We start from the raw sequence: 72,089 nt of genomic DNA, 5'->3' as shown, positions 1-72,089 counted from the left end.
GAATACATTGCGTCTCGATGAAAACTGCAGTTCACTGATCTTCTTTGCAGCAAAATGAGGAATATGACATTTATTTGGAGAGGGTGGTCGGAGGTGCTGAACCTCATCTGTAGTAAACAGATAACATGAACGGATGAGTCTGTTTAATGAACTCATTTGGTTTCCAGCAGAAATGGCTTTTTAACCTGCTTTCTCTAGAGTTATTCTCAGTGAGGTATACATCTGCTGCTATCGCGTCTTCTTGTTGTTTTAACCCTGTTTTAACATTGTGCTGTGCTGTTAATAATCTTTGTGTCAAGAGAAATAAAGGCCGTAATTACACATCTAGGTAAAATAGACTTTAGTATAAATGCAGTAGTCTTTACCAAAGTGTGTTATTCACATAAGTCAGTAAACGGCTACAAATAACATTTTACTACACATGGAATGCACAGTAATAATAAAACACTTTGCTTAATTTTGCTTTACGTGTATTTTGCTTAATCTTTGAAGCATCTTTAAAGTGTGTGTGTATGAAATGTAATAAAATTATATATTATGCTAAATAATTACCACATATTCACTGAAAGCAAGTCTTCTCTTGGCTATTCTACTGTTTGTGTAAGATACATTTTTATACAAGAATATATCAGAGAATTTTCAGAGAATTTTTCATACTCCACTGGCAATTTTCAAAATGTATTTATTTATATTATTTATAATTATATGTATTTTTATTTCATATATTAATAATTTAACCTATAAATTATATATACATTTAATATAAAAATAAAAATAAAATGCTATTCTTAATAAATATATGTTCACTGAAAGCAAGTCTTAGCTTATGCTATGCTGTTTCCCAAGAAAATGGAACTTGCTTTAAGAATGTTTTGATATAATTACTGGAGAACACACACACACAATAAATAAATACATCTTTTTTTGTTGCAGTGCATATTGTTTATTTTAATATATATTTATTTAATATTTTAATATTAATATTTAATATTATTTTAATATAAAGTAATACTTGTAAGTTATACAACAGAGAATATAATAGAACAGAACAGAACAATAGAATAGAGTAGAATTAATCTGAATATTATACATTTATTTTAATATTAATATTAAGTTAATATCACACCATGATAATCTCCATATTCAGGTGCGCTGGAAGCACGCTGTGTTTCAGTGAGTACAGGTGGGCATGAAAGGAAGAAAGTCTTGTCATCTTGATTTTTAAATATGAAATCTCACTTAAGTTCTCCAGAGGGGAAACATGCTTCACCCATTCTCTACTACAGCAGAAGAGCGAGAGAGACAGAGAGAGCAAGTGAAATTTATGCTGCCACCAGTGCTGAGCATATGCTGGAATAATTAGGGGGGGAAATCTTGTGCTTATGCAAACTTCCAATTGCCAAAAAAATAATCTGTCTCAAACAAAGGAAAGACCCCTATGGTGCTGGGGTCTATGGTTTCTGTCATACCTATTCCTGTGGGGTTTCACATGACAAAATGCAGAAAGTTGTTTTGTCCCTCTTCCTGTCATGTTACACCCCTTAACCGGAGTATTTCCCCCCCTCTCTCTCTCTCTCGTCCTCTCTCTCTCTGTCTCTCATGTTGTCTTGCTGTCTGTGCTGTCAGCCCATAGCCTGGCACCTGCTCTCATGTTCCTAATTAGTCTCATTTAATTAATTATATTCTGCTGCACATCTCCTTATCTTCCTCTCGGTTCAGTTTTTTTTTCTTCCATTTACATTAGGCTAAGAAATGGGCCGCTCAGCTTTGTGTAGTGAATTTAAAGAAATGTAGCCCTTGTAACGCCACTGAAAATAGAAGGAAGTCTAGTGACTGTGGTCGTTTTTCGACAGTATGTTGCATGAATTATTGAAGCACATGGGAATAAAATGTCTTAATGTTTCTTTTTGCTTTGAAACTATATACGATACAATATTACATTGCATTTTTACATATTTTACAGTGGATATATAATTTGGAGAAATAAATAGATATTTATTTATTATATATATTATATTTATTTTTTATATTTATTATATGTATTATATGTATATATTATATTTATTATATGTATTATATTTATTAGACATCTATCTATCTATCTATCTATCTATCTATCTATCTATCTATCTATCTATCTATCTATCTATCTATCTATCTATCTATCTATCTATCTATCTATCTATCTATCTATCTATCTATCTATCTATCTATCTATATTATTTATTTTATAAATTATAATAAATTATATTTATTTATTTATTTATTTATATTTTCTGTCTACTGCAGTATAAAATAAATGGAAGAATATGGTATGGAAAACATGCATTAGGGTTAATAATTTACATTTAAACCGTACATCTTGTGTGTTAAAAGCAAAAATATTATAGCAATGAGTGACATCCATATTGAATCATCATTTAGCACAATTCTATACTGATAATACTGTATTGTTTTGTACTTCTGGGCCTTTATTTTTGGTGCCCTCCAAATTTCCTGTGCCAGTTTATTCATTCGTCCATTTGCCAGTCACTTAGAGTCAATCTGATATGCGCTCTCCGTCAGCAATCCCCACGCTCAAGGCCTCAGTGCTTCGCATTTAGTTACTGACACACTCATCCGCCGGCTCTTTACCTTACCTAAGAAAACAAGTCAACTTTAAACATGGCAAGTGAGCCGCAGTCAGGAGCGCACTTCAGCAAAGACAGTTTACCTAAGCACCTTCTTTCTTCTCGGTTAGTTTCTCTATTTCATTTGTCAGATTCACTCAGCTTGCATGCCGCTGTTGTCTATCAGGTTTGCTGAAGGTGTGATAAATAGTGATTTTTTTTTTTTTTTCAGCAGAGTGGACTTTAGAGGAGCCAGAATTCAACCTAATGTGCTGACTTGAGACTCAGACTGGCGAGCCTGTGGGTGATCACTCATCATTTGATCTGCAATAAGGGATTTTGGTTAAGTTCCAGTGGAGTTAGAGTTCAGACAGATCTCAAGATCAGATGGAGAGCTCTGTTGGGAAAACAATTTCTCAAATTACCGCATTAAACTCATAAACGACTTGATCCCGTGCTGTTGTTTTCCTGATGATCTCTTTGTTATCGACTGTAGTAATGTCTTCTGCATATGGCGAAGATAAACCATAAAACGATCTCATGTGGTGCTTCCATTTTGGGCACCTGCAATAAATAGACTCCATGTTTGGCAGATCAGCCCTCAATCTTTTCATCTAGGAGACGGCTATGGAAGACCATCCAAGCTACCTGGGCTTTCAGGCTGGTGGTGGAAAAAGCCTCAAATTTCACTTCCTGCTGGTTGAGATGGGGTGTTCCACAGATGCCTGAGTCCCAGCGCCTCGGGTAGAGAAAGGGCCCCATCAATAATTCAGCTTCTGATCAGACCTTCCACAATGGGGAAGAACAAACTTTTGGCTCGACGGCGACCACGTCACACTGATAGTATTTCCCATGCTTTGATAGCTTTGCATTGACCATATGGACATCATAATTACCAATGGGATGAGACAACAGTCTCTTGATCACCAGGCCAAAAATCACACAACAACCTTAATTAGTTTGGGCTGCTTTAGAGCCCATCCTAGGCTAATCTGCTGTTGTAATGATGTTTTCTGATAGGCATGATATAACAGGTGCTAACTGATTATAATCAAATTTTTGGAAATGTGCACAAAGAAAAAGAAAAATTTCAACTGAATTATCAAACTGTGATCTACTTTTAAATTTTTGTTTATCATATATTAAGCATTTAATTTGAAAGTCAGTGAGTCATTTATTTAGGTGTTTCTTCAGTCACATCATATATAACTAAATAACTAAATGCAATATTTGAAATTTTCTACTGTATAAATTACTCCTTTACCATTCATGAATTCTGTTTTTTAGATATGCAGGTGTGTAGTATGAATATATTCGAAGGCTTCTGATTGGGGTTAAAATGATCGGCAATTTGACAGTGGTGACACTCAATAACGCTTTGTGTGTGTCTATATTTGTTTATTGTCTGTATGCCTTTTTGTTGTTAGATTTTATGCATGCAGCAAACAACACTGCATGGGGCATGATGTCCAATTCACGAACACACTTATGATTCTTTGAACAAACTCTTGAGTTTTGTTTTGAATCAGGCTAATTCAATAAGTGAATCATTCAGAGCATGAGCAACTTACTCCCTGAATGAACTATGAATCATTTTCTGGTTCTAAACGAGCCTTAAACTATTACTGTGATGTTCATATGACAACTTGAATTTTCATATTCACAGAGTTTTGTTGTAATATATTCATTAAAATTGCACAATATGGCATTCTTAAAAACATTTAAATATTTAACAAAAAATATCTGCTATAACATTTTTATCTGTCACAATTGGCATCATTTTAGAGCAGTACTTTTTAAAACGTTTTAAATCTGGCAGCTCTTTAGCTCCAGTGGCCTCATGGAATAATTAAGTTTTCTCAGCAGAAGCAGTATGATAGGTTATTTGGGTATTTTTCACCTACTGTTTCATGAATCCTGCGTATTCATACATACTACTCATTTGACACACTGCTTTTCACAATCTTCATAGTTTGGAAGTGAGCCTACCGCCATGTGTATAATTCCTGCTGTTTTCCCAGACCTGTGATTAATCATGAAATCGAAATGATCAGCATGGACAGTAAAAGATTCCTCCTCTACAGAAGTGGGTATACATATATAACAAATCAGAGGCTATTTTCCAATAAAAGAGTATTTATAATATTCGAAACGATGGGGTGGGATTCTATTCTATTAACCTGAGTGCAGTGTTAAAGGATCTGTTTATGGAGAGGAAATGACAAGAAATGGGGTTGACAGGCCTGGAGTGAGACAGTTAAATGCCCCTCGCTGCTTTGGATAATTAATAAATAAAGCACCAGGGGAGCCCTGCCATGCCTTTCTCTATGACAGGGGCTGTCTCCAGTGCGCTAAAGCATTAAATGACCAATTTCTGTCAGACTAACTTCCACCACGCACTCTCTCTTTCTTTCTCCCTCTCTCTTTTTCTCCGTTCTCTCCGTGGCTTCCTCCTCCGGCTCTCTCTCTCTTTTCCAAAGTAAGCTACTTTGCTCTCTTTGCACTGAGTTTTTCAGCGACTGATGGCTCTAGTTCATTTCTGCTGAATTAATTGGTCCCTGAATGAATTCTGTTGACAGGGCAATTCATCATGTGTTTGGCCTGACAGTGACTGGGTGTTGGGGAGGGGGTGGGGGTGTAGAGAGGAACACTGAGCCAGGGGGAGGTTGGGGTTAGGAGGGACGATGGGGGTTGGTGCTTCTTCACTTTCTCTCCTTTTTCTGTCTTTCTCCATCTCGGTCTCACTCGCTTTCTCTACGCAGACACTTAACGGGCGAGATGAGCCTCCACATGGAGTCTTGAGGACTGTAGAGGGGGGATTGTGTGTGTTGTTTTAGCCTCTCTCTCGGACGATAAGGGTGCCCTGGGGTTGCAAACACACAAACCCCCTTAGGTAGGGCCTTTGTCGGCTTTCAGAAGATCTCCACTTGATTGGACGGTCAGGTCAGAGGAAATCTCTTCCCTCTAGGCGGTCCGATTTCTCGTTTCCTTACAGGCATGGAGAAGCAGATTGCGTTAGCGCTTAATTACATAATGTCTCGCACAATGGCCATTAGAAGCGATAATTTAGCCACTGAAAGAAAATGAGATTTGGCACTGATTGAAGTGGCCAGATTTGGAGGCAGAGGGTCTCTGATCAGACGAGCTTCTGTAAGATTCCTGTGCTAATAATACAACTAATAAAACCACCCTGCTGTTTGGTGCAAAGGCCGAACCTGGTAGCTCTCAGCGCCACCCACACGGCTCATTTTACAAAGCAAAATCAATCTGTGCTTGCTCATTAGGACGCTCACCAACTTATGTAAGCGTCTCTTGGATGGGCTCACACAGCTTGGGTAAAAATGACCTCATATAATCACAGCGCAGCCATCAAGACTGCAATGATGCTGGGAAAAGTGGTTTTCTGTTTCCATCACTGCCACTTGTCAATGATGTAGTTGTGTTAAATACAAATTGAAACACACTGTGTTAATTAAAAGTTTATATTTAATACATAATATTTTTACTGCATTACATGGAATATACTCATGTAAAGCAGTATTTGCTATATAGAAAATCTCAAACTGTATTATTGTACAGCTCTATATATGAAGTTGGATATGTACAGGACAATCAGTACAATCATACTATGTAGCAAATCTCAACTACTTGATTTTTTTTTTTTCAGAAAGTGAAACTATATTATTGATCAGCTAATTATATAAAGTTGTACAGTATACAGTATGTAATATGTCCAAATTTATCCACATACTTGCAGTATACTTGTATGGGATGAGATATTTTATAGAGTATATCTCAACAGCTTGTATCATTGCAAAATGCAAACTATAGGCTTTCATTGGCCATCTCTAATCTGCTAAATTAGATCATAAGACATGAGGATATGAAGATATGATAAACACTAACATCATGATTTTCTGCAAAGCTGATTTGTATGTGTATATATATATATATATATATATATATATATATATATATATATATATATACTGTATATATATACTGTATATATACTGTGTGTGTGTGTGTGTGTGTGTGTATATAGAAGGATCTCTTGACAAGATTCACAGATATTCAGATGATTACACTCACAAATGTTTCAGATAGCAGCAGGGCATGTAAAAAATATCTGCAATAAATAAAAAATTAAATACATGTAGAAATTGTTAAGTCCCAATAGTGTAATTTGTGTGCTACTTTTTGGTAGTTTTTAATGGCCAAATATTGTCAGCCTGATTTGATGAAATTACTGGCAGCTGAAGAGTTTTTGCTTGTTCAGATTGCTTGTGTGTGAGTGTTGTCTTCATAGATATTTTAATTTGCACACCCTGTTCTTAAGCAGCGTGGAAAATCGGATCTTGTCATCTCACAAACTATACTGTCTTGATTACATAAAGTACCTAAGAAAGACTCCATTCCCAGACATCGTGGAACATTTCATAATTAGCAGTGTCCCTAATGAGGTGCATTTGATTGACAGCCCCAGGTTGGCCTTTCCCCTCCCCAGCATCAAATATGACAGCAGTGATGATGACGAGCACATAGACGGCTGACAGGACTTACTAGTGAGTGCTGTCCAGTGCAACTCCTCTGGTGCTCCTTCTCTCTCCAGTGTGACACCCCATGACAGATGATGCCGTTTTCTCCCCATTCAAGCCTCAGAAAACACCAGACATTTTCCCATTTCTTATGAATAATGTGTCTACAAATCTTTATTGTTTGTAGGAAATTTACATAGAACTACATGGACACATTTTCCATGCGATTACCAATGTGACTAATGCTTGATGAGATGCAGGCGATGTCACGCTGGCATGTTCTTGGTAACGTGTATGTTTCTATGTCAGTGATCAGGTTATTCTTGTAAAACCAGCGCAATACAGTCATAGAGCCGTTCTGGACTGTCAGATAATAGCGCTTACATGAGCGTTTCTGTAGGATTCATGGAGATTCTTTTAGGACTGAGTGTTGCATTTTATTCATTAAAAGTGTGTAATACTGTGAGAAATTGTTAAAGGCTTTAAGTTTATTTAATGAGACTTTTATTTGGTTATTTAACCAAAAAATGCGTTCTATGCACAGTATCATAATAATGCCTTTATATAAAGTGTAAACATATATAAACTTTGGAATTTAAAGTTAGCTTTCCAAAAGAAGTTAATGTAACCTTGAATTTCAGTTGAGAATGAGACTAAACTGTCATGCAATTGTTTGTATAGTTGTCTCCAGCAGTACTGAGCTCGGGCCCCTCACAGTGTTTGAGGAGCCGAGAGGATGACAGGTGCTTTTTGTAATGCCTTGCTGATGAGAGCCAATCAGCTGATTCCATTCTGCTGCTTTTTTCCCCATCTCTCCTGTTGTCATCTGGCATGCTAAAGTAAAGATGAGCCTGATTGACAGATGCATCCGGGTTCACAGTTTATTGGTTCCAGCAAAAGAAGCAGATATGCCAATTTAGACAGGGGAGTGACAAAAAAGTTTCCATCTAAATGGAATAATTTTACCACTGGGAATTCTCAGCTGGGGGAAGAACAGAGGCAGGCCTTTTTTCGTTATTTTAACAAGGGCTGAATGACAAACATATACGACAGTAAGAGGCTGACAGAACAGCAGCTTTTGATGCTTCACAGGGGAGCTATGAAATAAACAATAGGCAGAAAAATTGAATTACAGGAGGGTAGGATTGTCTGCTCGGGCAGGAGGAGAGCTGCTGCAGGCAGCAGTCAGCTGCGGAGGGAACCCAATGCATCATTAAATAGTCCACACTCTGTTTTACACCCTCACTGTGACTCCTTCTCTGCTTCCGTTCCTCCACTTTCCTTGCTTACACGTTCACTCTCGCTAAGACTCTCTTTCCTCTCGTTCTTCCCCGATTGAACTTTTATGTTTGCTTCCCGCTGTTTCTTTCTGCCTCAAACATCCTCTTTTGTCCTCTTGCATTGGGATGAAAATCAATGCATATATGTGTTGCTTTTAAAATGTATTTAATTAGATGTAAAATCAATTTACAAATAAAAAAAGAAAAATAAATTGTATATACATAGGGTTTTTAAAATCATATGTATAATTTAAAAAATTAATTAAATTATAAAACTATATATGATACATATGATAAAAAATTATGATATAATTAATTTATTACATATAATTTATTTTATATTAAATAACTATTACAAAATGGTAAAAACAAACAATGTATAAATACTATTCTGCCATGTGCCTTATGCCACTTTATTTATCTCTTTTTTTATTTTTCTACAATATCCTCAGACTGATAAGCTCCTCTTGCACTATATATTATATACACTCTATACATATACACATATATCTGCACAGTTTTGTTTTATTTAACTGGTTTGCACTCTATCTGCCATGTGCCTTATGCCACTTTATCTATCTCTTTCTTTATTTTTCTACAATGTCCTCATTTGTATATCTGTATAGTTGTATGTACATATATTTATCTGTATTTGAACGTCTACTGTCAGTGTATAATGTTAACTGTATGCACCAAGGGTCTGAGAGTAACACAATTTCAATTCTCTGTATGTATGTACCGTACATGTGGAAGAATTGACAATAAAGCAGACTTGACTTGACTTGACTTGATACATTTTGTTTTTTATATTATATATAATATCAATTGCAATATAATTTAAATTTTATATACACATTTTTTAAATAATATTGATATTGTATATTGTTGTATGAGTATATGTTGTATATTGAAACTATATATATATATATGGCTTCAATATGTTTTCTTTTTATATTTGTTTTTAATATTTTTAATAATTCTAGTCTCACTTCTTTAAACTCTCAGTCAATGTGTAAATTTATTTGCTCTTCACTAACTACACAAACAAATGATATGTTCATAACTATTGTTACTACACAATAAATGTCTTGCAGCTCAGCATATCCTTGAAGGAATATTTCATGAAAGGGTTAATAATCACCACTAAGGTCACAGGCTGACATACAAAAAATTTATTTCTCATATGCACAAAAAAAAAGAACTGGACATAGGTGGAATAAAGGTAATGGCTGAGGCCATGTTGCTTTTTGTTACATTTTTTTTTTTTTTGCCCGTAACACATTACGTTTGTGATACAGTATTTTGCATTATTTTAACGAAAGGAGAGGAGAATTGTCTCTGTTTCTGCTCTGCTGCTGTTGGCTTGTTTTAAAATGAATTCTGTCAAGAACATGTTTCCAAAAGCCACAAACAAATGTGGATTGCAGTGAGTGGGTATCTCTTCATTCTAAGCGGGACAATAGTTTAACTTGATAGCTGAAATAATAATAAAAAAGACCCAAATAATTGTATTTTATTTTTGTATTGATTGAATTAGAACTTGTCCTGTGTGTACATTTATGTATAGTTATATTTGTTGACTTTTTCCTCCATTTGCATGCTATGAATTTTGAATAATCTGCTCCTGTAGTAAAATAACTTTAACTTAATATTGGCAAAAAAATTAAATAAAAAAAAAGCTTCAGAATTCTGAAGTCTTGTATTGAATTGTACAGGAAGGTTCAAAGTACAAAAACAATCCACAAAACCAGGCATGTGAAATGTATTTGTTCATTTCTACAGGCTTATCCTAGGGATCATTTAAAATGAAGGGTAAAATTGAACGCAGTAGTAAAGGAGAATACAGAATACCATTTTACTTGATTTGCATAGAGACTTAAACAGTATGAACAAGTTAAGTAAAAGTGAACCAAAACAAAACATACAAACAGCCGCACATGTGATGATAGCATCTGAAACCCACCCAACGGCGCAGGATTGGTTTCAAACTTTTTGTTGTGCGTCTCTGCAAAGCACAACACATTGAAGACACAAATGTAATGTCAATCTTTTTTTTTCTTTCAATTCTCATATCTACAAATGGAATCAGTAAATTAGAACGATACTGCAATGGTGAAATGTAGGTGATCTTATATACATAGAAGAATTGTTTTCACATTATACACAAATCATTCTACAAAGCAGCAGTTTGTTGCAAATGACATACCTTTGAGTAACAGAATTTTTTGTGTACATTGCTGTGGGGCTATGATGGATCTTTTCCTTGTTGTTCAACATTACCACATACAATCAGTATTGACTACTATTAAAACATAATACTGTTTTATTGACAGATACAGCAAATAAAATATTAAATATCAAACTAAGTCTTTGGCAAACGTGGTATAAAGTACATTCACTTTACATTTCCAGGAGCGTATGTATGGACCATTTCCATTTCTGTCCTCGGTGGATAAACGTTTGTTCATCCACACAGAAGGGTTACATGCTTGTCTACCTCTCAGGACCATAGCCAAACCATAAAACAAGGAAATTAAAAAAGCTGTAAGGCATTTGTTGAACTTGTTGTACAATTGACTGCTAATGATTACTTTGGTACTGAGCCAGCCAGAGTCAATCTGTCTCAGTTACACGATACAAAAATGGTTCTTTTGAGGACTTTTTTTTTTTTTTAAAGGAATCCACACTGAAGGACAAAAAGGCATATACTAGTTTCTAGCGTATAGCAAGTGTATTCTTGTCCAGTGTTGCTGTTACTTTGTCAATTCGAGTTGACCTTTTTGCTTAAATAGAACATGTAATGTGACAAACTTTTGAAGATTCAATTGTACTTATAAATCCAGTAATGCAAAATAGTGCAAACGAGAAAAGAGCGGCACCGATCATGATATTGGAGATTACACATGATAAATGGAATATCCCGAAAAGGTATGACACACAAATGTACACACGCACACAAACCATCAGCTAAACCAAAAACAATAATTTAATATACGGTTTTCTTTTCAGGTCATATACAGCAACAGTTAACTTCTTCAGTGTCTGACCTGTTTTTTTTTTTTGTTGTTTTTTTTCATTTCCCCCATTTTGATTGTGTATCACAGAAAATGTTAATCATGTTGGTAATTTCATACCACGAGTCAGAGATGGCTTCTAAAACGGTTATACTTGTCTGTTTGACAGAAAATGGAGCAATACTGCAGTTTTCTGCTGTTCTGTCCGTGAGAGGTAAGACACTAGTGAAATGGTGTAGGACGAGGGCAAATTACATTAAAGGCCTCAGGCAACCTTGTGTGTGTGTGTGTGTGTGTGTGTGTGTGATCTGTTAGTGATACTAAATACAGTATGTAAAGGAATGTATTGATTGATTTAAAGAGAGAATGAAAACAAAAAAACAACAACACATCAATTGTTACTTGGTATTTCTTCACACGGTTCGTCTTGTATTATATCTCGTATAATATATATATTTTTGTAGAATCTTTCAAAGTCTTTCAGGAAATAGTTCAGTCATTGTTCAGTGATTTAGAGAATGAGAGCCTTAGTGTTGATGTTGCGTGAGGGGGGTATAGTTGATGTCTGGGGGGGAAACCCGCTGTTGCTTGACCCTCCTAATCCGATCTCGGCCCCGTGAAACTGAAGATCGCGTAGCCATCTTCAATCCCTCTGACCTTAACGCCATTCAGACTGGTACGATATGGAGGCCGCGGCTATGGTCCTGCAGTTTGATTGGGTTGCCATGGTAACTAGTGGCGGTCATAGGCAGCAGTGGGAGGGGCGGAGCCCCGGGATGCGGCACTATAATAATAAGGGGAACCTGGAAGTTAACAGAAGAGCGAAGCGTTTGAAACCACAGCAAGAGCAACACTTACTCTCCCACCCCTAAACATTTTGCTTATGTAAAATACAATCAGACTATTCTATTATGTTCGGAAACCTCGGCACGCACAAAAACACTTGCGAAGGGCTTATGCGCGTCTTAATTTAGAGATGCGGCGTGTTATGACCTCGCTAATCAAAAAGAGAAATAAAACTGTAGCTAGTTTAGTAAAGCTGTATGCAAATAATGTCATTGTAAAATGTGATTATATTAATCCCACTTTAAAGTGACTAATCCCATAAGGGATAAGCAAAAAGGGTTAATACTCACTTAATAACGCGGGGTTGCTGAACCGCCAAGCTTCATTGTAAGTTGTGTACTGCGGGTGAGAGTAGGGATTTCCTGAAAAGTCGCTTCCTGAAATCAAACACAAGTGACAGGTTAGTAATAAAGCATTTTCATGCATTCAGGATGAAATAAAACTCGGCTGTCAGCATTTGTGGAATAATGTTGATCACCACAAAAAGTAATTTTGATTCATGCCTCAAAAAAAAAACAAAGAAATCAAGACTATGATGAATTTAAAGAGATTTGAAATTTCATAACAAAATCATAATTTCAATTATTTAATCTGTTAACCTGTGCATTATTGGAGCTGTAAAGCTATATATATATATATATATATATATATATATATATATATATATATATATATATATATATATATATATATATATATATACAATTTTATTTTATTTTTTTGCATTTATGGCATTGTATTGTTGTGATGACAATGAAGTTGTAAAATCAGTTATACCTTTACACAAAAAAGGCAAGTAAGCATTTTTTTACACTAAAACGATGTTAACATTCTTATTGTTTCCATTTTGTGTCAATGATGGTTGTTTCTTGCAACTTACAAACTTTTTTTACAGTGTAATTCAGATTGAAAGGAGGGACAAGAATAAATGCATTTTTAAGGTAAGGTAATGACATATGCTGTTGATAGAGCTTAACTGAATTACTGAATTAAAGTAATGCTGTGCTCGAAATATTGCATCGCATTAGTTCAGCACATCAGAACTAAAGGAACTGGCATTGTTTCACAGCGCTAGCTAGCAGATGGCTCGCCCTGTCCTCTTTCCTACGCCCTGGTGCTCGGCCATTTTGGCTGAATTTGTTACATTAATCCTGAGCTGGGTTTTGAAGTTCCCTTTCTTTGATTCTGCTGTTGCGCTCTTAAGATTCTCTATTCTTCGGCCACACCAAAGCCCGGCTTCAAAAAACCTCCCCAATGGATTCGTTCTCGCACACCCTCTGCCCTTTTTATTCGGCCGAATTCGACTTTCAGGAAGCGGCCCTGTCCATGTCAGTGAGCAATGCTGTTGGTCCCCCACGTTTCTTTCTTTTATGAGACAATAAAGGCTGGGTTTTATATGAAGCTGGTGAGGAATGGCTTTTGCTTTAACAGTGTTTGGGGTCTGTCACTAAATCTTAGTCGTTCGAGGGCCAGATGAATGGAAGTGCACACAAAACCCATGGCTCTAGGATTTAAGAGGATTTCTCAGCCTGTGTGACCAATGAAAATGAATCTTTGATGAAAACATATTTGATGTACCTGTAAAGATATGTTTGCCCAGCAAATGAATCCTGTCACTGAATTAAATTTGCCCCTGCAAACTATTCATGTTTGTGGGCCGTGGAAGCCCAAGACAGACTTGAATCTATCTGAGGAACTCAACGGTGACCGAGAGAAGAATCCCTCTCTGTGTTTGATGTAAAATATTTGTTTTCCAATTTTCGCACACTGCATGTTTGTGCTCTGACTTTGCGAGCGCTGATGTTATCCCCTGGCTCTATGTACAATTGCATTTACACTTTTCCGACTTCTCTGCGGCACCTCTCAGACCGTCCGTTTGCATACGTATGTGTGTGTCTGCGCTGTTTGGGGAGAGGGCACCGGTCTTGCTGGCAGATTGCATCCTGTCCTGGCAGTGAAACTCAAGTCGGGTCCCTCTGAGAGATAGTGATTTAAATATTTACAGGCCTTCCCGCCCGCTGTTTTGTGACCCTTAACTGTTTGCTGTGAACCTGAACTGCAGGTTAAGTAGAGGGGAAAAGAGATACGCTCTGCAGCACTGGAGGCAGGGTGGAGAAAGCTGTGTTTATCGATGGCCTGTGAGAGCGTCGAACATCGATCGAGAGCGAGGGAGGGACGTAATGAGCTCTGGAACCAGAGTGGAACTGAGAGGAACTGTCCTATATCCCGCACTTATGTCCCTGATCACTTATTGAGAGGCGCTAATTTTCTCCTCGGCAGCCGATAAGTTGAGGCTCCTTCTCGGGTTATTGACGAGTCGAGATCGAGATTCACACTGCCCGCTGTTGTCTTTGCAGCCATCCTGCAATTACGGCTCCTCATTAATCTTTTTCTCATTAATATTATGCTCCTCATTAATATTATCCTGTTTAATAAACATTAGCATCACCAGAAATGTCATGGGCAATATGCTTGTGTCACTTCTCTTTCACAACTCTCATTCTTAAAATGTTACCTGGCATTCTACACTAATGTATTCAAACAGGAAAGGAAGCTCTGGGCCAATGCTAATTGAATATTAATGCAAAATTGTTATCAAATCGCTGTTTTATTTTCCAGGTGCAGCAGTGCAAATTCAAGTTGGCTTTGCATGACTTTGGGTTTCCTGAAGATGATCAATTGCCGAGGACTCTTCGCTGAAAATATTACGAGCTCTCCTAAAATTAACGTCCTCGTAAAAATAGTAATTACACTTACCAGGGACCATTCCAGCAAGTGTAGAGGTGGGGTAGCTGCCCTGCCCAGTGGGGGGAACGTGAGGTGGGTATCCTGGTAGGGTTGTGCTCGCCATGTCTCGACCTGGAAAGAAAGTCAAAGTTTGTGAGGGCAGCTCCACAAAAAAAAAAAATCAATCAATCAATAAAAAAAATTCAATGGGTGCTGGATATACAGTTATACTAAAATCTTTATAATAATAATAACAATAATAACAATAATAATAATAATAATAAAACTGAAGAGGAAAATCATCCAGAAATATATATATAAATATATTTAGTATTTGTATATTTGTAAAAAAAAAAAAAAAAAAGGTAAACTCCACATGTTTTGATACATCAAAAATATTGATGCATAGAATAAAGTGGAAAAGCACCTCATACATTAAACTACTTAAAGTGTTACACCATGCACATAAATAATAAAAATACTCAAACATATTTGATTTCCTTAAAAACACAACCCTGTAATCATTTTCTCTGAAAATCTGTGGAAACTGAAGTCAGCTGTAGCTTTTTATTTGTAGACAAATAACTAGAAAACCCACATGCCGAACATACAGTAGGTAATGATCACCTCTCCATAAATTCACAAACTGATGACCCTGCAGAAGCTAAAAACAACTCTGCTTTGTTTTCTCTTCTAGGTCACTCGGCCTTTTAACTTCCTCTATTACACAGAGTGGCGCTGCTGGCCTGTTTTGACTGAAATATTTTAAACTGCTCGACAGAAAGAAGCACAGAATGCCCTCGGCCTGCTGGTGGCATCGCTGCTGCTAAAAAAGCCCAGAACATCACGAGAGTGCAGAGCACACACTGCCTCCATATTCAGTTCTGTAATTGAAGGTGACGGCTAGCAATCCTGCTTGATGTGCTGGCGCAAACTTTACAACACGTAGGCCTTCGTCAGTCCCGAATGGGCCCTCGCGAGGTCCCGCATCATTGTTAGAAAGGGGACCAGTGAGGGTGGTGGGGGGGGGGGATTAGTAACCCATTCTAGTTACTAATAAGAGAGCTGCCAGTAAGAGTGGCACACTGAGTCAGTCAGCAATGTGAAAAACTGTGTTTTAGTGTGATGTTGTGCTTTTGGTTTAATTAATGTGAACAAAGGGCAAATTACAACAGAGTTGTTGTCTTGTTTTTGGTCATTAACTAAAAATATGAGCAAAATAGAGTATGCAGTTGTAGAGTATGACACACAATTCCACTCACACATTAACAGGCATGTTAGAAATACTAATACAGAGGGTTTTAATCATAAAATAAAATCAAAGTACAAGAGACTAGATAAGAATTAACAGTATTTTTCAGGACCATACAGGACTGTAGCCGTCTCCAGCAGTGCCATGGAATGTGCCCCAATGGATTTTTGAGTATATTACATTTTAAATGATATTAAAAAAATTATTCTTGAAAATCTTTTGAAAACGTTGCAATTTTACAGTATATATACCATTTGTTTTATATACACCATACCTTTGAAAACTTTTGTTTGTTTTTTTACAGTAAAATTATTGCAATAAAAAAAAAAAAAATTCTATTTTAATACCCCCTTTTTTTAAGATTCTTTGGTGATTAAAAAGTTAAATAGAACAGCATTTATTTGATATATATATTTTTACTGTAAAAAAGACTTTACTGTCATTTTTAATCAATTTAATGCATATATGCAATTAAAAGTAATCATTTCTTAAAAAAAAAAAAAAATCTAACTGACCCTAAACTTTTGAACAGTAGTGTAACACTAAAATGAAAATTAGTTAAAGAGTAATTTTCCCTTCTTTTTGTAATTTCTTATTTTGTGTAGGGCAAATGACCTTGGACTGCCATTGCTGCCCCATCAAAAAAAAAAAAGCATGATGCCTTTGGTTGTTTCCCCCTTTACCAGCGCAGTGTACATTTTCTAATCTTTCTTTGTATTATTATTATTTTGTTTTATTTATTTATTTTTTGTAGGGCTGTACCTGCTATAATAGGCTGGCTTGCATACTGGCTGTAGCTGGGGGCATGATGGGCATAGGCACCGTAGCAGGGGGTGGAGGCATCTACTGACACGCTGGGCTGGAGGGGCAACAGTTCCGCTAGGCCCGAGACTGCCAGTGAGGAAGGGGTGAAAGGAGCCAGGGAAGCCTCATGCGGCTCCTGCTTAACGCACATGGAGGATGAATGTGACTCTGCCAGGTGGAGAAAAACAACAAAAAAGCCACACACACACAATCAGACAATGCACAATCTCTCGCACTCAACAACAACAAAAAAAACCCAAAGATGAATCATGACAGATGGAAGTACAGAATGGAAGCAGTAAAAGAAAAGGAAAACGAAGTTTGGCTGACAGTGTTTGGTGTTGTTGTGATGCTACATTGCGCTTAGGAGGAAAAGAAGGATTTATGTGAAGTTACGACTGCCGTGGTGTTCTGACTCAGTTCCTCGGGTGTGTTCAGGAGTTTTAACAGAGCCTCCAGAGACGCACGCTCAGAAAACAACATTTCTACATGCACGAGGGGAGTTGGTCATGGAAAGCCAGGAAATGTTACTGTGCACTTGTGCTATGTGAGGGTTTTATGTGCGAACATTGATCCACAAATAATTATATCAAAAATGCTTTAAAACGTTTGCCACACATATGTGCTGGCTATATTTTTTTATTATAATTTTTTGTTGCAATATTAATATACAACTATTTGTATTTATTTTTCTTTCTATGACAAAATAATTATTTATTTCTGTTTTTCAGTAAATTTATAGCTGGCAGTAAAGGCATTAGTAGTCCAGCATCTCTCAGTAAAACATCGCCTCACACAAAAACCTAAATGTGATTTATTTCTTTTGGTGGCTTGGTGCCAGGAATATATCTCTACAAATTTAGAAGTTTCAATATAATTTAAATAAAAAACTATTATTGTGGAAAATGTAGTGTTGCAACAGTAGAGGCAATAGTCACTGATTTGATTTTCTCACATTGCGAGAAAAAAAAAAAAACTGATTCGTAATATCGCAGTTTTTGGAAATTTACAGGCCAGCTATATTTTACTTGCATTTTACCCACTTGGCAAGTGTTTGTTTTGGGCCCTGCTTATTCATACTTACAAACAGAATATATTAGAACTGATTTTTGTTTCTAGTAAATGGATCAGAGAAATCTTTGGTTCAATTGTCTTTTTTCTATCTAGCTTTTCGCAAGAATGAAAAGAAACATATAATTTGCTCCATAACAGAGAATTTCACAGCCATCTATCAACTTTATTTATATTTATATTTTTATATTTTTATTTATTTATATTTATATCTAAATCTAAATAAAGCTACCATTTTATACAAACCTGATTTAAATTATTTATTCATTGAATGAGCTAAAAATAAGCAAATATAAACAGGTAAATCACTTTGAAACTATATCTCTAGAATAGCATAAACAAACAGCAGCTTGGCTCGCAGATCAATCATGCTCAAATTTCCCTAAGGTTCGGAGGTAAGAGTCGCATCTCCAAACAATAAGCCTGCAAATCGCGACACAGTCCCTTTGCAACGCCAGCCATAATATCATTTGGCTGATGAGGTTTGGCATTTTTCATCTTAGCGGGTTTGCAACTGCAGCTCGAGCAATCAATGTGAGCTCTGTCTTCATCTCTCTCTACACTCATCCTCTTTAACATCCTCTGCTGTTAACATGGTCTGTGGGGAGGGCTCTCACAGCTTCATGATAGCCTCATTAGCTGTTTCCCAACTATTGCTGTTTTACAACCAAGCTATGTGTGGAGAGTTGCTCATTAAGATAAGGCCTTCTTGTTGTCAGACGTAACCCTGACAACAAGTTCTGACCTAACGCCAGGAAATCAGGCAACTTAACTGGCCTCTTTCCCACACAAATCAATGGCAGAATTTCCTTTCCTGAGCGAGTCCGAATCTTCATACAGCAGGAGCAGGATAAACATGACATTTTTTAATCGAGAGACACACACAGAAACGAGGCTGTTAGATGACTATATTTCAGAGCAGAAGATGACGGCCATAAAGCCTAACTTCAAAAATAAAAAACCTTAGAGGCCAATAAAGGAGAAAAGGAAGAGAGGCTGTCGGAGGAATTAGGCCTCACGTTTTCACGGCCTCTGCTTTGCCGCTGTAAAGCAGACAAGGGCGTTCGCTACACTGACCGAAGCCCAGTGTTCAAGATCACTGAACTCTGAAACTAATCAGAGGTGGTGTTGCTTATTGTCCTGGAAACAAGCAAGACCTGCAAAAAAGGAAGGCTGTCAACCTTCTGATTACTGAGATGGAAGATAAACACTGGTCTATGTGGAAGCGCATCACATCTCAACACGAACAAGAGCTATAGAGTTCTCCACATCTGTCTTTCGCTCTCATGAATGCACAGTTTCACATGGGTGAAGAGAGAGAGAGAGAGAGAGGAATGACTTCCTTTTTTAAAAACCCAACAGCTCCAGCAAAGTCACTTGCCTTAGAAATGAGATAAAAAAACAACAACTTATAATCACCAACACTGCAATGTTTTGTAACAGTACTGCAATCTTTGACCTCAATTTTCAACATTTTGTCACAGGAAAAAACGGAATAGACTGCTTCACCCCGATCAATTACAGCAATGTAATGTTTGGACGGCCAAATTGCTTGAATCCCCAATATAAGTTCCTAAAGTCATTCATTATCAAATGTGTGCTCAAAGGTTAGTGTGCTATTGTGAGTCTGAAATAAACATTAATTTGGGCTGTAGGGCCTGCCGGGGCTTCTGGTGACTCAAGACAGAGGCAGTTTGTCACCGGGCCACACATCAGGTACCTCAGTCTAGCCGGCAGCGTGTTGTTTGCTGCTCACTGGAGAATAGCGGGCCACACTTAAAAATGGCTCTCTGGCAGATATATTTCAGCCGGAGTTCATCAGCAGCATAAGCCGACACAAAGCAGTCTTTTCTTTCGCTCTGCCTGTGTATGCTGCTTTTCTTTCTTACTTTTCTTGCTTGTTTTTTTTTCAGACATAGAGCTCTGTTGCTTTCAGGCCTGGGCACTCAATTTTTTCCTCCCTCTCCCCCCTTCTCCTCTCCTCCCATCTCTCCGAAGAGATTTGGAACAAGGGGGATCCCTTCAGCACCTGCTCAGGTTTTCAGCGGATCGGAGGGGTGCCCATTTACACGGTACCATCCTACTGGCACCAGGAAGACTTCCATTATACGGCTCGGCAGGGACGGCGCTTAAGAATCCGCACTAGTCATTCATTGTGAAGGTATGTGCAAACGGCCTTTTTAAAAAGCTAGCCATATCTGGACAGCATCCAGACTTTTTACTGCAGTTTGAATAAATCATGCCATTGTTTTTTTCCCCTCTACTACAGTTAATACATGACAGTGTGGAATGTGCATGACGCATAAGGGCAAGTATTGCATCTGATAAATCTGAAGCCCTTTAAAACAACAGAAGCACAGATTAAACCCAAAACGACTCTATTATCTGTACTTTCTAGGAATTTATATTATTCATTTATCTAAAAAAGTATGCATCTATTTAATTATTTAAAGGAATGGACTTTACTACAAGTTTTTTTTTTTTTTCATCCAGCATTATAAATTTCAGTCCAATAGACAAGCCATTATCAAATGCATTTTCCTTTAGGACTTTAGGTACAGAGCAGTAACCCCTAAAACTAATTGGGTAAACAGTTAACACAAAAAACGCGTCTCCTATGCCTCGTAGTGCCCTTAAAATTCCAATTTATGTTTTGTAATGAAGAGTTCATTAATCATTCATCTTTAATAGATTATGCAAATCGCACAACATAAAATCAACAAGATCAATGGCAGCGTGAATTTTAATTGGCTCAGGAAAACATTGCTGGGAATGAGCATAATCTCCAGCTCTATCCAATGAGAGGGAGTAATTTATTCAGAATTGGCTCTCAGTGTAAATGCGTAGGGTAATTTAGCACCTCCTTTAACTGTGTCCTTATTTTTATTTCCAGTTTATCACATGCGAGCACACCATAACATTAAGTTATTGCATCTTTGAACTGCTTTTCTTGCTTTTTTTTAATAAATGAAGTTATTACTGCCAAAAGTCATTTAGAATACGACATGGAAAAGTTAATATATAAGACTCTCAAGAAATGTAATTTGAGCCTAGACATTCTGAAAAAGCTTTAGAGCATAATTACAACTGTATTTTATTTTTTTTCAGAAAATGCTGAATTTAGGTTGCCAGGGGTAAGCATTCTCATCATGCATGCATACACCGACACAAATGTGAAATCATTATCAACAATAAAAACTTAAGCAACCATTTGAAAATCTCTCCACCAGGACCGTTTCCTACGCTCTACCAAAAGCAAGAGGTGGTCTGCACTAAGACCCCCGGTGTGTCCCGTCCCAGGTGCAAGAAAGGCCACCTGCCATGAGGGTGCTCCCTAGACCGAGACTGCTTTCATACAAAGGACAAAAACACACCTTTCTTCTCCAGAGGCCCAACTTTCTGGAGGGAACTCTACCTCCCACATATTACCGAGGGGGGAAAAAAGCTCTTTCTTTTCACATAACATTATCCAGCTATCATTTGAGAAGGGGGCACAGCAATTTTCAATCATCCTGTCCTCCGCCCACATAGAACTCATTGGCTTTGATGGCTCCTGTATAATTATGTGAATTTTATTAAAAGCTCAGCGTATTAATCTCAGCACGACAGTTGGCTATCAGTAAACTTAACCTTCTCTGAGGTAATAACAGCCGCAACAATGAAACAATATTTCAATTAGCCAGGCTGACATTAACTACCGCATACCACAAGGAAAAAAAAAAATGCTGCAGCATTAAAAGGCCAAACCGTGCTAGGCCGCCATATTTCTTTCTGAGAACTATCAGCTGAAGAAAACATTTCAGTACACAATGGTGAAGTAGTAAAACAATTAATTGGTTTTTGAACAGTGACACTGGCCAACAAATCTCCATAATCACTTCTTGCATGCAAGTAACAGCACCTGTCTGTTTCGATCGCTCCTTTCTTACACGGCCCCTCAGAGCAAGCAGCTCTAATCCATCCACTTTAGATCAACATGTCACATTCCACTCTCACCTGTCCGCTCAACTTAAAAAGCTCACTTTACCACATAAAACAGTCACACAGTCTAGAATATGAACGTCCTGCCAGTATTCTAACGGTCAGCCGGGACGGTGGATCCAGCGCTCTTACCTGTCACTACCGGGTAGCTCTGTGACACGCTGGAGCCCAAATCTGAGCTGACGCTGGTTGACAGACTGGGCTTGACTTCGTCCAGTCCAGGGTTCAGTGCTGGTAGCGAGTATTCATTAGCCTGCCAATGAGGGGAGGGGACACTTTAAGTAGATATATCTTGGGATCCAAGCATCACTTTTAAGGTGTCCAATTAGAAAGCTTTTTGCCTCTGAGCTGCCAGTCCTGTGTTATTTTATTTCTTCTTTTTACGATATTTCTTATGATTTAAGGAAAGTGGATTTAATATAGCGGCGGCTCAGTTACTGTGGCTTTGTAAATGGGCACCTGAAATCCAGTTGTACTAAACTTGCACATTATTTTTATTTCCCCCAGTCAGTGCTTGTGGGTTTTGGTGGAGTTAATGTGAACTGTGTGTGCATACATTAAGGATGTGAGCGGGACAGAGAGTAGGATTTGGAACAGACTGAAAGGAAGGGGTGTCAGCTGTCTCTTTGTGCTTGACTGCAGTCATTCCCCTGACCAGCCAAGGGAGGAGACGGGTCCGCTTTGTTCGATTACCAACATGGCCTCGTTTCGAGACCATTTGTAATTGTTTTCTTTAGTATGAGAAAATGATGACACGAACATAATCCCGAAACAGCTTTCTGTTATAATTTTTAAATGCTAAAACACTGACGCTTACATTTGTTGGATTAAGTTGCATTTGATGTCATTTGTGGTACTATGATTTTCTTTAAATAGATTTCTTCGTAACGAATGCAACAAATGAGAATAGATTTTCGGCTACCATTGTTCCTCGCGTATTAAACTGTGAGCGTACATATGTCCGTATACGTCTGCGTGTGTGTGTGCGTTCGTGCATCTGCGCACCACAATAGGGCCGGTGTTCCAATGGGAAATGCTGTGACCCCAGACTTGTCTGTCTCTATTCCAGATAAACTCTAATTGTCTGCTACAAATGTTCAGTTGGCCAGTAGCGGATGTTGCTCTCTATTTGGTCTGGCCTCAGATGCACAACAGCTATTTTATCATGCAGATAGGGGCAAGTTGGGCGTGGGGCAACTGAAGAGCCATCTGAAAAGGATGACCAAATGGCTGGCAGAAGTGTGGGAGGGGTGAGCCCATTGAGTTTAGCATTTCCAAAATGGCTTTTTAATGCCCGGCCTCACACACCAGACATGGCTAATAGGTCCGCTCTTTCAAGAGTTAAAAAGGGGCACAAAAACAGACCAATAAATGGGAATGTAGTCTGATTAATATTACATTAAATTAAAAGTGATTTTTCTGGACTGTTCCAGGGCTGTTTTTTCCCTCGCATTTAGCCTCTTTCCTTGCCTTTTTTAATACCTTCTTGGCTTCTCTTTGTGATTGCAAGTCATTTCCAATTCGTTTTGGTATTGATCTTCCAGTAGAAATCAGTTTTGTAATTAGCTGCAAATTAGGCCCTCTACTAGGGGTGAGGGCTGTCCCCCTGATTTATCACCAGTGTAATTCTCTGCGATCGGAGAGAAATTAAAATGAACTCAATTAGGCCACTGCTTTTGCTTTATGGGCCTCTACTTGGAGTTTCAAGAGAAAAATTAATAGTCACTGGTTGTTTGATAGTATAATGAAAGTAAATAAAGCTTATCTCCTGTAATAAGCCGAAAGCTTTAAATAAGAGCTTGTATATACAAGGAGGTGTTTTTTTATATTGTTTTTCACAGCATAATTTTTGAAGAGACTGAAGATCTGTCAATTATTTTTCGTATTCATATCAGCGGATTCATGTTGATGTGCAATTATTAAAAACTAAATTAATCTGGCTTTAATGCACCTTACACTATTTAATGCATATATTAGTGATGCTTGGGCAGGATGCATCAGTTAAAATTTGTCTGGGATTAAATCGTATGGTGACTTGATTTCACTAGTTCATCTTAAGAAAAATAAACATCTGTCGACCGAATGAGCTCTGCTGTCCGCTCACACTCCGTTTTAAAATTAGTACTGCAAACAGTCTCCAGATTTTTTATTTAATAGTTAGTTTGTTAGTATTCGTCCATTTGCCTCAATATTACTAACCTGCTCTGGCTTGATGTGTTCTGACGTAGGGAAGACGTCGGGGTATGACGGCCGCTCAAACACCCGATCCAGAGCCTCCAGCTGCTGTTGAGTGAAGGCATCGGCCCTCAGGTGCTTCCGTAAACTCTCCACACTACCCTGAGAATCACTGTTTGGGCCAGAGCCATCTGAACCATCTATGAGAGGAGAGAGGGACAAGGCCACATGCTAGTACCAGTCGTTATGGTCCCGTTTCTCCCTGGGTCAGGCACCCCATCCCGCCCTCCCCGCACCCACACAACAGCTACGTCTAGTGCTGTAGTGAAGCTCTCAGCACTGCTGGATGAAAGATTGGAGTATATCAGCTCAAATTCAGTCAGCGCTAGCCTCAAACTGATCCTAATAGCTGTGGAAAGGTAGAGCGCATGAGACTGGGAGAGAAAGAGAGAGAGGGAAAGATGTGGACGGTGCAAAGTGGGAGAGAGAAGACCCACACCTCCCCCATCCCAGATCGGCATCAGCACCGTCATCATCTGATAGGCCTGCAGTAATTGATGGATTACCTTCAGAGCAAACATATACTTGTTGGGAACGCCATGTGTTTTAGCGCGAGCCACCTTGTTCTCTTTCCCGTCATTGGGCTGGTGGAAAATAGAGAGCTATTATTTAAAAGGCACAATTTCCTTTAGAATGTAATGCTGCTTTCACTTTCAGATTGCTTTTCCCTGGAAAAATGGGAGGCCAGTGCCGGCTTGAATACAATTACACAGCTTGACTGCCAGCTTATGCATTTCCCTCCATCTCGCTCTCTATAAACAAATGAACAGTTTCCCCTCAGACCGTGACCTCATCACCCTGCCAAAGCAGGTAGCCTTCTTTCCCCAGCGCCTCATTTTGCTATTCCAGAAGTCCTTCCGCAAACATTCGGCAAACGTTCGTGCAACCACGGCAGTCGCGCCGGCAGCCTCTCGTGTCTCTGCTGGTGGAAGGGCTTTTTTTGCTCCCTTACAAATCTGTCATTCTAAATTTGCAGCAGATTATGTTCTCTCCTCGGCGAGAGCGTAGTGATATATGATATGCAAGGCCCCTATTGATTGCCTGATCTGGTGGCAGGAGAGAGGCGAAATGAACTTGAAATGAACATCATGCCTCAACTCATTGTGCGTATAATACTCTACTTAATCCCACATTTTTCTGTGCTATGGAATTCAATTGATCAATCATGTTCCACTGATAGTACCATTTCAGGGGCTTTATTGCCATTCTACCCGCCAGCTTGACCTTTTTTCAATGGCTGAGGCCACAGGATGAACTGACTTTCAGGAGAAATAGATCCACAGAGAGGTTTGATAAGAGACTGGGAGATAGTACGTGTGCGAGTATGTGTTTAAGCTACACTGAGGTGACATTTTTTCTCTTCCTATTAATTCCAGTTGTGGTTGTTTTGTTGTGTTTTTTCTCTCCGCATTATCTGAGTCATTCCATACCTGAGCGCAGGCATTTTTTATAGACAGCTCCCTTGGGGGCCTTCTATAAGGGTGTTGTTGCCGTATAAACCTCAATTGTTCTCTTTGGTACAGAAGAAAATAGAGTCATTAATTACTTTCTATCAGCTGGTCTAAGTGCAAACTGCGATCAATAAGCAGGCGTTTGTCATTTGCTTCGGTGCAGCATGTTTCCCATACTCAAAAGCCCAAAGCGCGCAGGGGACGGAGCTGTGACACAGGGGACGGAGCTGTGGTTTGAGCTGTGGGGGCTGGGCTGCTCTCCATTACGTTACAGTTAGGGGAGATTTAGGTTCGATCAAGGTTAGATCAGTGTTTCTCACTGGATTCTTTTTAACATTTAACAGAGATTCAGTGTGAATGCAGTGATGCTGTCTAGACTATGTATATGGCTCCTGTTTACATCAGTGCTCGTGCTATATTGATTTCATTGGAACACTTGAGTGTGTTTGTTTTGACATCCCACTGCATTAGCACTCTGGTGCTATGGGACTAGAGCTCTGTCAGATCAGATAACCAGAGTCCATAAAACAGGCCTCCCCTGGGCTTCCTCCTCTGGAGAGTCCAGTTCAAATAAAACTAAGAACAAGAGACAGTCAAGGGCTTATCATAGTGAACTTGTCATTTTAATAGATGCACTGTACATAGTCAATGTCACTACGTGTAAGTGCTTTTGAATATTTTAAAGTGTAATGTCCTAAATTTGTGATATGAACTCTGAGGGAATATATTAGGCTTTAGGAAGTGTGTGTTTAGGTTTGACCGGGCAGGTGTGACATTCTTTTAAGAGAACAGCGCTGAGCTTCCTGCTTTCATCTCATCAGATAAGGCTGGCTTGGATGAGAGAGCTTTTTGAAAAGCAAATGAGGGTCTTGTGACCCCTGTGACCCTTGACCTGATATCACACATCTACTCGTATAGGGGTAGTTCAACCAAAAATAAAACCTCTGTCATCATTATGCTGTGACTTTCTTCTGTTAAAAATGTTTTGAAGAATTGTTTCAATGTATGGATTTAAAGAACAAAATATAAAGGTTTTAAACAACATGAGGTCGAGTAAATAATATAATTTTTTTTTTTTTTGGATGAACTATCCCTTTAAGCCTGAAGTTGAGTGTTCCTATTTAAAAAAAAAAAAAATTTTTATCTAACTTTTTTTTATACTTGCTCAAAAACTAGGAATTTGTGTGAGTTTGCACTCATTATATAGGCTGGAGAAGCAAATAGGAAAAGAGGATTGGCACCCCTATTTATGAAATCTACGGTGCGGCAAGGCTGCACAGCACATAACTAAATCAGAAGAAGACGAGACAATGGAAGAAAGAACAAGAGAGAGATGGAGGGAGAGAAAGAGCGTGGTGGCAGCAGCAGCAGCAGCAGCACAACCGGATCTGTTAATTTCCTGTTATGTTACAGCGTGTTTAAAGGCTTTATTAATTCAATTTAGTGTTGCTGAGCAGTGTGCAGGCTGCCAGTAGGAGCTGTACTTTCTCTCCTTTTTTCTTTTCTCAGGCTACCGCTGTCAGCATGGGTTTCTCCTCTCACCCATAACACACATTCTTTACTGTACTCACACCCAGTCCGTCATTTAGCACATCGGCCTCATGTGACGCAGCGTTCTGGAACGCAATTAATGAATGCGTATCTCCCTCGCTCTTTTTCCTTTTAAAATCTGCGTAATGCGGCGCACCATTAGTTCTCAGCATCAGCGTTCATAATTGACTTTTCCCTGACATGATTCCTCCTCGAGCGAACCACCCTGTCCTTAGATGTTTTCGTGTTGCAGATTTTCATGTTCGAGCTATCGGCCAGGCCGGGGCGGCGGGTCTGCTTGAATGCAGATGTATCAGCCGAGCGGGGGCATAGACCTTTTGTGTCCTTTGATAAGGAGCCCGGCACCTTCTTCTCTGCCGGTTACGCTCTGCAGCCCCTTTCAAATCTGGTCTTTCTCTTTCATACAGAAGCTATCATCATGATGAGATCGGTGGGATGTTCTTATTCGATTTAGACTGAGGCCAATCCATTTCTTGGTTTGGATGTATTTCATTTCTATTCTTTTTTAAAGTAGAATCTATATTGGCACAATAGAATCTCACAGGCCATGAAATGGAGGCACAGGTTAAAGCATTCTAGCTGTGTGCCAAACTATTTTAGCATGGGGATTTGAAGTGTGTTGTCGCTCACTCTCAAAGCAATACTTTTAGATGAACAAACAAGCTATAAGTGAAACTTTTGCATTCTTGTACCACAATGGCACGGATGTAATCTCTTTATCGCGCTAACGTCAAATAAATACGCCGCTAGGCCTTATAAATCACCCCACTTTCATTTCTTTCATGTGAACGCACACTCACACAGCTGATTCAAGCATCAGTCTATGTTTTCACATGCAATTTATTGCAATCGGCCTACTCCCTATGTAGGTTATGTTTGGTTTCATACAGATGGAAGAGAGCGGGGTCACACCAACCTGCTAATCAGCCGACGCAAGGACAGGTGAGAACAAAACGGTGCAGAAATACACAACTTGTGTCTGTACCGCTAGTAATTAACTCAGTTCATTCATTTGTGTCATTTTGTAACAAAGTATTAACTTTGACAAATGAGAAATCCCAAACAGGCTTAATTTCCCTCTTTTGCCATTAATGCATTTGGCAAGAGAGGCATTCTATTTTCCATAATGAGATACACAAATAAATCTGGCAATGGATTGAAGGGCCTGTGAAGGCAGCAATAAGGTTGAGGCGCATTCTCTGTGCTGGCATAATTGGTATCACTGCTTGCAGACATATAAACCAATCTTTACACAGATAGGGCTGTGTCTCTCTCTTCCCCTTTAGGCTATTTCTTTTGTCTCCTCAATAGCTTGCACATCCATGATAGAGGAAGGGGGTGCTAATTTGTGAATTAATAGCTTTTCTCTGCAGAATTGCAAATTCTTTTAAATGTCACTATGTTCAACTTGCGGGGAGCTATTGCCACCGAAGAACTAATCTTGGGAGGTTCCCCCCAACCCCTACCCCTCTTTCCCTTTCTCCGACTTTCCGTGCCACGCCGAACGTCACCCGTAGCCGGCGAGCAACATGCTTCTTTTAATTTGCAGTAACACATGAAAATGACAGATTAATGACTCTTATGACACCTATGTCCCTGAAACTCCTCTTGCAAAGACCTGGTGTACATAACACGTGTCACACTACATTATCTCCATATCACTCTTGTAATGGGGACTCTTTTTTTTTAAAGGGCACTAGCATCATCAAATATAAAGACTGCGGAAGCCTACATCTTTTAAATCAAACACTAACTCATTACACCGCCCCAGAACTGGCTGGTTTTAACCTCATTTCACACGTTACGTGTTTCAAAGTGCATCTGCACAGCTCTTCCTAAAATCGGATTAGCATATTTCTGTTATGTCATCATCTAATGAAGGGAAGATTGGCTGCGCCCAGCCAAATAAGGCTCAGGTAGCCCAAGGCTGCTGGGCTGCTATGAAATTGAAACCATACACTGGCTGTCGCTCTGCCTCCCTGATGTCTCGGTGTGAAATAAGGGCTAAGTTTAAATAACACAAAGCTTTTTAGACATTTGGCACTGTATCAAATTACCAGCCATGAGCTCTTCATCAGCGACACGGCATGACATATGCCCTACAAATGTCTCGGTACACCTTGAGAGACCTGAATAAGGTCGTGCGATGCCAGAGGAGGGAAACACATTGGCAACGATGGGAATATTTACTCTAGTCGTTATAATGAAAGGTAATCCTCGCTGAAGCGGTATTAAATTTGATATTGCACACGCAAGTAAACTCGTGTTTTCCCGCCTAGTGTTTTATGATGCAATTACACTCAAGCCTTTCATCCACTCTTCACGTTGTGTCAGTTCTAATCAAACTAGGAATAACTACCACCGCTGCCGTTTGGCTGGGTAATCCCCTCTCGCTTATGTTATGTCCCTTCTCTGTTTTTAGGAGCAAACGGTCTATGACAGTGACAGAGGAAAAGCCCCACGACGGTCTCGGTAAGAGCTTGCCACGCTGTAGCAAATGTGATTTGCCACAGTCGCTTTCTCGCAGTGTTTATATATGATCCAGAGCTCTCCATAATGATATCATTAAGCGTCAGTGCGCTCCGTCTCATCCCCCTCCCCTCAACACACAACCCTACACGTACACGTGCACACACACACACTCACACACACCCTCACAGAGCACTTGATCAGACTCGAGTGGCTCGTGATTGAGCAAGCAAAGAAAAGGTGGGCTAACGGAACTTACAATATCCTATTTTCCTCCCATCCAAGTGGTTGCCACTCCAGAGAACTAAAGAGATGGAAACATAAAAGAAGCAAGTAGCCCTGCTTTGATAAATGTTTTAAGAGATCATTTCCAACCACTTCAACCTCACTCCCTTTGACTACAGCACTTTCTGTGTTCCCATTCGGCCCGGTGCCACATGGATGTTTATTCACTAGCATTCAAAAGGCGATTGTATGAAGAGCCGATCAGCCATTAGGCCTCAGGCGGTATGTGCCCTCTCATTTAGAAAAGGAGAGAGAATGTTGGCATGAGCAGGTTGGCAGCCCCCATTTTGCCGCTATTTCAGTTCTTCAAAAGCAAAAATACACAGCCAGAAAATTGTGAGAAATTAAAACGTCAGAATATGTCTTTAGAAGTCAATTATAAATCATACATCAGGCCGTTTTTGCATTGCATTCTGCATTTCCAGTCAGTTCTGAGCACATTTCCTCATGCATCTCTTGTATTTACGCTGCTGATTTCTTTGTCTTCATTTCGTTGGCCTGTATTATTTACAAAAAGCATAAATCCATATCCCTGACGCACTACCTAAGCATTATGCTGTCATGATTCGGACCAAATGATAGCATGTAGGCATATTCTTGTTTGCGCAGAGCTACTGTATCATCAAATAAAATGTGCTACAGCCGTGCAAACACCATAGTATCAAGCGGCTGAATGAAATAGTCCAATCTGCTTTACTACATAACAAGTCACTTGAGAGCGCTTTTTTCTTTTACAAAATGCTTTGTCCAGTGCTATCAAAATGCCATCTTCATCTCCCCACACAAATTGGAAATTACAGGGGGCTGTAGAGAGGCCTAGAAAAGGAGTGAAAGGGGAATAAAAGCGATGGAGAGAAATCCAGTCTCTTACCATCATCGCGTTTTCTCTTTTCACCGTTGGAGCGAGGGATTCCTAGGATGCCATTAATAGAGTAGGACCCCACGGGGTCATTGGAAGCGCTTGACACAGGTGGGGAGGCTGTGCTGGGCACTGAAAGAGCACAGGAATAGGTTAACGTATATGGAGTGCTCTCAAGATCACCTTAAAAGAGAATGAATTAACATTAGGTCACAGGAGTAATTGATGTCATTACAATTTTTATGTTTATATGCAAAATATATGCTGTCTCACCTATAGTGTGTCCCGCTGTGCTGAGAGGCGTTCCTGTGCCGTCGGAGGATGGATGGAAAGGCTGCTGAACTTTGGTTCGAATTATCCTATGAAATGACAGTTAAAAGAACACGATGAGTCGAAGTTGCAGTTGGTTGGCTGGATCACTTTACGGTAAGCTTTCGCACAGCCTGATGCGACCCAATGCGTGTGTAAAACTCTAGTGTTGTTTTGGGGCCTTCCTATATAGATGCACTGATTCTGTCACAAATAACCAATCTTGGGGTATTAGGGCCAATCATGGAGTAGATGTGCGAGGCAGAGTGGGAGCTACCGCGGAGAGAGTGGATTCAATCAAATGGGATCCCATCTTTAGAAATATGATAAAATCCCACTACCTCGAAGGTGTGATATGGGGGAAAGTCTTCATTGCACTTTGGTCTGAATGATCTTGCAAACAAAGCATGAAATCACATCAATTCACCTCAATGATGAGCTTCACTGCCTCGAACTGGCCTCAGCTTTAATAATCTATCTCTCTCTCCCTCTCTCCTTCTTTATCTATCTCAATCTCTCCCTCTATCCTCCTTCTCACTGAAGCAAGTGAAGATTGCTTGTAGAGTGTAGATACTGACTTCCCAGATCCAACATTTTTTTCTAGCACAAACATTCAGGGGGGCCAGTGCGGATGAGGCCCTATTGATTGGGACTTGGGGATAAAAATAAAAAAAATTGGGGAATTAGAGGCAGAGAAGAACAGATGCAAATGGAGGGCTATAAATTATATGTGACAGGAAAGCAATAGTGTCTCATTGCTTCACTAAAGCCCACTGCAGCATCTGATGTCTTTAATCTGGGACAAGCTTTTGAGAGAAGAAGCTGTCACCTTATTCCAGGAACACATTTATACTCGTTGGCTACACATTTTCACATTTGTATAAACTATAACATGGATGTAAATTTCATTACTAAGGAAATCCTTATTCCATATGTGATGATGATTTGAGTGAAGTGAACTGGCAAGATTTTTTAAAAACATTTTTTTGTAAAAAAAAGAAAAAATGAATATAGCAAAATCTATACAAGTATTATAAGTATTGTGTGATTTTTTTAACATTCAACCAAAACAATGATTGAACCCTACGATTTGCATTAGCCACACAAATTCAATAGCTTAGATCCATGTTCTCGCTATCGAATGAGCTATTTGGAAGGTGTGAATTAATGACTTGCCATGGTGCTGAGAATTCCCTGTAGAAATATTAAAATACGAATCGATGGTATTGAAAGGACGCTTAGGATTCAGGCGATAGAAGGGCTCAGAACTGGTTGTGTGCCAGTGACTTCATGCTGTGAGGAGGACACAGAGAACACCCCAGACAGTGTGTAATCTTTAATAATTCATGCAGAGAAAATGTGCTTAAAGCTGGGACATCTTCTAATGTCAACAGAGCAGAGGTCAACCTCTTAAGCGCTCAGTGCATGAGGGTCCTGCCTCTGAAGTCTGCTCACTGGTGAGGGAATACTTTTAGATAGGGTACAAGAACACCTGTTTGAAATGGCACAAGGCTTACAGCTTGACTAGGCGACTGCAGCCTGTGTTAAATGTTCTCTAATGATCATAGGAAGTGTTAAAATATTGTATTTGTACTTTGTATTTTGTTTGTACTTGCCTGCTTTCAGCAGTATCAAAGTTAAAGAACAGTGTAACCCAGATCACTTCAAAATACAGCCCTCACGGATGTTTACTTATAGCAAATCCTATTTTATTAAATAATACAGGCAAGTTTTGAAATGATTAGCTCAGGGAGTTTTATCCAATAAGTGTTCCTTGAGCATAGAAATTCCAACTTTGTATGATTCAGAATAGCAGTAATAAATTCCAGCTACATCATTATACATATTAATTTTATACATAAACAGAGGTCCTTACAATTGCCTGATGACAGATGACTTGAACAACATTGGAAACGAAGGTTTATTGGCTCTTCTTTCATGTCATTAATGCAGATAAAAAAATTACAGCATACATGTGTTGAGACCTGTTCAAATTGCCCTTTTTAAGCAGCCATAGTGCATGAAATGAATTTTTTCAGCCTCTCTCTCCCCCGTTTTTTTTTTCTAGGAAATGTCTTGTGTGGGTCGGCCCATGATCTCTCTTCAGCTCATTAAAATGTAATGCTGCTGGCCAGCTCTATGGAACAGTGCCTCCTAACCAAAGTTCATTACTCCTGCTTGCAGGTAGGCCTTTTTCACCTTGTTCTTCCACTCTTCCGCCCCCTCCCACCACCACGACTCCATCTCACTTGGGATAGTCTTGCTAGCCTTTGTATTTTAATAAGAAATAAGAAAAGAATGGTAACTAATTGTTAGGACTTTTTATTTTCAGCTGACTGATTTAATGTAGGTAGGCATATAAGCATAGTGGGACTGCATATGATCTCCCTTGCATTATTTACGATAACATAAGAACTACAGGACCTGTTTGTTAGTCCTTGCTAAATTTAATAGCTTACTGAAATTGCTGAGGTAGAAGCAGTTACGCACCCAGCATATTTCAAATTATTACATCATTTTACTAAACTATTCTTGTTTAATAATAATAATAATAGTATAGTAATAATAATTATTGTTATTATTGTTATTATTTTATTAGTTAAAATAAGTAGAAAGTATAAAAAATACACATCGCCTTTTTTCAAACCCGTTTAAATTAACTTTTGTTTGTTGTCTTGCGTACTAGGCCTATATATATATTTAGAACTACTGAGATTCCGTATAAGGCAGTGATGTCTAGTCGCGTATTTCCCAGTGCAACTGGATCTGGTTACAGAGTATTGATTGGTTTTCATCGAGACAGATGTGATTTTCGCGACCTCAACTATAGATCCTCTGCAGGCTGTGGACAGATTTGGGATTGAATTGCACATTTGAGACCACCCCGAGAGCTAGAATTAAAAAAGCAAAAAAACGTCACCCATTGAATACGCATCGTCAATTGGAAACGATGTGTAGTTTTCTGTACAAGGCCTCTAAAGGGTTTTCAAATGAGCTGATGATAATTTGGCCGTTAGTGTTAGGATTCACCGTTTTAATAACAGTAGACTAGGCTACTGCTGAAGGTCAGTAGAGAACGGAATTAATAGTTCTGTTCTGTCTTCATGCTTTTCAAAGTAATTTGACATTTCAAAACTGAAAATCCAAATTCAAATAGCATTAGCCTACCTGTTTATAGATGAAACACTTGGTACTGTGTCGTTGTCACAAACGCCCTCGGCCAGGAGTCGGTCTCTGATCTCCCAGGCGAACATTGTGGGATTTTGCCGCTTGTATTCTGCGATTTTATCCACAACTTTGGGTGTCGCCACTTTTGGTTTGGACCCCCCAATAACTCCAGGTTTAATACTGCCGGTTTCATAGTATCTAGAAAAAGATAAACGATAATTCGTTATTTAAAAAATTCCTTACATGTCAGAATATTGGCGTGTTTTTTCTTTCTTTCTTTTTTTGCTAGCGTGTGGCATTGAGCATATTTATAAACAGTGCGTTGTGGATCCGGGTCATAAATAGTTATAAAATGTTAATTTAATGTTTGTTTGTTTTTGTTTTGTTTTTTGAGTTTCAAATGATCAAGTGTGATTTTTCTTCCCAACCATTGCGACGGGAAAATGTGTAGGCTAATTTTTATTTTAGCACCTACATTTGATATGTTTTCCGTTTTGAATCATTAACATTCGTATGCTGCGATCTAAAATCGAAGCCTAATCATCCATTTATCAAGCGGTTTCTTTAGCGACTGATATATGTCCCATGCACCCCACGATTAATACATGCCACCAACACATATCTCATAATTTCTAAGGAACATTTAAAGTGCAGAATACCTTATAAGATCCTTTTGATAGCTGAAAAATATTTCAGAAAATTCAAAAATCTATAACAGTTTCCTAGAAAACATATCCTTTCTCCTCAACAATGAATTTAAGGTCAGAAATGTTTAATATTAGACCTTTTCACTAAAAGGGAAAAACTTACTAATACGACACATAACAGTACAACAATGTTTAGGATGTTTATTTACATGAAGCAAACATTTCATGACTATTGTTATTTCTACACGGGTATAACTGGACAAATTTACTACATCTGTACTTTTTCGTACCTTCCGAGAATTTTGCTGACACAGCCATGGCTGACCCGTAGTTGTCTTGAGATGTCACAAGGTCTGACTCCTTGGTGCGCGAGCTCCACGATTCTTTGCCTGACCACGTCAGGTAGGGGTCTGCCATTCACAAACACCCCTCCTAGCTGGTTCACACCGCCGTGCCCTATATGGGACACAACAACACAGACACAAAAAGCATAACATTACATACATATAGAAGATAGGCTGCGCCGTTAACATGGCTACCACACAGAAGCGTTTAATTTTCTCTTTCTCTCCTCAACCTCTCTCTCTTTCTCCCTTTTAACACTCTCCGCATGGAAGCGCGCATGCACACACACACACACACACTACCTGCATGTGCCCATGTGGACAACGATAAACAATAAGATAGTTATAGTAAAAGGTATTGACGTCCCAGTTCTTTTTATGTTTATTTGTACAGTTTTTTTTTTTTTTAACGATGACAATAGAAAAAAAAAAAATAATAATAATAAATAAATAAATAAAATGTATCGAAAGGTTCACGGGACGACAGTTAATGTTTTCATCATACAGATAAAACAAATTAATTTTGCAAGTTGGACAGTAGCTACTTTTTAAATTTATAGTTCAATTAATTTCTTTATATTTATATATTTTGTCAGCACAATATAGCACGCTAAAGATCTACTATTGTAATAATAATAATTATTATTATCCACACATCTTTTTATACGCACTCATGATTGTAAACACTGGCAAACGTCATGTGCTATTCTACCCATAAAGACCCGCTGCAGTTTCCTCTTCTATTCCATTGCAGCCAAACACATGTCGCATAGATTATGTTTCAACCTGTTTAATTTTCCTTGCACAATTATTGTAAATAATTAAAAAGAGCTTTGATAACTCATATTACAACCATGGAGTAGGCTACTGCAAAATAATTAAGAATTAATTATTTAAATTAGACCCAGGCCTTCCATCATCTTGTTACAATACGGTGTTTTCAACAAATAACTTTTTTAAATTATTATTATGGAAAACATCAAGCATTTTCTCTGATTTTTAAAATAGCACATTTATTTCCATTAGAAATTCCTCGCTTTAAAATGCAGAGTTTTTAAAGGCAGTGTTTTGTAAAATAATGTAATATTTTGCAATTCATCTGGTATTATTGCGTTGGCACATGTTAGACATTTCTGGCGATTTTGATTTATATTTATATTCTTGCTGTAACTACATCTGTTGCCATCCCACATGTACCAGTAATTTACTCAGATAGGCTTACTGAACGTAAAAATAATAAATATATTGTTTATAATATCATAGTTTATAATATCATAATCATTTATGTTTTACATACAAGGCAGAATAAGTCATTTTAAATTAAGCTAAATATGGTAATCGACTTTTTGTCAGAACAAACTATTTAAAGGCCGCTAAATATAAGAAGCGACCGTATTTTTATTCGCGGTGACTACTTTTCGTATTCGCTTTACTGAGCGTCAAGTATAAAATATTTAAACAATCATTTCCTACGTTTCTTGTAAGAGCTTTGGAAAACTTAGTAAGAGTAAATAGCTTAACGCGCGAATGGCTAGTCTTACAAAGCCAACTCTACCGAAACAATGAACAATTTAGACTTTATTTATGCTAACCGAGACAGAGATTTTTAAGGAAAATACTGATATTTTACTCACGGTGCATCGCCGAGAAGGGGTCTGCTTTGCAGTGAATATCCATGGGATAGCAAAGGAAGGAAAGATAATCGACTGAGGTCGCCGTCTCGCCTTGATTATGTAGCTTTAATTGGAATTAATAAAGATCGCTATCCGTTCAAAGCGCAGTGCTTCCGATGCCAGTGTACAGAAGTTCTTCAGCGCGCGACGAACTTTATCTCGTGCTGATCAGTCCATTCAGTGAAGACACGAGGCAGGTTAAGTGCAGATCATGTCCTGCACTGGTCTCTCAAAAAATCTTTTACGCAGGAACGTTAGCGTAATCAGTCGTTCAGTTAATATTTGTTAGCTACATATTTAAGGGAACGCAAGCATTAGTGGTTGCGTCTCCTCCAGTGTCCTCTGATGAAACTGCAGTGTAAATTCCTCGATATGGAGAAGCGTTTCTGGTAAAGTCTGAGGGGTACAGTCAGATTCGAGCGGGGATGACAGGAAAAAACATGGACACGGCGAGTGTCTCTCGGTCCCCCTCTCTTCAAGAATGGGATGTGCCTGTTAGAAGCTTTGGGCTGAGACTGAAACCCCTCTTCTCAGTGTGTCTGTTTCTAAAAGCTGCAGTCCACCGCCCCCCTCCTTCCCAGATCCCCCCTCGCATAGAGATGGATGACATGTCAGACAAAGGCAATAGATTCCAACACTTTGTGATTCGCCAACGCAAAAAGCTGGAGCACCAAATGAGGAGGTCTCTTCATCTGACACTTCGGAAGGGGAGGGATGCAAACAGGGAAATGAGGAGAGATGGGTTTAAAAAAATCGAGGAAATTAAAAGACAAGTGGAAAGGAAGCGGTACCACCAGCGGCCAGGCATCGTGGTATTTCTAAACTGTATGTTGTCAAACTACATGAATCATGCTTGAATCATATTGATGACCTAAATGTAGACTGAATGTAAAAAAAATTGTGTGTTGTTGATGGGCATAATGTTGTCAAGAGGAGACTATTTTAAGATGAAGGAACGTCTTAATCTTTATAACAATGTTTTCAATTTCTACTGTCTGCCTTTCTTTCAATTAGGTCTTGTCGGGTGTTTTCACATTTTTCCACCGAATATCGATTTTAGGCTAATGCATTGGCGTTAAATAATAATAAATTATTAAGCAATATTTTGGCATTTCTTTTCTAAAACAGGAAATACGGAAAATGTAAACAATAATATAAAGCATAAATATGCGCAATGTACAGATATAAATATAGCCTACAATCTGAATTTCTGACAAATATTTGCTGCATCTGACAGCTATATGACAGTCGAGAATTATAAGTATTATCATTGTTTTTGGTACTGTAACGACACTACTAAGTTCGCTGGCCTGTCAAATGTTAGTAAAAGGATTGTGTCTTGACCATGCTGTTTGAGCTGCTGTATTGTAGGTATTTCTGTAGATGGCGCTGCTTAGTTTGCTTTATTTGACTGAGGGAGGCTGTTGAAGTTTGTTTTATGGCTATCCAACAAAATTTTTGATTGTTGATGACAATTGATGAACTTAATGTTTGTTAGTGAGTTCTAGGTTTTATTTATTTTCTTATTTTTTATTTATTTTTCATGTTATTTTTGCTCAGATATATAAGAAAAAAATGTTTTGTAGAACTGAAATCGATGGTTGTTCATCGTTGACTCGTGGTTTTGTCAGTTTGTTTATGCCTAGTTGATCACTGAGTGTACCCATGTTCAGTTGACGCTTCGCTATTTTATTTATTTATTTTAGACTCCTCTATCTTTTCGCTATTTTTATTTTAAACCAATTCTATCTATCTATCTATCTATCTATCTATCTATCTATCTATCTATCTATCTATCTATCTATCTATCTATCTATCTATCTATCTATCTATCTATCTAGGCAACATTTCTAATAAATCGATATAAAATGTTTATATAGCTACTTGTCTCAGAAAAAAAAGAAGCTGTTTCAGAATAAGTTTTTAGATCCTGGAACATATTGTGATCATGTTTGCTTTTTATCACTTTTTAAAGCAGGTGATAAAGTCAGCGTGCTATCTTCTTAAATGTCATAATTTTTATAAAAAAAGTATATTTTTTTATTGTTAAAATTCAAATACAATCGTATGCACTAATTTTACGCATCGCACTCAGTTATTATCACACTATTATCGTTGTTGCCATTGATATTGTTTTTGCTGTTATCTTTTTCACTGCTTGTTTATATATATATATATATTGTAAAATTGCACATACGCACAGATCTAAATTTAAGCACCACACATGTGTTTAAATGCTTGTAGTAATTAGTAAAAAGTGCAGGCTTTGGCTTGACTGAAGAAGGATCTTACACATTTATGAAGTGTTCGCCCTGTGACCGTTGCAGGTTCGGCTAAAAGAACAGGAGGCTATGTTATGTTATGCCTTCCGGCTAAATTTGGGGACGATTCTTCTTTTTGTTAGTATTTTTGGAGGGAGCTTCTGGTACAATATGTAACACCATGGGCTGTAATTTCACACTCGACTACACATTTCCCTTAAAGCTGCTTTTATTTCCCCGCAAGACCCCAGCTTTTTGCCTCCACTCCCCTTTACTATATTACTTACTTCCTCTGTTAAATGATAGGAAAACTAATTGCAACTGATCATAGTGGCCACTGAATGCTAAAAGCGGGATATTAAGTCTTTGTGCTACAAAATACAATTATATTTAATGTGGCTCCTCGATGTTTTTATTTATATATATATATATATATATATATATATATATATATATATATATATATATATACACATACATACATAGGCTACATGCATACAGTAGGCCTATATTGTTTTTAGTTTTCCTATAATATTACCGTCCTGTCACAGCTGGGCAAGGGAAAATGTGTAATAAATTGCAAGCGTGCCAGTTTAAATAAACAAGAAACATGCAAAAATATTTTTTTAAAGGTCTGGCTTGTTTGAAAACACGTTTTACATTTTGCATTCTTTTTTTAGACCAACCCAGGAGGTTTTACTCTTAAGAGAACGATTGGAAGAGAGTGATCGAACGTGTCAAAGAGAGAGACAGACAGAGAAAGAGAGAGAAGGTGCAGTGGTATAGTGCATCTGTTTTGACAACCTCTGCTATACGCCACATAAGTTTATTAGTCAGAGTGAACAGCGATGAACGTCTAACAAGAACGCAGAAAATCACTTCTGTTCCACTATCCAATATTTCTATTTCCACTTTTAAAAAGCCCATAGGTTTCATCTCATTCACTGTAATATTTTCTACGTCACCAATCGATACTTTCCACTCCACTAAGCCTGCTGTCCACTTCAGTGTGCTATAGCTGAATGCAAGTATCCTTAGCTTTTACAGCAGGAATAACCCATAATGGAATTTTAAGAAGTCTGTTACGCTTACTGGGAATTTCAGTCGCCGGATTGTTTTAAAATAGCTTATTTGGTTGTGTTTTTCCAGAGGTATTGAGTTATCACAAACACCGAAAAAAATCATTGAGATTTTTTTCCTTGGGGAAAAAAAAGTTATAACTGAAAAAAGTTTAAATAATCTCTGATCGAGTTTAGAGTAGGCTATCACAGAAATTAAACAGATGGAAAAAAGAAATTGCAAATAATAGCCTACTAACATTAATAGTAGCCTAATAATAATAGTAGTATAATGATATTAGTGTTTTGCACAATACCTAGATTATACAAAAACAATTTTATCGATAAATTAATCATCTTTCCTATATTAACTGCAATTGAGATGTTTTAAAATCCAATACCTCAATAAACCAAAATATGAAGTTTCCAAAATTTTGACCGCTGTCACCAAAACAACAAAACGGCATTCACAACGCCAGTCATGATATCAGCTGTGTCTTTAGATTACCCATTCATGATGTCTAGAGTGAACAGATGGACCATCAATTGAGTTCTGTCCACAGCATCAGAGATTGATTTTGTACTTGCTTTTAATTTTACCATAATTAATTAGATTATTACAAGTGTTATATTGATCTTCGCGTTTACACCCAAAATAGAAAGGTGAATTAGCATATGATCTATGTTTTCAATTAACTGAACAGCATAAACAACAACGACGACGACGACAACAACAGAAGCCTAATATTAATAACAACAACGACGACAGTAGTACTGAGCCTAATAATAATAACATTGGAAATATGAATTTATGTAATATTAATATTGCCATAAAACTATGCGATCGCAAAAAGGCTGATGTTTGGAGAAATTAATATTTGAATGATGCAATGGGAGATCCCGCAGTAATACTAGTATGGATTACAGTGAGCAGTTATGTCAGCACACGGGCCCAGCTAATAACATCACATAATAGCATAATCCCAGTGTGAATCAGTTGCCACTTAAAATGTACAGATTGACAAGGCAAATACTTTTCAGCGAGCAAAGAACTACCGTAAGAGCAGACTTGCAACATAATAGGGCGGTCAATAAAGGTTTGTCGCTGGTCAAGTAGTTTGTAAAGTACACCTACTGTATGTTCTTACCTGAGCTGACGGCGACTCACCCCTACCGCTAGAAAATAAACACTCACACTGTTTGGCGAGACGAAAAGAGAGCCCTGCGCTTACCTGATCGACCAGAGATGTGAGCCATGGCTTTTCCCTGTCTAATGGTCCGTTTCGTCGATGCAGCCCACTAGATCTGTCCGGCCTCCTGCGTTCCCTCCTCGGCTGGGCGTCCTGCCTCTCCCCGCTGCTTTTCACAACCTTTGACCGATCATCCAAAACTAAACGGTTTAGACGACAACAAAAAAGGAGAGCAACCTCTGCTCCACTGAACTAGATTGATAAAGGAGGGGAAATAGCAATCAAAGCAAATAAAGCGTTGCAGGTGTTATATAAAAAGAATAAAACTTGTCTGCTGGAAGTAAAGAGGGGACTAGAGGATGGAGATATGCTAAGATCCGCACGCAGGCGTTTACGTGTGAGACTCAAAGGTAGGATTTATACCGATGAATATTCATGATCATTTGAAAATATATATCTATATGCTTGTGTGCACTTATCAACTTAAAATGTTCTGATGGTGAACTTGTATGAAGTTTGCTCAGAAGTTCTCAGAACGGCTGCGTGATTGGTTGTGATGACTGATTCGTGCTGCTCATTGGCTGAACTTTAAGGTGAACCTGTTCTCAGTAGGAGGGTCTAACTAAATAAACGAGTTAATACGGAATTTGGAATTATGTTAATATATTACGAAGTCAGATTAATTACATGTTGTTATATTAAACAGTTCTGACATGTTTTGTTACTTTGTTACGTGTTACTAAAGCGCTCGAATTTGTATTATTTTTTTGTGGGAAGGGGTTGGTGGTTTATATATAGTCTATAGGTTATAATAAAAATGTACTTAAAGTGGGAAATGTAACATTGATACTATGTTGCTAAATAGTTACCTTGATGTTGCATATTTAATTACCAGGTTAATGCAATTAATGCTTGATGACATATACATTTATTACTGTACATAATAGTTGCCCTGTCACATCACCGTTTCATAAGGTTTTGGGTTAAGAGACTATAGCAACCTTATAGCACAGTAATCCTTATCCTACCCGCCTCACCAGCCGGCAGGAAAAAAGGAAAGGCCAAACTTTTCAGTTGAGCAGTCAAAGGTGTGCTCCCCCCTGTCACGGAAACAAGCAAATACTCATTTATTGGGGAAGATATTTGGCTGTATTTTAAACAACGTTTCCTCTTTGCACTATAATAACACTGCAGTTCGTAGCCTACATCATTTGCCGTTTTGTTGTAATTATAAATATTGTAAATATCTTTTTGTATTAAACGTCCGTTTTGTTTAAAAATATTCAGATTATAGCCTGTTATTTTAATGCCAGTTGAAGTGAAAATCGTAATAAAAAATAAATAAAAATAAAAATAAAAATCTAGGGCAACTCCGCATGGATAATTTTCAAAGTTTAAAATAACATTAGTCGCTGAGGGATTCGATTTATAAAAAGAATCTTGCCTGTGTTAAGGCTGAATTAAACCACAGCTAGTCCAGCGTTTCTGTAGCTAGTTTTATTTCTTAGAAACATTATAATAGTAACACGTCTCTGTCACTAGTAATTAACATTCAGGACAATTAAATTAGTCTGATAGGGCGCTGCACATGTAACAAGGCGTCCACCCATGTTTTAATGAAATCGATTTCTCCGGCCTTCTCTGGCTTCAGTAACCACAATTCTGACGTTTTGGATCCTAAACTCTGACAACAGCAGATTCACACAAAATGTTTGTTAACTAGGCGAAGTTGAGGCCATAATAATTTAATGTACAGTTTTACGGCTTTACCACGCTCTGTCGTACTTTTAGATATTGTAATACGGTATATTTGCAAGTTACTTCTCTGTTAATGTTCCAGTTAGTAGACTTTATCATCCAATTCCTCTCTTCTCTTCGCGATCACTCGCGCTGTTAAGCTCTGGCTGAAGTTTCCACTCATCTGCTCTACTTATATGTGCATTTGTGATGGGCTATACATGCATCTGCATCGAACATTTGAACCATATTGCTCACAACATAATTCCGTGTCATTTTGCTACTTTAATGTACTGAAGCCTTGAGTGGCCGCGCGACTGTTCTCCTCGCATAGTTGGCATTTTGCAATAAACCACATCTATGGTTTTTATGTCGAATCAGATGAATACGCGTATTATTCGTTGTAAGAATCATTCAGTGCACAGCTGATCTACAGAAATAAATACATATCAAAGTACTGATTTTATTATGTAGTTTAACCGTAGAGAAAATTATGTTAAACTGCTGCAGCCTATTTATTTCAGTAACTGTTGATCAGTTACTATTATTTAAGGACAATACAGCTTATGAACTCTTCTTTTCTTTTCTTTTCTTTTCTTTTCTTTTCTTTTCTTTTCATTTCTTTTCTTTTCTTTTCTTTTCTTCTTTCTTTCTTTCTTTCTTTCTTTCTTTCTTTCTTTCTTTCTTTCTTTCTTTCTTTCTTTCTTTCTTTCTTTCAACTAGTTTATGAGTGGATAGAGCAAACAGAAAGAGTCCCGTTTTGCACCATCTCCAGAGTTTTCTTTTGATTTTTGAAATGAGTGATTTTGTGTGTGTGAAACTCGTTATATAGGAATATTACAATATAGTATGGATTGTAAATTGAGAAATTATATTATACATATTGTTCTTTTTATGAAAATCTGTGTGTGTCTATATATATATATAGTGGATGTATTATTTTTATTATTTTATTTTTATATATATATAATACATGCACTCACACACACACACACACACACACACACACTTTCAATGTGTGTGTAAAATATGAAAAAGATAAATATGTACAGCATATAATTTCTCATTAATTTACAAACAATAATGTATTTTAATATTCCTATATAATGAGTTTCCAATTGCCATTTGTGTGTGTGTGTGTGTGTGTGTGCTGGACCCTGAGGCAGCCCAGGGTGCTCTCAAGCCAGCTGCCACTGTTTAAAACAGACAGGAAACAGCTTCCACTAACACGACTGCAATATGGAAAGCAGCGACCTCCTCAATGCACCCCATGGCATGATTCTAATATCCCCCCTCTCACTCTTCACGCACACACTCACATACATGATTTTTGTTAAATGCGGTGTTAAATGGTTGAATATGTTTTGTCATTTATAGTATCAACAGCATCGTATGGCTGATATTTTGGAGATCATTCATAGGACCTTGACCTGTTTCGGCAGTAATTCCGAAGCACTTGGTAATGTGTGTCTGGATTGTGATAGAAGAGAGACTTGGATTTCCCTGTGCCGTAGAGATGCTTTGTTTCACTGTAAATGTGTGTGTGTGTCTGTGTGAGTGCATATCTATTATCCATCTGAGAAATACAGAGCCGCTCGTCTCCCTCACGGCCTCTGATCATCGCCCTGTAAATGCAGCCTGTCACCTTCAGTGGTGTAATGATCACAGAAACAGTGACCTTGATCTATGGCTAGCCATAACGGAGAAGAGAGAGCATCTCCCACACTCCTCACTCAGAGATAACAGTGAAACATGGCATACAGGGGAAGCCAAAGGAGGGTTCAGAACAGGGCCATTTGATTGGCAATAAAGGTTGTTGGAGTGTCTGTAATGGATGTGAGATCTCTCCTGTTATCATCCATTTGGATAGAGCATCGACCGAAGGCGACGTGATTCCAGATTGAAAACTCAGGGAGTGGCTGATTATGGTTTTATTGCATAGTCCATTACACTGGTCAACACTACACACTGTTTCTCAAAGCAGAGGCTGTGGTGGATTAATGGGGCAGCTCTTCTGTTCTCTCCAGCCCCCTCGGACATACGGACCTTTCCTTCCCTTCAGCAAGGCTTTTTGAATATGTCCCAGTTCCTGCCACATTTAGCTTTAAATAAGTTTCACCCTCCCTTCTTTTTCTTCGAAGAAGGGCGCAGTGGGTTCATGCACCCTATGAGTTCAGCACTCATCATTTATCATCCCTCTCTTTTTGGAAACGATGAACAATATTGTGTCATAGACTCCTCTTGTGATGCAGAAGGAAACTTCTGGAAACTGTATGTGCATCTTAAATGTGAGAAATATACATATACATATAATTTTTTTCTTCCATTGTATGTAGCATTTGATAAATGTTAACATAATAAATGGTATATGTAAAATAAGGAATAGTTCACCTAAAATTAAAATTGTCATCATTTACTTACCCAATGTCGTTCCAAACCTGTATGTTGACCTAGATATATATATATATATTTTTTTAATTACTGCTATTGTTTAATAAATTTATGTTTGTGGGACTCAAAACATAATAATAATAATAATAATAATAATAATAATTGAAAATTTTTTTTTTAATGTGAATCATTTTATATGTGAAAATATTTCTTGGTATTTTCCAATCCCAATATATATGTGGAACACAAAACATTTAATAATAATAATAATAATCATAATCAAATAATAATTGAAAATGTCTCTTTTTTTTGCCCATACATGGTAAAATAATGTATCCATAAAATAAAATGTATCTAATGCATGTATCTAATATATCTCTTGGTTCTTTCTGATATATAATATACACTTATTGAGATTCATTTAATTCCTTTTATGTTGAGAAGAACATCAAATGGGTTTGGCACAACATAACAGTAAATCAATGATGGCAGTTTTTATTTATTTATTTTGGGTGAACTATCCATTTTTTTAAAATATATAGTTGGAACAAAATGGGTTGTTATGAAGATTTTGCATTATGGGCAAATTACATTTCTCAAAATCAGACATGGTGACAGAGTCAGCTAAATGTAACCTGGCATACCAGTGAAGGGCACCAAAAACAGTAGTAAGAGACAAGAAATAGTGTAGGAAAAAGTAGAAAATTCTCCCTGCGGAAATCTGGACGCTTTTGTGAAATCTGGTCCCCACAACAGCGAGCCCCATCAACTCATCTCCCCTTGCCAGCTTTTCATATTTAAAGCCAGTACGGGTTTAATTACCAAATGATGACAGTGTCATATGGTGCCATGATGGCACAGGATATGTGTGAGACACTGACTGACAGTGGGACGCTGGAAAGCAAAACGGGGGAGAAAAAAATAGCTGAGACAGTAAAACATCTGTAATTTGCAATTCACTGGTGTTCAGTGGTTGCTCATGGATTAAAGATTAAAAACTATTGTCTAGCAGATGGAAGAGAGAGAGAGAAAGAGAGAGAAACATGGAGGGAGGGGGAGCTTCTAAGCAGCCCATTTACATTTGTATATAAGCAGCACTGTTAGGATAATCACATGGAAAAAATAAGCTGTCTCCATCACACACCCAAGGCAATGCCTCCATTAGCCCCATCTCCAGATGCAGATGCTTCTGTTTTCAGATTGATTTGTGATGACAGCATGTTGCCCTCTGTAACAGCTTGGCATATAGTTTGATGCAAGTACAGAGATGATCTTTTCAGATATTGTCTGAAAGACGTCACGGTGCTAAATACTAAATGCAACCATCTACACTCTTAAAAATAAAGGATTTAAGTGTGCACAGTATAAAAATGTCCTATAATATGCAACACTTGTACTCACTGGTCACTTGACCAGTGTCTAAATTTTTTTTTTTCTCTCTCTCTGTTGGTGATTGAAGACACCAGCTACACCTGATCTTTTTGTAATTGTAATTAATTAGTGTTTTGTTAGTCTTGCTGTGTCTTAATTAGTTAGCACTGCCCAGTAGAGAGAATGAGAGGCAATACCTGCTACACAGCAAATAATTATTAGAAACGGCTATAAGCTAATGCTGTGAAGTTGACCCTACTTTGATATGCTCAGGTTCCTTTGATGCATTCGGGTGTACGGGGGAATGGGCAGCCCATTGAAGCATGGCAGACCACCTGAGAGTTGTTTTCTGGACTCTGGGAGGTCACTTGACACCAGTGCTCTGGAGAAGGTGCACCGCACTGGATTTCACATGAGTTAAAGGACCTCTTCAATAAAACATCACCAGCTTTCAATGGTACACGCTTGAGCTGCTTGTGTAATTGACTTTTTGACTTTTTTCGGATTTGCATGGACTCTCCAAAAGTAGCTCACCTGGCAAGTATCGCTCTGCTCCGAAATTACTGTGGCACTGTGTTATATTACAAATAATAAGCACTCTCCACTGACCACAGCTACTCATACCGTCTTAATGTAGACTCACCTCTTAGACGAGCTATAGAAGCTACAGTAAATGAGAGCCTTTTGATGTCCATACAGTTTCAATAAACATTTCTGTCGTTATTTACTTTTGTTTACATAGAACATTAGACCCCAATGACTTTCAATGTATGAACACAAAACACTGAGACATTTTTTTTCAAAATATCTTCTTGTATGTTCCACAGATGAAAAGATCTTACAGCTTTGGAATGACATGAGAGTGAGTAAATTATGAAATAATTTTCATGTCTGGGTGAACTATCACTTTAATATATTTTAATAGCTGTAAAGGCCTCTTGGATGAAATATGAGATTGGAAAATACTGTCTCTCTCTCTTTTCTGTAGGTGAAATTCAATATGCACAAACCATTTTAGCCATCTTAGGAGTGAGGAGACGAATAATTTCTGTTCTGAATGGATGATTCGGAGCCAGAGGTGAATCATACAGGGGTTTGTTTGTATCTGTGCCTCTGATCCCCCTCTAATAGTCCCTACACCGCACAACATCTGTCACGCCGCGTGCTACAATCGCTCACGTAGAGCTTTAGGTGATGCTGGTGTATGGTTATTCCTGCCACACGGTCTACATGGGCATCCCCAACGCCAGCGCTCATTAGCAGGCAGGTGGCGTTAGAGTTTCTACTGGGGCCGAGACGAGGAATAGAACCTGGCAAACCGGGTTGTATGTCCGCATCGGGTAATCCCCGCCAGATTGCCAGGATATCAGAAGTGACATCACAAAGCCAACAAAAATTAGCATCCCTAATGGTCTGCCAGGCCAAACATTATTCTTCATGATGAGAAGCAGTCATGCCTGCCCAGGGCTCCTGATGATTTGGCCAAAAGCAGTGGAGGCCCCTAAGCTCTCAGCTCCAGCCAAAACCAACAGGCTCTATTCTCCAACCCATGAAGACCGGTTCTACTCTACTGCAAAGGAAGTTCCTGAGGAAAATCCTTGGGATATTCCCATCATTCTGCTGATGCCTTCATATTCTAGAAGATCCGTGGAAATTACTTACCTAAAAGGAAAGGAAGAGGCTCTCACCTGGCGCTTGATAACCAGTGAAAAACACCTCGACTAGATTTAGAAGCTAAAACCAAGAAAGATCAATGAGAGGAGAGGGGGAGAGTGGCAGATTTAATTAATTACTGCATATTAGAATGTTTGTTTACAAAATTGAACAGTTACAAGGGGCCTGATGGTAATTAATTTAAAACGTATTTCCCCCTGTCCCTGCCTCGCGTCGGCACTAGACGTGGTTGTTTCATGGCAGGTAAGCCTACGTCTCATTGGATTTCCATCAATTGCTCAAAGGTGTGTTTGAAAACAAAGATGCATGGTACGCAAATTAGCCTGAATGTTAACATGATTGTATATTAAGAATTCTAATTAGTTATTCAAGGGAATCAAAAGGGAAGAGCTGCATGATGTTGTGATAATGCATATCTAAGAGGAACGTTTCACCGTTTTCCACCTAAACCATATTTGCTTTTTCATTCTCTATTGTATTTAAATGTAACTTTACATTTTAAACAGATCTGTAAATTGTCTCTGTGAAGATGACTTTATTTCCCCAACAATGTCACAGTGGTTGCAGGTCTGTGTGTTTTCAGCTGTGGTCAGGAAGGTCTCCTGAGGTCCCCCTCTAGGACAATGATGTATTTAAGTCCCCTAAGAGGTCAGATGGACTCTGTCCAGAACATCACCTGCAATCAATAGTGTTGGTAAACCAGGCTCAACTGAGTGGCCATGAAGACTCCCCTTATAAACATGCTCACAGAGAGGCCGGCATGGCCCATTGCTTTGCTAAAACCACAACTAACATCCTGACACACACACACACACACACATACACACGCAACACATGCCACCACTCTGAAAACAAGTGTTGATGACAAAAAGAAGAAAAATAACAGCACCTCAGCGGTAAGTGGAGCGCCTCCAGATGATGAAATCCTCTCTAAAGGGACACAAAATTGAGGCAAATTGACACCCATGTGAATGTTTATAAATGCTAGTGAGTGGCACTGCTGTGGAGCAAAATCTGTGAGATTTTATTTATTTTATTTTATTTTAACAAAATAACTGAATACTGAGATTTAATCAACTATTATAATCAACAAAAATTAAAAACTAAAATTAATAAAACATTTTAGTTTCATGAAATAAATGTGTGAAATAAAAATAGTAAAATAATAAAATCCATGAAATAAATTTAATTTTAGCTATTTTGTTTATTGCAGCTTGCTGACAAGGCATTATTTCGTTTTTTTAGTTTAACATGAATTACTAAAATAAATTAAACTAAAACTAAAATGAAATTAATATTACAAAATTACAAAAAAATACTAAAACTTTAACTAAAATGAAAATGAAAAATATAAAAAGCTAATTCAAAATATGAATTATTAATATTATTATTAGTGCTGTCAAACTATTAATCGTGATTAATCGCATCCAAAATAAAAGTTTTTGTTAACATAATATATGTGTGTGTACTGTGTATATTTATTATGCATAGTTTGTATAGTTTGTGTATATAACAGTGTATAGTTTGAAAATATTTACATGTATATATTTATATTCTTATCATTTATATTATATATAAAAATATTTAATATATAAACTTAACATATTTTTCTTACATATATACATGCATGTGTGTGTATTTATATATACATAATAAATATACACAGTAGACACAGATATTATGTAAACAAAAACTTTTATTTTGGATGCGATTAATCGCAATTAATCGTTTGACAGCACTAATTATTATATTATATATTATATTATCAATATACTATTATAATTTACTATTATTAATAATAGTAAAATATCACTTATTCAAATTCATTATTATTATTTCACAAAAATTTTGCATAAATGTATAATAGCATTATTCCTGTAAGTCATTATTCTTGCTCTTTCACTAAAAAATGTGTATACATGTACATTTGCATTATTTCTCAGTCATTATTCTTGCTTTTCTGCTAAAAAAAAAATACATAGCTGTATATTAGTATAATTTCTGTCAGTCTGATAAATGATATAAAAATATCAATAAACAGTTAGTTGCATTGTTAAAAAGTTGAAAAAGAACAGTGTTTTAATAGTTTTTACAGTTTTCCATTACTTGTTAATTTAGTAAATATCAGTTTTGCCTGATTATGATAATTCATGTTTCAGCTTTTTGCATTTTTATTTCCCAGCCATATTCTTTGCATTCAGCATGACTCTGTCATAGCAAAGGTTGCACATTCTCCTTAACGCACAGGTGAATTGGGTGCACTGCTTCAATCAAGGCTTCACTATTGGGTTTGAGAATCATCTGAGCCCAGACAACAAAAGCAAACGCTACAGTGAATGTCTCTACTGTAAGTGGCTTTTGAAGAATTGGCACAGTCATCTGGCGAACACCTCACATCTCTCACAAACAAATGAAGGCCTGGCGCTTCAAAGTGAGATTGATATCTCTCTCTGAACTTCAACCAGAATATTCTGAATATTGAGAGAGGTGCACTCTTCCCACGGGACCGCCGAGGCGCCTCTCTCCTCCCTCGTTCTGCCAAAAAGGGGGAAAAAGATTGCCCCGTAGATCTTCCATGTTCATCAATATTCACTCATTCATCGTGAGCCATGGCAGCTGAAATTTGGCCTACTATTGCTGAATGGATGACCCAGGGATCCACTTTATTGCCATGAGGTTGTCTGCAATTGAGATTCAGGGTTAAAACAGAACAATACACAATTTTTATGAACTTCAGACTCATCTATATATTTTATGTTGTGACAGAAATCTTTTCAATTTGCTCTGCAAGTTCTTAAGATTACCCATCCATTTAATAAGCCTAGAATAAATGTATCTACCTTGTTCTGCTTTCTGACTGTTTGCCAAATATTAAATTGTTTTTTCCCTTTCTGTTTTTACTTGGAAATATTTTTCAAATAAAATAAAGGAAACTACTGCTAAAGATGGTTGTCATAAATCTATATGTATTGCTGAATTTTCACACAGTATTTAAGATACTGTACTGAATTATATTAAACTCAGAAACTTAAGAAATGTCTTAAATGTCTTTACAGTTGCAATGTGCACATAGAGAATGTAATAAGTATTATGTACCATGACAACACAAATGATCTTGAACAGATTAACCTTTTTTATTATTATTATGAAAAACCAAACTACGTTTTTTGGGGTTTACTGTAAAACATCCACAAGGAAAATTAATTTGAATACAAACAAAATGCACTGCCAATCAGGTTTGCTTCTCTGTTAGTATTTCTACAGCTGTATGTCTCTATTAGTGCATCTTTCCGAGAACTCCTTAGTAGCCAAATGAAGAGGCAAACACAGATGATGATGATGATGGTGATGGTCATAATATACATCGCTGAACCACTTTGAGGGGAATTCCAGCTCAAGGTGAGAAAATCTTTTTATTTAGAATTTGTCCTGCTCCATTTATTCCCACTACAAGGCAGTGAAAATAACCATATGTGAACAACATCCCAGATAACGAATACATGTTCTAAATATGTACTTTTGTCAACATTCCCATTAAGTTACAAAACCATTATTTCTGAATGTTCTCATAATCGACAAAATGTCAAATTTTTTTAAAACATAAAAAAAAAATATATTGGTCATGCAAACATTAAGGAAACATTCCATTTATTTTGTAAACATTATGTGAACATTACTTTTGAATGTTGTCTGAACATTCTGAAACAAATAGTAAGTACTAGTGCTGTCAAACGATTAATCACGATTAATCGCATCCAAAATAAAAGTTTTTGTTTACATAATATGTGTGTGTACTGTGTATATTTATTGTGTGTATATAAATACACACATATGCATGTATATATTTAAGAAAAATATGTTATGTTTATATATTAAATATATTTATATATAATATAAAATATGAGAATATAAATGAATATACATGTAAATATTTCCAAAATATATACTGTATGTGTGTGTATTTATATACAGTATACATAATAAATATACACAGTACACATACATATATTATGTAAACGATATTCTGGATGCGATTAATCGCGATTAATCGTCGACAGCACTAGAAAGTACATTAGTAAAATTTTATTAAAATGTTAACATTTAATATCGTTATTAAAGACCAGATAACTTTGAACAGATTTTCTATTAATTTTACTTGGAAGAACATTTGATAAAAACTGAAAGAATCTTGCCAGAACGTTAGCCAAGGTTTTGTTAGCTGGGAAACAGGACTACTGTAATACAATTATATACTGCAAAAGGAGTGCCTTAATATTGTGTTGATTGTGATATGATTTTTGCTATGAAGCACTGAAGTAATGTTGTGTGGTTTTGTTAATATATAAATCTATTTATTGTCACAAACTGAACCACAAAAGCCACAATTGTACGAATCCCACCTCCAGGTAAACCACCACATTTTAAAATCCAAGTAAATGTTTATGTGAAAATGACTATGCTGTCACCGTGAAATGTACTAATAAATCACCACAGTTGCATATATTTTCTATGGCGGAGGAAATTTCCCTGAATGCAATCTCTACATGCATGCATGCATGTTACAATCTTTAATACTCCATAATGATCTCCCCTAAGAGGTAAATCAATAATTGCAGAGCTACAAAAGAGCGTTTTGTCCTAAAATGGTAATTAGCATGGGTCTTGACCTCCCTCATGGCATCTCTCACTCGCCCATCTGAGAGCCAGGGCATGTCCAGAGCTGACACTTAATGACGCTAACATTACACACTCGCTGAACATTGTCGGGCTTTTGTCTTCATTCACATCGAAATGAAGTTCTTGGGGCCCACGTTTATCAATCATGGTGGGGCTCCAGCTGTTCGCCAGTCTTTGGCCTGACTTCAACAGCCGTGCTTACAAATTGTCTCTGAATAGTGTGGAGCTCTGCCTCCCCACCCTTCCACCCCCTTTTTGTCACTGTCTCCTGACAAATGTTCCACTGCAGCTTTTCGCAGACATGGCCGACCCTACCTTCTGCTCCTCGCCATTCAGAGGGGGGTTCTGGCCTCATGTTCCTCTCACAAGATGAGCATGGTAATCTGCAGTTCAGACTGTTACTTAAATGCGTAATGTTGCGATGTTGTATTGGGTATCAAGAATGGCAACGAAAGAGAACATAAAAATGCCACGTCTGATGGAGATACTCAAAATGAAGTATTCATAATAGCCTTCTGATGCATTAATAAGATGTGTTTGTGATCTCTCTTTAATACTTTCTAGATTTCCTGCTACCTGATGTCCATCAAACATTTCTCTTGTGAAACTTAAAACAATAGAAAACAAAATCAACATGGGTGAAGAGATACGGCAGCCTCAGAGGGATGAATGACTGATACAGTTTCTCTTTCAATGTGCTTTGAAAAGTGAAATAATTAAGATAGATGGGCAGATGAATTAGTTGTCTTCCAAGGTCAAACGCTGATTGCCTTATTACTCTATTACTCCACTGTTGTGAAACTGTTACCGCTGACACTTTTTCATGATATTCTTTACATCCACAAAAGAAAAGGAATGAATGAAGGAGTGAGAGAGATACAAATTGATTGTTTGGCAGCCAAATCAGTCATAGTCATCTTGGGTGGAAGGATTAATGGGTCTTATGGCTGTTGCAGGTTCAGGCAGGGAGACGGGCAGAAAACAAGAGAAATTGGTTTGGGCCCCCGGGAGCTGAATCGATGTGAGTAGCATGTAAGCAGTGCACTGTTGTTTTGTGTGTGTGGAATGAGAGAGAGAGAGAGATGTAAGGCTATGACATATTTGTTTTTTAATAAACATATACAATTCTTCTGGATAACACTGGATTAAAGCAATCGTTTGGGCTTAATGCAAGTTAAACTCAGTAAAAATCATTTGTGATAACAATAGAAATTAATTTCCACTTTAGTGACAATGTTGATTACCATGAAAATGAATTTGCAACTGTCCTTCTTATGTTAAATTTATATTTATATAACACTGATTGTCTAGTTACTCTATTACTCCATTGGTGTGAAAGTGTTACCTGACATCAATCAAAGCATTTCTCTTGAGTTTGGCAGGTGAAACAAAAAATTAAAATCAATATGGGTAAAGATAATATAATATAATATATAATATGAATTATATTATAAGCAATCAAGGTTATGTTGAAGCATTACAGTGGAAGTAAAGGGGGTAATTTTTTAATTTAAAAGCATAAATGTGAAGCTTAATGAAATTTGCGTATTATTTGAGCTGTGAAATTTCATTTTATGGTTACTTTAGGTTCTTAGGTGTTATATTGTCGTGGCGATGGAACTGTACAATTACACCAAAAATGTTAGTAACCTATTTTTCACATTAAAATCATGAATACACATTCATGCTATGTGGCAATATTATTGAAATCTAATGTTTATGGATTCGGATCCACTTTCTCACTTTTTAAAGAAAAGGAGTAACAAATTCAAGTAGTTTGTTTGTGTGGTAATCAACATTTTTCCCCAAATGCTGTCTATGAGCTTAACTTGTGTTAAACCCATAATGTTTCTTAGAACTGAGAATTGAATATTAAAGTTGTGGAATATAACATTTTAAAATCATTTTTTAGATTATATCCCTGATTCTGATGTGTTTTTCTGAGCTCCAGGTTTCCTCCTGAAATGGGCCCAAGAAGGTTAGCAGCTGTGACAAAAATCAAAATCCATTTTCTGTGGCCAAATGTAATGAGGACCAAATGGTGGATGTTCCATTCATCTCTCCAGCCTGTCTGAGCACTCTTAGGCCACAGGCAGCAGGCTTGTGAAGGCAGGTGTGAAAGCTGCGGGGAGTCTTATGAGCAACCCCATGATGCTCTATGTACAGGCATGGCATTTTACTCGTGTTTTTATTAGATATATAGTTATTTTATATATTTATTTTTTATTAAATCACCACATCAATCTATGTGCGCATAAGATAAATCGTCCTGGTTAGAGGTCCATCTAATCAGGCATCACAAAATAAACTCTATTCTGGCTTCAAGAGTGGGCCGTTGTTCCCTTTAAATTGTTCCTATTTGTGGACAAAATAGGGTTTGCTTCGCATACTGAGAAACATCACATGAAAATTGCTCCAGGATTATGACTGAGAGCCCCTCTTCAATCTTCAGAAAGCCCACCCACACAAAATCTAGCTGAGCAATTCACTATGGTGAAGTTAGACCTTGTGTGCGGCCAGAATATATTCACCTCCTTTGCAACTGAATTCATGTAAAATTAATCAACTCCCCACTGTAATTCCAAATATTTGCCACATGGACTGATTGGGGTCAACGGCTCAATTCAACATCAGGGGAGTGCAAACTCCCCATCATGATTGATTGCCAGCATAGTCACACATATTATTATGAAATGAGATTATTAGCTTTGAATCGGCTGGTTATGCACCGCTGTTTTAGGGTTTTGTGCTATTTTCAGTGAGGCAAGCGTGGATCAGAGAGTCGTGAAGGCTTGATGATGTCATTTTGAAACTCTCACCTGGTTAATCTGGCAAGAGCTCTTGTTTCAGTGGTGATAAAATAGTCCTGAACTCCAGGAGCTTTCTGCCTGTGATTTGTATTTAGACTGAACGCTTGGGACTCTCACTGAGCACCAGTCAAGGCTCGTTATTCCCTCAGATAAACAGGCGGGTCAATCGGAGACCACCAAGGCAATTCCCAATTCTTCTGGTTTTTATTTTTTGCCATATTTATGTTGTAATCTTCATTGCCATGATTTCGCTTGGCAGTCATAAATCATAATTGCAAAGACTATAGATGCACCAATTTACTTGCGGATAATAAGGTCTTTGTATTTATAGCTACGCTGGCAGTATATTTTATGGTTATGATCATGTGCATTACACCAATTCATTACAATCAGCATTAGCTTGAGCTTTTTAATAGAATAAGAAGAGTGCCAAATGCCTGTCTATTTTAACCTGCCCTTCTAATAGCCATATGAGTCTGATAACTAAGCAAAGAGCTTGGCGGTAATGAGTCATGTGACACCTCATGGGGTTTTCCATAACTATTTGAGTAAATGCTCGCTCTCCACCAACAATTCCCTTTGATGACCCATTAGATATTATGGGGCAGCCTGCTGTGAGCTCCATAGTCATGATCTTACCAAATTTGTGTTTAATGCCCAAGAGACAAACAATAACTAGATTTTAAAAACTTCCTAACATTATCTCTCATCTGAAAGTCTAACAAGTTTTGTTGTGAGTGACACTTAATTTTTAGATATTAGTGATATTGTTGTAGCTACCGGGGAAAAACACCCACAAGGAAACGGGGGGGGGGGGCTCACATACTTAGACCCCCCCGTCTAAGTATGTGAGAGCCCAATACTTCACTTTTTTTTTTTTATTAATTTTTTTTTTTTGGTGCATGTTTTGGTATTTTACTTTAAATAATAAATATTCCGATTTATTTTATATTGTATATTTGTAATATATTGTATTTATATTTATAATTTTGTATATAATTATGCATAATTTATATTTTACATTTAAACAGGTACCTTGTTTTCACACATATTCCTAATTTTTTTTATATTTCCCAATGTTTTATTGGCTACTCATATCCCTAAGACACCTATTTGAAGGAGAGAGAGAGAGAGAGAGAGAGAGAGAGAGAGGAGAGATTAAAGGATCCGTCTCCTTTTGTTTTGAAATGTATTTGTTTCATTGAAGCCTTTGCCACTGAAGCCTGATCAACTTCCATTGCAGACGCTTGTCAGCTGGGGAATATATAAAGATAAATGGTATTATGTTAAATTCCACTTAATGACAAATTTTTAATTTTCTGAACACGGTCATTTTCTGGCTTGTGAATCAAGTGTAAGGAGCTAATTACGTGAGGATCTGAGCAAAAATAACTCCTCATCTCAAGGATAATGGAAGAGAAATGTTGTAGATTAATGGCACTATTTATCATTTTTAAATTTCTATCTTTCTCTGGTGATAGCTGCGCTCCCCAAGGAAAATATTCATAAAATGAAATTGAAGTCGTAACTTAATAGGTTATTAAAATTTTTGAGCGCATATCACTTCTTCTTTCGCGGCGCTGTAAATTTAAATTGAAGTTTGTGGTGTTCTGAGTCACCAGCAGAGTTTTTTATGATGGCACAATAGAGGGGGAACATGCATCTTTGTCAGGAGGTATTTGCTATTCTAATTTTATGGCAGGCCAGATTATCAAAAAGGAATGTCATGGCACGGGCTGATGACAACACCTCAGCCTTCAGCCATGTGTTTCCATTAGGTGACTGAGCCGTCCGGGGGTTTGTTCGTCCCATTATTTTCCATTTCTGTCTTTTATCTTGATTTAAAGTGAGGCTCACTGCATATTCCTGTGCTGTCATTTCCTTTCCTCTGCCAGAGCCTGAGATTGGGCAGCACAGGGCGCCTCAGCACAGGGACTCGCTCTCTCTCTGGGGGCCGCGTGTAGAACGATTCAAGGTGGAATATCTTTAGCCCGTCTGTATGTTTGGAAACACTGTGTGAATGAGAGATGGTGATGGAAAGAGAGAGGGGCCATCATCACCGCTCTAGCGTTTTTTCCTCAAGGTCAGGGGGCCAAATTTATTTATTTCCCTGAAAGTTACGATGAAATTTTACTGACTACTTTGCAGTAATGATGAGGGACATCAGCAGCCATAAATTTCTCTTGCCATTTGTTCGCCAATGATGAACCATTTTTTATTTAGCCTTCAAGGATGTTACTTGGTATTTGTATGGAAGCGGTGTTATATATAATGATATCCATTTCATAGTGTCATATAACCCGGTGGAAAAATTAAAAGTAAAACTGACTGGGGTGCACGCTATTCGTATTCAGCTGGGGCTATTGAAATAAACAGTAAATGTCAGACACAATTTGTGACGTCCATGTCTGTGTTTCAAAATTGCAACTTAAATGCTTGCGCGCTCTTCCGAGATCTTATATAGGTGCTTATGCAAAATAATCAATTTTAAAAAGGTTAATAATAAATATATTTAATTAATTAATCGTTCATATTTTCGTATTAGGCTTCTGGAAACGTGGCTTAATAACATCATCAACTTATTTTTATTTCTTTTCAGTCCCTCCAGAAATCCACAGATTTCTGCAATCTAAAGGTCATGTAATTAGCATAACATCATGATGTCTTTTATTGATTGGCTATTTAAAATCCCATTGTAGTCCTGGGAGTAATGTTAATGGATAGAAGCCACACCTCTTTATTGCCTCTATTATGACATCCCATGAGTCCTTGTGGAGATTCCTCAGTGGGCACTCTTTTGTAGTTCATTAATGGTCAATTACTTAGAGCTCATGGGCCCCACTGTGTCATCAACAGCGACACTAGCCAACCCTCTTTCAATCCTAACCAATCCCTGCTGCCTCCTAAACAAATAATAGAAAACCTTTCAGTGCGCAAAGGCTAGCCTCTTAACCAGACGATGCCGGAAAACCTGCAAGTTCCTGGTCCCCTGTTATCTGAAAATTAATACCATTTTGTTTCTCAATTTCAGGACGTTCAGCGTACATTTGTCATCTGAGAGATAGCAGCCTCCATTGTTCCCCCAAGGATATTTTCCCTCTTTTTTTCCTCCCTCCTCAGTCTCTACTTAGAGATTCTGCATGCTGAAAGCTTAAAGTAGAACATATTGGAATGTTCAGACAATCCTGACCTGTTTATGCAAGCAGAGTTGATAGGTTGTCAGGCCCCCAGCGAGAGGGCCCAGAATGAGGCGAGCTATCCTTTAAACTGCCTGCCTGATATTTGTGGATAATAAAAGAAATAAATCAGACAATAGGCCTGAATATTTTATTTGTTATCCATATTCCTTATGGGCAAAAATGATACAGAAATGTAAAAACAGCAATTTCGCCCTGGCCCCTGACGGAATTGTAACACAGCTGCTGCTGTTTTCATGTCTAAAGACAAAGTGCATTCTTGCCACTCGGCTAGCTTGTGCTATATATGCTATAACTCTGTTCAGCAGGCCGTTATCGTGTTTTTTAATGGGGCCATGGCTACCCCTTCACACACATCACCCCCTTCAGCCTCCTAGAATTTCATCCTTTTCTCTCAAAGCCCTTTCTTACAGTGGTTGGCTGTTTTGCAAATGTCAGCGTTACATTATCTTAGCATCGCCTATATGTAAACAAGAACCTGAGGCCTAGCCAGGTCATGCTGACCAATGTCCGTTGCCTATTGCCCTTAATTTAGCATCTCTCGCCTTGCTGCGCAGTCTCTGTGAAAGATGCCTCCATCAGCAGAATGGTGGTGACAGTCAGAGGGGAATGAGCTCGTGAAGTGATTACGAGAACGGGTGGCAGTCATTCAGACCCCCGAGATGACAGCACATTCAGAGGGAAAGTGCCCGACTGGCATTAATCCCAGGAAAATCGCCGGCCTCCAGGAATGCATTGTGGGCCTGATAAGATGGTCGCTATAATATGCACTTAATCTGCAGGTCTCCAATGAGCCTGCTTGTATTTCCAAACTGGAGGGAGCCATTGTTGTGAGGCCTGCAAGATCAGGGGCAAAATGGTAAGCTTTTATTATATTCTAATGCAAAACATGGCTATATCATACTACACCTCATCTGTGTGAAGTTATAAAATCTCAGACTTGTATAGAAACATTTAGGGAGAATTCTGTCATAATTTGCTCATGTTGTTTCAAAAATGAAGGACTTTTGTGGTACTGGTTGATTTTTCATGCAGTTGAATGGGACTGGATCTTTCAAGCTTCAAAAATTATGCAAAAGAACCATTATCATTTAAGCAGTCCATATGTCTCATATGTATATAACCTTTATTTAACTAGGAAAGTCACATTGAGGTTAAAACCTCTTTTACAAGTGAGACCTAGTCAAGACAGGGTCAGATAGCAGGATTAAACAAATAACAAACCACAAACAAAACCAACATCATCAATGAATACAACAAAGAATACAGTAGCATAAGCATTTAGGTATTACCTAATACCCTGTATAATACTGTTCACAAAAACGACATTAATAAGATCGTGTTGATAATGAATTTAAGTGGAAGTAGAATTATCAAAACATCTACACTTAGCAATGACCAATTCTTTTAATTTATGTTTAAAATCATCTAAAGAGATGAGGGATTGTAGTTTAAGTTTAGTCTACACATCATTCCAGGACCAGGGACCATAATAGAACAGACTTAGCTTTCCAGCCTCTGTTCTAATATGTATTATATTCCAAGTCTTTTGAAGTCAACCAGACCAATATTATGTCATTATTCACTGATAGTATTCTCTTGTGAGCTGCAACTGGACCATTGAGTCAGTGAGAACTGAACCAGATTCATGAATAATTATTAGTTAAAAATATTTAATGGCTTTAGAAGATTAAAATTCATTTAAAACATGTATAATTCATCTTATGTTATGTCACTTTTATAGCTTCTGTATCCTTTTTGAATATTGACAGCCTTAGTCCCCATTTATTGTAATTGCACTAAGTGACCAATTCATTGTTTAAAAGTTATTTGTTCTATACTGTAAAAATTATTGTAAGTTGTAAATAAAACAAAGATTACTGCAGTAGCTTTATTTCAGTCCTTCTACTTCAAAATTTCACATTTAATTCAATGTGTTATTTGCCCCTTTTTGTTTCAAATTACTTGTGAAATTTGTATGTGTATAAATGTGTGTGTGTGTGTGTGCATATATATATATATATATATATATATATTAGGGGTGACCCCGAATAGTCGACGATTCGATGCTTCGATTGGAGAAACTTGATTCGAATATTCGCAGGGTGTTATGATCATGCCATTTTGGAAATATGGGGGTGCTCAAATCTTTCATTTCACATAAAACTACCAGTTTTCTCCCAATAAGTTAAAATACAGCCTATTATGATAATGCTGTAAATTAGAATCTGAAAAGAAAGAAGCTTCAAATAAATATTTTAACGTGGTGAATAAATCCTACCACCCCTATAGATTTAAGTTTCACTTTCCATAATCCGTGACATGACAGAGGAGCATCTTGGCGGCAGGGATTTAAATCTTTAACAAGACTCAAATTGAAACAGGCAGAGTGAAAGACTGGGTTTTTTTCCGATCAGGTAGGGTAGAATTTACCGATTTCAACACATTTCAGCCGGTTTATATATCGTGTAGCCTATATATTATTTATCTCGTATATGATGCATTTGGTTGAGTTGCCCTGTAGTAAAGCGCTTCATTGAGGTATGGTGATTAGCTCTTCAGCGCGCGCAGCGCGAGCAGGACAAACAAAAATGAATGCAGAATATTAATAACTATGACTGGGACTGTCATGTAGGCCTACATAACATTATGATGAGAACACTATTATAATAAAACGGTGTGAAGTTTTAGAGTTTAGCTGCCGTGTTTCTACACGTTGTTGCGTGATGAACGCGTCCACAAAATAAGTTCATTCAGAGCCGCGCAGACACGTTCATGTGCATTCAGGGCATTTTGTGCAAAAGTCGTAATATTAACATTATGTTGTATAAATAACGAAGCGTATTCTATAGGCTATGAGATAAATTATGAGTTAAATCCCTTTGATTAAAAAACTGCTATCAAAAGCTTCATTCTGTCATCTTCAGCAAAACCAGAAATGCAGAAACTGTCATATACATAACATTATAATGAGAGCACTACTGTAAAAAAAAAAAAATTGTGAATTCTTAGGGTTTCGCTGACGTTTATCTTTTAATCAAAACATAAAACATTATTTACCCCGTTTCAGCGAGTCGTCCGTTACACATTTTCCCTGTGTGTTAACGTCAGTAATTATGACTGACTTGATTTAGCCACATATGATCCTACTATCAGTCGAATATCGGCAAGATTCTAAAATTCCGATTAGACTATGAAAATCCATAGTCGAATCGGCCTATATGCGTGTGTGTGTGTCTATCTATCTATCTATCTATCTATCTATCTATCTATCTATCTATCTATCTATCTATCTATCTATCTATCTATCTATCTATCTATCTATCTATCTATCTATCTATCTATCTATATCTATATATATATATATATATATAATACACACACACAGACACACACACATGTTGGTTTTTGTGGTTTATGGGGACTCTCCATAGGCGTAATGGTTTTTATACTGTACAAACTGTATGTGCTATTGCCCTACACCAACCCTACACCTAAACTTAGCCCTCACAGGAGACTTTGTGCATTTTTAGATTTTCAAAAAAACACCATTTAGTATGTCTTTTAAGCCTTTTGAATTACGGGGACATAGGCAGTGTCCTCATAAACCACCTTCATATTGTAATACCTCTGTCATACCCATGTCATTATACAAATTTGTGTCCTCATAAACCACATAAACATGCACACACACACACACACACACACACTCTCTCTCATTCATGGAACCTTTCAACTTCAGAAAAGGTTCTTTATAGTTAAAGGTCCTTTATTTATTTATATATATATATATGTGTGTGTGTGTGTGTGTGTGTGTGTGTGTGTGTGTGTGTGTATAGTAATATTTTTAGTGTACAGGAGAAAGAAAGTCATACAGGTTTAGAACATATGAATATGAGTTCAAACAAATGGCTATATAAATATTACACTAAAATATATATAACATCAGTACATAAGAGCATTCAACATGCTAATTAAAAATTAATCTCATTGTAAAGTGAATAGATAGCATGAGATGAAATGCAGAGTTCCTGCAATAAACCAAAGCTGATGTTCTGTGCCAAAGAGAAAGGCCTATGTTGGCCAATAGCTGATTATGTCCACTCAGCACATTGTCAGAGCAGAGCCGACAGTGGCCCTTTCACTCTGTCATTAGGCCATTTAGGGGTGAAAATATGGGGTTGTTCGGAGCAGGAGGAGAGCACTCTCTGCCTGTTATTATCAGTTTTACCCTGACAACACCCTGGTCTGTAACTTTCACCAGAGAGATTGAAAGATCGAGGTCCCTGTTGAGAAAGGAACCATTGACTGAAGGGCAATTTCATCTGAATGTCGTCAGCACTGCAATCTAACTGCTACGCTTTTAAGTAGTTCATGCAAGTATTATTTTAAAGGTGTGTCATACATTTTTATTTTAGAATACTTTCTCATATTCCAGTTTAATATGCAACTAAGACAGACATGTATGGGTTGATTCCCCTCGAAAGTGCTGATGACAAAAAAACAATGATTGTTTAAAAATTCAGACTAGCCTGACATAGCAACAGTGGCTCAGCCAGTGGTGTGAGTTTGGGGTGGGGCTATTTGTTTGTTGACCAATGACAGATGAGGGATGTGTTTGGGGGAAACCTGTTTGAAAACAATTCTATTTTTGCAGGTCATTTTTGTGATTGCTCAGATATTACTCACTTCAGCTTTACTCAGTTTCATAAGTAAATTGTCGTCAATACAAGTTTGTTTGAATAATGTATGTAATGAATGATAATGTTCATTAAAATTTCAGTACATCAAATTGTTTATATTTGTGACTTTTCAATTCTCTTCTCCTCTTTTAGAGTGAAAACACTCTGGGACAGGTGTTGGGAGCTAGTCTCTGCCATAAACTCTTTAATTGAGCTAGTTGATGATTGATTTTCATGCTTCGCTGCTGGTTCTATTGGTCCATGGCATATAAATGTTGATTAAAAAATAAATATCATATACCTCCCACTGTCATATGAGCTCACGACTTGTGTTTGCAAGTATCGGCCCACTAAAAGCACCAACATGCTCATTCTACTTCACCTGTGACAGCTTTGTTGTTGTCAAAAACGGGGTTGCTGATGTAAATATGGCCAGAGTTCTTGCAATGTGGGTGCACTGCTCCTCTGATTATTAATGATGGCGGGGCAGTATGGAGTATGTGATGAGAGACCCAGGTGAGCTCCAGGAGAGTCCGTACACCACACCCTAGGGTCCCACAAATATCACCCTTGTAATTTCATGCCTCTGATTATTATTGCACACTGTAGCTCCGAGCACTGCTCCTCCACCCATTCTCTTTTCTTCCCCAGCTGAGCTGCTGTTTTAACAGGACAAGCCCACCTCCTGCTCTGTTCCCACACATACACACACACACACACACACACACACACAAATATGGGCATGATCACCAACTGTATTCACTGACTCGCTCTCTTCATCTCTGAAGCACATACACACACTTTAATCTTAATTTTTTAATGTTTTGCCTCCCTGGACCAATCATGAGCTTTCTCATTTCTTCTTCTCTCATTTTCTGTTAATTCGATACCATCTGCCTCAGCATCTGTTTGAGGAGCTAGAAAAAGTGTCTGCCATGATGGAAAAAGTCTCGGCTCCTTCTTTCTCTTGTTTTGAGCGCAGTGTCTCTCTCTTTCTCGCTTGCTCATTTACATGCCAATCATAGATTTCTCTTCAGTCTTTGTTCAGGTCTCTGCTCCACCCCTTTCACCCGGTTGCTTTTTTAGCATAATCTCCTCAAATTGCCTTTTTGCGCCCTCACTCTATCTGCAATGAGTAAACCGGGCGGCCTTCTTCCTCTCTTGGCCTCAAGACAGAAGAGGGAGTCATATCCTTTCCATGTCCGACTGCTTACTTAATATCCACTGTCAACAGGAGAGCACAAAGGATTAGAAAAAGTGCAATTGTAATTCTCACACAATGCTTTCACAAGGTCCTCCCGACATCTACCCCTTCCCCCTGAAGCTCCGTACCCCCCGAATCCCTCCCAGCCTGCATCTTTGAGGCTCGCCGACAATAGCAGCAGGCCTGCTGCAGAGCAGAGCCCGGGCCCGGCATCACCCCCAGCCAACCTGCAGATTACAGGCATTCTTTGTGAAGACCAGGGTTGCTGCGGTCCCCTCAGAGGAAGAGGCAGTGGCAGAGGCTGTCCTGCCTCAGGCTGCATTCTCCTCTGTTTAGAGAAGTTATTGTGTTCCCCGGTTTGAGTGACACCGAACCCATCATAATCTCCTCCCCGCAGGGACTTGCGCCAGTTGTCTAGCAGACCTTACAAACTGTTTCGACCCCGCGTCCTCTATTCCGTGCCGCATTAGTGTCATTTAATTAATTCGGCTTTGCGTTTCATCTTCACTTACATCTTCCCTGTGGTGTCACGGTAAAACACACAAAATTTTAATAGATATAAATATATGCAACGCAAATAATTTTCCGAAGGAAATGCTGTGCTCTGCATGTTCTTGTAAATAAATGTAATTATCATAAGTGCAATGTTGTTATCATTAAATTGCTGCAATAAATTGTATTGAGCGTCCTCTCGGACCGATATGAACTCTGCGGGTATAAATGGAGACTTCATTATTTTATGCAGATGTTTAACATTTCAAATTTAAAGTTATAATCTATAACCTATTACGGTTAAGATTATTTGTCTCGCGGTGACACTGACCGACCATTTCTGTATGATCCTCTTGGCTTTGGATAATAACTCTAATAGAGTGGATGCATTTGGCCTAAGGTGCTAGTGCATGGCATTCATTTCCCATAATGCCTCCCTCGCTCTCCCGCTTTCTCGCTATTTCTCCACAGGGAACACTTTGCTGATAAGTTGCTGCATTACATACTAACTTTTCAGCAATAACTCTGCATTTGACTCCTTTATGGTCCAAGTCCTAATGGTTACCCTCAGGCTCTGCCTCCGGCAGTCATGTCACAAATAAATAGAGGCTGACACAGTCATTTACTTAAATCTTCTCTCTGCTTTTGCACCATTTTCCCTAGGAGATTACGCCTGTAACAACAGTTATTTGAAATGTCACTGATTCATGCCTCCAGGCCATAGACAAATGAACATTATAAATCTATTAACACCTATAAATATTTAAATATTTGCAAATATTTATTTTTTTAAGTTTTTTTTTTTTTTTGCTATAGAGATTTAAGATAAAAGCATATTTATTATTGTATAGATTTATTATAAAAGCCAACTCTTGTAATGCCTATGTCCATAAGTCTTTCTAAAACTTAAAATAAATGTTGCTTTGAACTGTACAGTCTGTTTTGTATATCTGTTTATTTACTCTATTAATAATATTCTTCCCAACCACCTTTACAATAAAATTACAGGTAAATTTGTATATAAATTAGTTACTTAGATAGTTGGTTAGTCTATTTTCATAAGTCTTGCTGATTCCCAGAACTTTCAGTATATGTATGAATATGTGTATTTATTTACTTTAATTAGATTCTTTACAACCACTTTTACAACATAATCAGTACATTATAACTCTAAGAAAATATGATGTCATCTATAAATAAATATTTGTATTTATTTACATATTTATTTTAATTAGCCAGAAGATTTTCGTAAGTTGCTTATAACCAGAATGTTTATGTATATATTTATGAATTACTTAATTATTAATAAATTATTTTCAAGCACCTTTACAACATATTTATTACATCATAATTCTGAGAGAAAAAAATTACATCTATAAATAAATATTTGCATTTATTTACTTTTTAATTTAATTAGTGAAAACAATGAGTAAGTTGCTTATTACCAGAATCTGCATACTATGTTTGCATTGTCTTTCTTTTTTTAATTTAGTGAAAGATTTTTGTAAATTGCTTATTCCCAGAACCTGCAGGAATTTTATTTTATTTATTCATATGTTTACTTTATTAATTACCTCTTTTCAGTCCACCGTCAATACATTAAATGTCATTGTTCTCCTATGGTCCATTGTAACTATAACAAGGCTGTGTTGATTTCTGAGTGTGAGGTCATCTTCTTTGATGTTTCCGTATCCGTGGTGATGAGGAGAACTGCTGTGGTGATGCTGGAGTTGCCACGGGGACTTTGTTTGTGTTTAATTTCCTCCCTGGCTATTGTTTAGCGTGGCCGTGTCTAGAGAGGAGGGGTATCTGAGGCCGCTGTCACAGAAAGTCGTTCTACATGACCTCCTGTAACCTTTCCTCTGGTCCTTCGTGGCATCCCAACTTCCCTATTGACTGCCTCGGCTGATGAAGATATTTCCACATTCACATGCAGAACTGCCAGAACATCAAATAGGTGAAGCAGATTAATGCACGGACATGTTCAAATTCTATAAAGAACAAATAAGACTGCTAAATGTGCAATGCACTGGCCCAACTTGTAATATATGGGTAGAATAAATTGTCCGTAGGCCTTAAATCCTTTACATCGTACAGAATTAAAGTGCACCCAGTCGTATTCCACTATGGTGCTGATGTTCACTTAAAATATGATGATATAATGATATTGCTCACAGTATCAATCTATTCCATTTGATTGCTTTTTTGAGATGGGCTCAAAATCCATCTAGGAATAATAGCACCATCTACCTCTTTATATTGCATGTATTTGTTACCTTTAGCCCAGTAGCAATAAATTCAATCTAGTCTCTTGGATTTGGACCACTAGGAACTGGTCACAGTGAGCTGCCACAGACCACTTTACCTCCACCTCAACGCAGTGACAGCACCACACACACACACACACACACACACACACACACACACACACACACACACACACCCAACCAACCAACCAACCAACCAACTTCCCCCACATCTTCATTCCCTACACACCTTTATGAGTTAAACTTTTATGAGATCACATTTATAAGATATCAGTCTAAATCTTCTTAAAGTTTTTGATGGGTCAGTGCAAACTTTGCCTGTATTTCCATGTGCTCTCAGTTAAGCGGATTCACAAACTATTGTTGTGCTGTTCGAAAGTACACTGTAAACATTATTTTTCAAAGATTTGAATTAAAATAAAATAAAATAGAATAAAATAAAAAAGATTATTGGAGTGTTTTACAAGAAAATTCTATTTTAGCTTTTTCTACTTCATAAAATTATGTTTAATTCAATGTATCACTTACTAACAGTTTCTGAAGGAAAATTGTTTCTATATTTTGTTTCTTAGTGTATTTAATTTTGTTTTTAAAGAAGTTTATTTTGCTCAATAAGTATAAATATAATAATAAAACTATACTGTGAAATATTATTAAAATTCTATATAATTATTTTCTGAGTTAATATATTTTAAAATGTAAATTATTCCTGTTATGCAAAGTCGAATTTCCAGCAGCCTTCCAGGCTTCAGTTTCACATGATCCTTCAGAAATCATTGTAATGTGCTGATTTGGTGCTTAAAAAAAAAACATCGTATGATTATCGATGTTGAAAACAGTTGAGCTGCTACATATTTTTGTAGAAAGTGTGATAGATTTCCTCAAGGAAAAGAACAGCTATTATTTGAAATAGAAATCTTTTGTTACATTATACAGGTCTTTACTGTCACTTTTGGTCAATTTAAAATAAATATACTGATTTCTTAAAAAAAAACAAAAAATCTTACTGCCCCCAAACTTTTGAAAAGTACTCTACATAATGACAAAATGTCATTAATGGTGTTGCTAAATAATGCCCATAAATCATATGGGAAGACTGATTAAACAACAACAAGAAAAAGTTTACCAACTATGACAGCTTGATAAGAAACTGTTAAAAATATGCATCCTTTGGTCATCCCCTCCAAAACCCCATCTAAATCCATAGTTACTGTAGTCATTGTTTAAAAACTTTACATTAATATGGTAACTCCCAAAAATATAATTCATCTTTCCACTTGGGGTACTACATGATACTTGTTACACAAATACAGTTTACATGTAGCAGATTTTGATGCTCTATTTTAAACTGAGTTGAGTGGTTGCATGTGGAACACGTGTTGCTAGCAGAACAACAACAACTTGACATTTAGGAGTCAAAATCGAGCGAGTAAATGATCTTCTCCTATTATTGTGATCATTGTTTAATATGTCTACAGGGAACGCCAGTCTCTGAGCATCTCACTCATTAGTTTTTAAACTTTGCGACATATTGTTTCCTACAAGTACAAACATTCAGAAAGTAAATTGCTTATGAGTGATTACTGTCTTTCATTACTGTTCCCACGGGAGCTGCTAATGGAGCCCAGATGGCAAAGTAAAGCCACTTTAAGAAGAAAGAGAAATCAGTGACATCAGCCTATGTACATACATTTCCCTTTTTGCTCTATAAGGAAACTTAAATGTGGAGTTCAATTATATATTTGTGGTTATTATGAAAGGTGATCTTAGAATCTTTTCATTCTGACCTGTGAAAATGTGAATAAGTGTGATGCCTGACTCTATTTTCCAACAGAGCTGAATGTGTGGCCAATTAACACAAGAGTGCAATGGTCCGGTGATGAGACTCTGATCTACCAGCTTTACAGTTTAAAAGTCAAGGTACTTTCTTTTGAGAAACTGCTTTTGATCTCAGCACATACAAACTCTTGAAGAATTGACATGACAAGGCCAAGCTGATCAGTACACGAAACTATGCCTTTGTGGTCTTGCTGGAAATGTTATGAAGTAACTAGCACAGCAATTAGAATGCTTGCGTTGTAAATGAAAAATTCAGTGACTCCCGTGACAGTGATGTATTCTACATTGATCATCCTCTGTAATTTTGACTCGCTAATTAATCAACTTTATTTATGCGGTAAGGAAAAAAAATCCTAATGAGCAAAATGCCTCAGCAATCCAGACGCGCTCAATCATATAAACTTTTAGAAATATGCTAAATATGTACATACTTTTACATAGGATAATTAACCATTTTTTAAAACAGTGTAGGCATTGTGGAAAACCAGAGAAAGAGTAACATACACTTGAGAGACTTTGACCAGCTTTTCATTAAGATTACTGCTTCCATAAAGTAAACAGGTTTAGTTAAAAATAGTATTTTATTTAGTGATTAGCAAGAGTGTTGAATGAAACTGCCCATGCACTACTTGACAGAGCAGTTTGTCTCTTAATATGTGAAGGACACTTTTTGATAATGTATTTCCGTTTAATTGCATAGTTGTATTTCACATTTTTTTTCTCCCTCTTAATGTACATTTAAATTTGCATTGCTTTCCTTATGTCATCGCACCTGTGCTATATTTACCCTGGAATTAACAAAATTTAGCTAGACAGCTAGACAAAACTAATGCAACTTTTTTGAATTGGCTTTAGCAGTAACTCTTGAATTATTGGTAACATTTGCCAAAAAAAATTATATTTTTTATGATGAATAGCTCCTCATTTTTTAGGATGAGTGTAATTATTTTTGTGTCTTCTTAGCTAGCTAGTTAGTTTATTGAATGAATGAATTAGTAGCCTTAGTTGAATATTTGAAATGCAATATGCGAATTGTAACATTAATTTGGTGTTGACATGAATCTGCATTATATATATTGTAACATGCTGTACCTTTCAAGTGTAACACCTTTACGTACAGTTTCAATGCAGCTGATGAAAGAATGACAGTACACTTGGCACCTTTCTCTTTTCTGACTACTGTAATCCATCCAGTGTCCCTCCTTTGGCTTGTAATGTAACTTTTAAATATTTTCTTTTACTTTTTTGTGCATATTTTGCATATAGGTGAACTTCAAAACTTACAGTGACCACTGACCAGACTTGACTTCTCAGCTTTTGGTGAGACTTGCAAATGGGAACAACTTTATGGCCTAGCACAAATTTACTCCACAGACTTTTAAAAACGTTTTTTTATAAATTGACTGTCACTTAAATTCATTAGACCCCTAAATGGCCTTACCTTTCATTGTAATGCATGTGCTCTAGAACAATATATATCTATATATCTATATATGCACACCCTCAACCCAAGGATCTTTGCCCACTGTATTTTTTGCAGTTTCTCTTGTGTTCATTTGCATTTTTATGCAAGGTTACACACAGGGGCTCGATTACCATCGTGAATAGATTAAGGAAACTATCAATCACGTCTCTTGTCGGACACAATGAATCAGACAAACCGCTTACCTTAAAACTGGAGATGTGGAGATCAGGACTGTCTATTTGGAGAAGGATGACCCCAGGTATGATCCAACAACTGTCTTGCAGTTATTAAGAATATCAAGTTTTAAAACACAGATGTTGGAGGAATTGATAGTATCGTAATAAAATCAACTCTATAGCTCTCTTTTTACAATACGGTCCCTGTTTTTTGCTTTACTGATACTCTTCATTTGTCAACTTATAGAATAGAGAAGCTGTTGCTCAGTAAAAAACTGCATTATTTCTAGGGCGAGAAGGCATAAAACTTCAGGCTAATGATAACAAATGACAGCTAATGAGTTGTCCAAACATAACAAATGAAAAGAATTAAAGGCTTAGAAGCACCACTGTTTCATTAAAATGCAATAAGGAAAGGAAAGATTAGGTTTATGGATGAGTGAGGATTTTTATTGTGTAGGTTTGGTTCGAAAATGGAAATTCAC

General features: G+C 37.5%; 1 protein-coding gene across 4 annotated transcripts; it reads right to left on the bottom strand.

The window, feature by feature from the left end:
- Positions 1 to 12,109: 12,109 nt before the first annotated feature.
- Positions 12,110 to 37,123, bottom strand: LOC306882424 (paired box protein Pax-2a-like; the record flags this gene model as incomplete). Of its 4 annotated transcripts, none has more annotated exons than XM_079437026.1 (11): positions 12,110 to 12,225; positions 12,578 to 12,664; positions 15,045 to 15,146; positions 22,255 to 22,375; positions 24,322 to 24,497; positions 30,088 to 30,132; positions 30,985 to 31,104; positions 31,246 to 31,331; positions 34,450 to 34,647; positions 35,387 to 35,552; positions 37,075 to 37,117. In XM_079437026.1, the coding sequence occupies 11 exons, from the start codon at positions 37,115 to 37,117 to the stop codon at positions 12,110 to 12,112; spliced, it is 1,260 nt and encodes a 419-aa protein (XP_079293152.1). The 4 variants fall into 4 exon arrangements, with proteins under 4 accessions (XP_079293152.1, XP_079293153.1, XP_079293154.1 ...); XM_079437028.1 differs by having other exon boundaries at positions 12,174 to 12,244; XM_079437027.1 differs by lacking the exon at positions 30,088 to 30,132.
- Between the last annotated feature and the right edge of the window lie 34,966 nt (positions 37,124 to 72,089).

This window comes from Barbus barbus (assembly GCF_936440315.1).
Source record: "Barbus barbus genome assembly, chromosome: 16".
Lineage (NCBI taxonomy): Eukaryota > Metazoa > Chordata > Actinopteri > Cypriniformes > Cyprinidae > Barbus > Barbus barbus.
This window is presented reverse-complemented; position numbering and strand designations above follow the sequence as displayed.